The 70,835-nt window shown below is 43.6% G+C and overlaps 3 protein-coding genes across 11 annotated transcripts; 1 reads left to right on the forward strand and 2 right to left on the reverse strand.

The window, feature by feature from the left end:
* Positions 1 to 6,703: 6,703 nt before the first annotated feature.
* On the forward strand, positions 6,704 to 32,566 carry rgs19 (regulator of G protein signaling 19). Of its 5 annotated transcripts, none has more exons than XM_035915143.2 (6): positions 6,924 to 6,948; positions 15,145 to 15,252; positions 27,675 to 27,847; positions 27,986 to 28,081; positions 28,497 to 28,731; positions 30,390 to 32,566. In XM_035915143.2, exons 2-6 carry the CDS (start codon positions 15,238 to 15,240, stop codon positions 30,582 to 30,584), a joined length of 714 nt encoding a protein of 237 aa, XP_035771036.1. In that variant the 5' UTR covers positions 6,924 to 6,948; positions 15,145 to 15,237; the 3' UTR covers positions 30,585 to 32,566. The 5 variants fall into 5 exon arrangements, with proteins under 5 accessions (XP_087690015.1, XP_035771035.1, XP_035771036.1 ...); XM_035915144.2 differs by having other exon boundaries at positions 6,929 to 6,948; positions 15,142 to 15,252; XM_087833889.1 differs by lacking the exon at positions 15,145 to 15,252 and having other exon boundaries at positions 6,704 to 6,948.
* On the reverse strand, positions 29,157 to 46,524 carry tcea2 (transcription elongation factor A (SII), 2). Of its 3 annotated transcripts, none has more exons than XM_087833888.1 (10): positions 46,361 to 46,524; positions 43,928 to 43,990; positions 43,564 to 43,669; positions 43,324 to 43,405; positions 43,013 to 43,164; positions 42,793 to 42,850; positions 42,425 to 42,578; positions 37,346 to 37,492; positions 37,203 to 37,274; positions 29,157 to 29,297 (listed from the first exon to the last, which is right to left on the reverse strand). In XM_087833888.1, exons 1-10 carry the CDS (start codon positions 46,427 to 46,429, stop codon positions 29,157 to 29,159), a joined length of 1,044 nt encoding a protein of 347 aa, XP_087690014.1. In that variant the 5' UTR covers positions 46,430 to 46,524. The 3 variants fall into 3 exon arrangements, with proteins under 3 accessions (XP_087690014.1, XP_087690013.1, XP_087690012.1); XM_087833887.1 differs by lacking the exon at positions 29,157 to 29,297 and adding an exon at positions 36,135 to 36,411 and having other exon boundaries at positions 43,013 to 43,161; XM_087833886.1 differs by lacking the exon at positions 29,157 to 29,297 and adding an exon at positions 36,135 to 36,411.
* A 7,957-nt stretch (positions 46,525 to 54,481) lies between these two features.
* LOC148097083 (uncharacterized) lies at positions 54,482 to 59,625 on the reverse strand. Of its 3 annotated transcripts, none has more exons than XM_087834081.1 (6): positions 59,559 to 59,625; positions 59,019 to 59,081; positions 58,699 to 58,735; positions 56,163 to 56,330; positions 55,749 to 55,844; positions 54,482 to 55,270 (listed from the first exon to the last, which is right to left on the reverse strand). In XM_087834081.1, exons 4-6 carry the CDS (start codon positions 56,244 to 56,246, stop codon positions 54,938 to 54,940), a joined length of 513 nt encoding a protein of 170 aa, XP_087690207.1. In that variant the 5' UTR covers positions 56,247 to 56,330; positions 58,699 to 58,735; positions 59,019 to 59,081; positions 59,559 to 59,625; the 3' UTR covers positions 54,482 to 54,937. The 3 variants fall into 3 exon arrangements, with proteins under 3 accessions (XP_087690207.1, XP_087690206.1, XP_087690204.1); XM_087834080.1 differs by lacking the exon at positions 59,559 to 59,625 and adding an exon at positions 56,645 to 57,168; XM_087834078.1 differs by lacking the exons at positions 58,699 to 58,735; positions 59,019 to 59,081; positions 59,559 to 59,625 and adding an exon at positions 56,645 to 58,692.
* Between the last annotated feature and the right edge of the window lie 11,210 nt (positions 59,626 to 70,835).

Consider the following 70,835-nt stretch of genomic DNA (forward strand, 5'->3'; position numbering starts at 1 on the left):
ATACCATCCAGTGCGCATCAAAGATGGAGATCACACTGATCTCCATCAGTGGAAGACAGCATTTAATACTAAACTGGGACACTTTGAATACCTGCTTGTGGGCTTTGGACTCACAAACTTCAAAGGCTTGTCTTTGTATATCTAGATGACATTTCACGAGTCCCACATCCATCTGGTCCTGCAGCGCCTCCTGGAGAATACACTTTTTGTAAGCAGAGAAAAGTGTGAGTTACTCTTTATTGGGCAGATCAGGGCGGTAAAGGACTGGCCCACACCAACCAGAAGCAGCGCCGATGCGTCCTCACTCAAGGAACCGTTTGCAGAGGATTCTCTTCATTTCACTTTGAGTCATTACACGTTTTATGCCACGTGTGGCTTCAGGTAACAGCGTTGATCTGTGCTACAGGTTACTTTACACCACATTTACGACTCACAGCTGAGACTTTTCTGATGTGGAAATCTTAGTATTTTATCCCTCATTTAATCAGATTCCTCCTGAATTGGACCTGTGGGAGCTGATCTGACCTCCACACATGTTGCACTGCGACTTTGTCTAGACACCCATTAAGTACTTCGACTGACTGTCAATCCAAGTCAGGTCTGTTTCCGTGACCAACTTTCCTCTCTGTTTCTCTTTTCTATCAAACGTCTTCTCACCCACGCTCTCACCACCTTCTCTCTCTCCGGAGGCAGAAACTGGAGGAGATAATGGAGGATCACAAATTAAAGCTGAGACCTAATGAACACACACACATATTAATTTGGTCCGAGTGAGTCACACTCAAAGCACTTAGCTTAGTTCAATCTAATCTGAGTGTGATGGACAGGAGAAAGTTCTCCTCCATCCTTCCAGGCTACATGTCGGCCGTTTAAATAAATTAGACCTGAATCATTAACATTTGTATCAGACAAGCTCAAAGAAATATAAAAATGTGTGTAGACCAAAGATTTCCTTACTTTCATTAAAGAATGAGCCAATCGAAGTAGAAAAGGCTCCTTTGGTCATATCCACAATGCTGGTTATTTATTTGACATCTTCATGGCAAACAGTAGTTTTATTAGGTATCAGTGGACTAGATTAAAGTATCCATCATATATAAATTATTAATGTGTACTTTATGGATTTTGTCAGCACAGGCTGCCTCACCCAAAAATGACCTTTTCATTTTCTCTGTGCTCTAGTTTCATAAAGCTCTGCATTGTCAGAATGAGATGAACTTAACACCTGTCAATGAAAATAGTCTCATACCTGCTGACTCTGTGCTTTCCTGAGGATTTCTGGATACATCGGCTCCTCACTGATAAATGGTCAGTCTGTGGTCATCTCGAAGACATCAGTGATCCAGTGTGTCACTCTGTGCTGCGCTGTGAGCTGCATTCAGACAGGATTAGTGTGGAGGGCAGTGAAGATGATGTCCACATCAGCCCTGGCTGTGTTTTATATCTATAACCCTCAAGATGTTTCCCACACCTGTGCAGACAGGTGGATGTGTGTGTTAATGCATTACTTTAAAATATGTGGAGACTGCTTCAGTCATATCGGACATTGCTGGATGGGGGAAGGCAGAAGAAGACACTAAAGTATTTGGGATGACTTGTCTTAGGAAAAGGCACTAAAACACAACATCAAACATCCTTCCACACAAAGGTACGTGCTGTGCCCGTAAAGACTTGTTATAAATATAATGAAATACAGGAATTAGTTGCTGAGCACAACATTTGAGCAAACAACGACAAATATTACCAGGTCCATGAGACAATACAGCGCCAAATGACAACAACAGTCGCCTCAGGGCTCTTTATGTTGTAAGGTCGACCCTACAATAATACATACAGAGAAAAACCCAACAATCATATGACCCCCTATGAGCAGCACTTTGGTGACAGTGGGAAGGAAAAACTCCCTTTTAACAGGAAGAAACCTCCAACAGAACCAGGCTCAGGGAGGGGCGGGGCCATCTGCTGTGATTGGTTGGGAGAGAGAAGAAAGACAGGATAAAAGACATGCTGTGGAAGAGAGACAGAGGTTAATAACAGATATGATTCAATGCAGAGAGGTCTGTTAATACATAGTGAGTGAAGAAGAAACACCCAGTGCATCATGGGAATCCCCGGCAGCCTACATCTATTGCAGCATAACTAAGGGAGGATTCAGGGTCACCTGGTCCAGCCCTAACTATATGCTTTAGCAAAAAGGAAAGTTTTAAGCCTAATCTTAAAAGTAGAGATAGTGTCTGTCTCCTGAATCCAAACTGGAAGCTGGTTCCACAGAAGAGGGGCCTGAAAACTGAAGGCTCTGCCTCCCATTCTACTTTTAAATACTCTAGGAACAACAAGTAGGCCTGCAGAGCGGGAGCGAAGTGCTCTGATAGGGTGATATGGTACTACAAGGTCATTAAGATAAGATGGGGCCTGATTATTTAAGACCTTGTATGTGAGGAGCAGGATTTTGAATTCTGGATTTAACAGGAAGCCAAAACAGGAGAAATCTGCTCTCTCTTTCTAGTCCCTGTCAGTGGGGACAAAGAATAACATCCCCGAACCCCCACCCAGAATCATTGATGGGGATCCTGCCATCACTGGTCAGTGGATTCTGGAGTCACGCTGTCAGGGCTGGGGGTTTCAGTATTTGGTGGAGTGGGCTAGTTCTGACCCTGAGGAACATTTCTGTGTGCCATCCCATTTCATCTTGGACCACTTACCATTTAGGAGTCAGTAGAGGAGACTGTCTTGAGACTTCCATCACTGTTGTCCCATACCATTAGTCATGCAGAGTGGGGTCAGGTCAGGTAGTGGCCAGGACACAACACCGGCATATCAATTTAGTAATCCAGGCGTTTTGCTTCATTACTGACATAGGGCTGGATCAGGTGGACCCTGGGTCCTCCTTTAGTTATGCTGCAATTGGTCTAGGCTGCTGGGAGGATTCTCATGATGTTTGTGCGTTTGTTTTTCAGTTGGTGTTTATACACCACTCTGCATTTAATCATTAGTTATTATTCATCCCTGGCTCTCTTCTATAGTCTTTGTCCTGTCTTCCTCCCCTCACCCCAGCTGGACCCTTGGGGTGAGGGGAGGAGCCTGAATCTGCTGGAGCCACATGCTCATAGGGGTTGTATGAGCGTTCTTTGTTTTGTCCTGTTCTCTTTCTATTATTATAGGGCCTTTACCTTCCAATATAAGGCACACTAACTTAAAAAGTAGAATGGGAGGCAGAGCCTTCAGTTTTCAGGCCCCTCTTCTGTGGAACCAGCTTCCAGTTTGGATTCAGGAGACAGACACAACTGTTGTTGTTGTTTGGTACTACACATATAAAATTGAATTGAGTAGAATTGAAGATTATATGACATTTGAAAGACTCCTTTGAACTGTCTTGAACATATTACAGGCTAGATTATTAAAATCTTTATCCAATTAAACAAAACTGAGGTCATCATCTTTGGGTCTTCTACATCGAGGTCAGTTCGCCCCATATTTACAAACTAAGACCTAGTTTTGTTTTGCTTTGACAAACAAATTAGTTTTGTTGTCACAAATAGTTGATCTTTTTATGTCATTCATGATCTTGAGAAAGTCACCCATGCCTTTATTACTTCACATCTGGATGACTGTAACTCCATCTACCTCCGTCTCCTTGCAGGTGGTGCAGATTCAGCCGACTGCTGTCTGCTGCACATCACTCCAGTGCTGTGCTCTCTGCACTGTCTTCTTGTCCATTTTAGAATTCATTTTAAAATTTTACTGATTGTTTTTCGAGGCTGGTCATAGGCCTGCCTGTAGATTGTGTTACAAATCTTATTCATTTACATTCGCGTCTCTCACATCCACTGGCAAATATCTCTTACATCTTTCAAGTCACGCCTCAAATAAAAAACTGCTGAATCAGTTACCACTTGATGGAAAAAGAGTGCCCTCCTTACATGTGGGATCAAACCCACCTTTACTCTTTGGGCTTTCAGCCCACCAACCTCTCATGTGTTGTTATAGCTATAACTCTGTTTGTCTCCTGATGTGTTTTTGTGTTTATGTATCTGCTTATTGTTGAAGGCCTCTTAATTCTGTGTTGTGTGTCCCCTTCTGACTTTTTTAATGTAATTACATTTTTGTGTATAGATACACTGTAGGTATAGCTACTTTGTACAGTGAAAGCTGGGTTTTAAATCTGCTTTAGAATTGCAAGCCCACCAGCGCTCTGTAGTGGCCGTGGCTGCTGGCGATAAGGAAAGGCTGCATAGAGGACTCGCACTCGAGGAGCTCTTAAGCTAAAAATAAGCTTCCTAAAATAAGCTTTAAATTATTTTAGGAAGAAAATCTGTCTGAACCTTTGGAGGAAATATGAAACATTAAGTCCAGTTTCCACCAGGATCACCTACAGTAACAGGATGATCACAGCAAATTGGTCATCAGCTGGCAAAGCTAACAGTGCAGCCTGCAGTTCACATGAAAGAGGCCGGGCTGGCAGCATCTGACCAATCATTATTGAGGAGTGGCATAGCTTTAATAACAGAAAGAAGATGTTACACAGACTACAGACTGAAAGCAGGACAGCAGTGTCTGGTTCAGAGGGATTAAAACTGAGCTCTTTATAGCCCTCAGTCGTTCAGACTGTAAAAGAGCTGGTTTATGAAGAAGTTTAGCATATTTGTAAGAAACCTGGTAAAAATGAGGACTGTGATGAACGGGCTGGTCAGTGTCACAGCTCGATCAAATGGATTTTTAGTTTTTATTCTCTCAGCTGGAGTTTAACACTCTGAAACAATAAAAACTGTAATCAAACTCAGACTAAATCTGATCTGAGGCCAGCAGGTGCAACCAGCTGATGTTCTCAGATCAGATATTAATGTTTATAGTTCAATAAAACTAAAGCAAGTGTAACAGTGTATATTAAACCCTGATGTCCATCATCAAACACAAAGACTATTTTCCAGAGATCTGATTGGTCAGCAGACTGTGATTGCTTACCTTCTATCTCTAATGTGGAGCCACATCTCAGAGCTTTGATAGAAAATACAGATTATTGAGCAAAGGAGGCTCTGCCCAGACACAGGAGCTGCAGGAGACAATGTTAGCTCACTGAGACTTCTCCCACTGGGATGTCTGACAGTTTACCGCTGCAGAGTCACAATCAACACAACAGAGTAGTGCTGTGTGTGTGTGTGTTTGTGTGTGTTTCACTTCCACCTTGGCCTGTGCAGCTTTGTGGATAAAAAAATAGAAGAGTTGAGTCAATCTGACCCAAACAGGATGTTCATGCAGAGACTTAATTTTTCTGCTTTTCCAAACCTTTAATTTGTCCCCATAATTTCCACAAACAGATATTTGCATATGAATAAACATGTGTCTGGCTGTGCAGGAAACTCTGGTTTATGGTAAAACAAACCATGCAAACAATGCGTGACTCGTGCTCTGAAAACCACACACACTGGAAGCAAAACGGAGCTGAAACATGGACATGCCTTCACTTAGTGCAAAGTCAGGGGAGAACCAGTGTAGGCGGAGCTAACATGTTTAGTTTTTATTGGCTGTCAGATATGTCAAGTTCTGTGACGATGACAGGAGACATTTGCACCTGAGCAATAAGCAGCCCTGTTCTGAGCTGATGCTCTCAGGTGAGTTACATGCATACACTGACCCAGGATCAGCTGTTTGAGCTGATGTTTGCTGCAGAAACAAACCTGCATTAAACACTGCGAGCGTGTCAGAAACTCAGTGTGCAGTGTCAGTGCCCTCATGTGGTGACAGGGTAAACTGCACAGTGTGCTGGTGGCAGCTCACCTGTGAGTCGGTGTGTGTCAAAACAGGCTGAGAACACCTGAGAAAGACCGCCTGCTGAGTCAGAGTGAGCAGCAGATCAGCTGCAGGTGGTGGGTTCAAAGGTCACCCTAATATCAGTCAGTGAAGGCTGCTGCCTAAACACAGCCAGAGGCAGGAAAGGGTTTCCTGTTTCCTCCAGCTGTGGTTTACAAATGTGTGGTGTGTGCACTCGTTCAGTGTTACACAGGTGAGTCAGTGACTCCACCTCATCTGTGCACCAGTTAGAGACAATGATCAGTGAATGGAAACCAGGAAGGAAATCAATTCATAAAAACTTCCCATCGTCCAGCTCGCTCTTTGCCCTCTCCTTGGTGGATGGCGCCCCCTGCCGTTCACCGTGTGTGTCTGTTTGCAGAAGCCACAGGAAGCTGTCCAGCTGGTTCTTTGACTGAAAAGTTATTCAAGCCCGCAGCATCTCCATTGAAACAGAAAACTCAGGACTAAACATGACTTTCTGACCCCCTCCCACTTTAAGCTGCAGGGACATTTGTAACAATATCAGCATCGAAACTGAACAATGATTTAAAGACAAGGTAAAACAACAACAACAGGTGTGTAGGCAGTGACATCACCGAGGCTATTAGTTATCTCTGTTATCTGATTGAAACAAACTGCTCTCTGATATTAATGCCAAGGATCCCCGCTGGGCAGAGTTTAAACAAATGTTTCCTGTTTTACTCCAACGTCGTGCTGTATAGAAATCATGACACCGCTGCAGGAGTGTGTGTGTGTTACTGGACAGGCAGGTGTGGTTTGCTGTCTGGTGTGTAATAACGAACCGCGTGCTTCAATAACGTGAGTAAACAGTTGATAAAGTTTTTTTTCAACTCCAGCTCTCCTGCCTGCATGGACGTTATGTATATGCGCATGCGCCTTGGCGCCCGTGTCCGTCAGGGCGGTGATCTCTCTCCTGTTCTGCGTGTCTCTCTCTCTCTCTGGGAAAAACCCGAGTAGGAGGAGGAGGAGGACTCCTTCCTCTTCTCCGTCTTGTTCTGCTCCGGCGGCTGTGAGCGCTGATTGGAGCAAATGATAAAAAGCTCCCGGTGCGCGGCGGTGAAGGCAGACAGACGCACGCGGATGTGTCTCCGGAAGCGCAGCGGAAGCCGCCCCGCGGACCTCCTTCAAGCCCAGATTGTGAGTATGAGCTGCAGAGGAGGGGGGCGGGGGGCGCGCTTTTACTTCAAGCCCCCGTGCGGGCTCCCGTCCGCGGCCACGCTGCTCCGCCGGAAGGTCGGTGATTCCTCCCTCCCCCCCTGCCAACGAGCGGCCAGTGTGCGGGGGTGGGGGGAGAGGAGGACCCGTGTCTCCTTTCCTGCTTCCTCTCTGAGTGACATTGGACCGACAGCTCTGGGGGAGGAGTGAGGAGAGGAAGGCAGCTCTTTAGTCCTCTTTCCTTCACTCCTTGCTTGTTTCCTTCAGCTCTCATGTGTGCCAAAGACCTGCGGAGGCTCAGTGAGGAAGGCCCGGTCCAGACCAGCAGGGACAAACTTTAATGGGTTAGACTTCTGTTCTCCTGCTGTGACAGATGTTCTGGCGTTGTTAGCCAAGTTTTGGCGTTCTGACAGGGGTTCTGTTTTCATGAAAAGACGTTCTGGTGTTCTAGCGGAGGCTACGATGTTCTGACAGATGTCCAGGCAGATGTTCTGACAGACATTCTGGTTTTCTAGCAAAGGCTACGATGTTCTGACAGATGTCCGAACAGATGTTCTGACAGGTGTTCTGGTGTTCTAGCAAAGGCTACGATGTTCTGACAGAGGTTCTGTTTTCATGAAAAGACGTTCTGGTGTTCTAGCTGAGGCTATGATGTTCTGACAGATGTCCGGACAGATGTTCTGACAGGGGTTCTGTTTTCATGAAAAGACGTTCTGGTGTTCTAGCGGAGGCTACGATGTTCTGACAGATGTCCAGGCAGATGTTCTGACAGACGTTCTGGTGTTCTAGCAAAGGCTACGATGTTCTGACAGATGTCCGAACAGATGTTCTGACAGGTGTTCTGGTGTTCTAGCAAAGGCTACGATGTTCTGACAGATGTTCTGACAGACGTTCTCACAGACGTTCTGGTGTTATAGCAAAGGCTACGATGTTCTGACAGATGTTCTGACAGATGTTCTCACAGACGTTCTGGTGTTCTAGCAAAGGCTAAGATGTTCTGACAGATGTCCGGACAAATGTTCTGACAGATGTTCTGACAGATGTTCTGACAGATGTTCTGACAGATGTTCTGACAGATGTTCTGGTGCATTAACAAGAGTTCTGTTGTCATGAAAGACATTCTCGTGTTCTGAAAGATTTTGACCTTGTAAGAGAGGCTCTGAAGATCTGACGTAGGTTCTGGTGTTCTGACAGACGTTCTCGTTCTCTGACAGAGGTGTTGATGCCACTGATGTTTTAGTGTTCTGACACAGGTTCTGTTATCAGGAAATATGTTCTGGTATTCTGACAGAGGCTCTCATGGATAGATACTTTATTGATCCCACAAGGGAAATGTTCGTGTTACAGGAGCCGGATTAAGAGTCCAGTCTACAATACACAACAAGACACAACACACTTAAAGGTGCCATCTTATACTATAAGATTTAATATATTACAACAGTGTTAAAAAAGTCCAAATAAAGTTAGTTAAACATGGTAAAAGTAAAACTGACATTTTATAACAGAAGTGCAAACTGCATTCAAAAACTTTTTGTGCACTACCAGTCGAACGTTTGGACACACCTTCTCATTGAATGGTTCTTCTTTATACAAAAAACCGTGTTTTAGATTCTTGGTAACATCCAGCCTTTGCTCACTCTTCTCATTCTCTCCATGAGCTTCATGAGGTCATCTCCTGAAATGGCTTTCCAACAGTCCTGAAGAAGTTCCCAGAGATGCTGAGCACTTGTTGGCCTTTTGCCTTTACTCTGCGCTCCATCTCATCCCAATCCATCTCCACTGGGTTTAGGTCAGGTGACTGTGGACATCACTCTCCTTCTTGGTCAAACAGCCCTCACACAGCCTGGAGGTGTGTTTGGGCTCATTGTGCTGTCCTGGCATGTGTCTGCAGGATGCTGTGGTAGCCATGCTGGTTCAGTTATTATGGTTCTTGCCATAATATGAATTCTAACAGTTGTCAAATAGGGCTGTGTTTGACAACTGTGAACCCTGACAGGCACACCTGTGAGGTGAAACCATGTCAGGTGACGACATCATGAAGCTCACTGAGAGAAGGCCGAGGGTTTGCAGTCAACAAAGCAAAGGACGGCTACTTTCAGAATCTAAAATATAAAACATATTTAGTGTTTTATCAATCTTTCTTTGCTACATAATTCTATAAATCTCGATGCATATATTTGATGTTTGTATCTACGATGTGTAAAGTAATAAAAATACAGAAAAACCATTCAATGAGAAGCTGTGTCCAAACGTTCGACTGGTGGTGTAAATGTAAGAAAAACAGCTGTATGACGCTGTAATACAGTGACAGGTATGTTCACGTAGAAGGAAGATTCATTATCTGTGAGGTCAAATCAAGGTCAAGTTTATTTATGTAGCACATTACCAACAGTCCATGCTGCACAAAGTGCAAGTGTAAAATACCACTAAAATAAGAAGCACAACAGTGATGCATAAAACATGGAAGAGAGGAAAAATAAATAAAACAAGTAAATAAAAACAACAACTAAGGCTGTTAAAACCAAAATGTTCAACGTGTGTTAAAAGCCAGACCATAAAAATGTCTTTAGTGATGATTTGAAACGTTAGTGTTTGTGCAGGTCACACATTAAGAGGAAGACTATTGCAGAGTCTGGGTCCTGCCACAGAGACGCCTCTGTCACCACCACACTTTAGTCCAGGAGTAGTTACGGTTAGTTCTGACCTGGACCTCACGTTCTTCCTGGAGCATAAACCAACAGGAGCTCGGACAGGTGAGAAGGGGCTCGTCCGGTTTGTGATTTAAAAACAAAAAGTCAGATTTGGCTCCTGTGAGGAACAGGGAGCCAGTGAGAGGCCAACACTGGGTTACTGGCTCCTTCAGGTTAGTGCCAGTCAGCAGACGAGCAGCTGCATGTTGGACCAACTGGAGACGATGAAGAGAGGCCTGGTCCAGTTACCAAAGTACAGAAAACTGCAGTAGTTCAGTCTGCAGCTAATGAACACATGAATAACATGTTCAAAGACATCAGCTGGAAGGTGTGGCTTTGCCTTGCACTGGACTACTGCGCTCACCTGCCTACACCCAAAGGCTGCTGTCAGGTCCAACAACAAGAATCCAGAGTTGAGGGAATATCATTAACAACCCTTCAAAGTCTCAGTGTTGTGTACTGATTTAAAACAAGATTGAAACTTTTCATCGATCTCAGTAAGATCGAGGTGAGCCTGCAACTGTAAACTGTAAATAGACCAGTTTCTCCAGAACTTTTGAAAGAGAGGGAAGCTTTGAGATTGGCCTGTAATTGGACAGAACAGTTGGGTCCAGATTGTGATTTTTAAGACGAGGCTGAACTATAGCTTGTTTAAAACATGATGGGACGCAGCCTGTAGCAAGTGTTGATTGTGGATAAAAGCCCAACAGTATTAAAAGTATTTTTAAGCAGACTTGGAGGAAGCCGATCTGATGTGCAGTGTGATGATCTTCGGTGATGAACTACCACAGACAGTTCACTCAAACTGAGACAGCTGAGCACACAGGAGGAACACTGAGGTCTGAGGCAGTGGGCGACCAGACATAAGAAACTTTATCAGTAAAAATGCAGAAAAGTCATCAACTACACATCTGACATCACCACATGGACTACAAATAGGAGTAAAACATTATAAAGTACCTGAGGCTGTTTGTGGACACCAGGTTTGAGACAAGCTGAGTGTTTGCAGTCTGTGCAGCCTCTTGGTGAGCAGAGACACAAACATGAAGCCTATCGTTTTTCCATCTCCTCTCAGCGTGTCTGCAGTCACGCCTAAGGCTGTGGTATGTTCATTCAGCCATGGCTCTGATAATGGCTTAGCACGCACAGTCCTGAGTGGAGCGATTCAGTCCGAGATATCAGTGCAGGTTGAATTAAAGATGTCAGAACGTCCTCAGCGCTTTCACAGCTGGAGTTCATTTTTCCACAAACCATAAATGCAACAGAAAATTTAGGTGCTATCAAAGTATTAATGGCTCGTCCTTTGTGGGCTGCAGTGCACGGCTTATCCACAAACAGCCCAAAGTTAAAGTGAACAACTCAGGAAAATGATCAGAGACGCATAGAGCAGGGCGATATGACCAAAAATATTTATCACGATATACATTTGAAAATTTATTTATGTATATGTATATATTTGAAAATGTGTGATAACAATATAACTGATGCAAGACAAAATACTTTACAACTCCACAACTTTATTAGTGCAAAAACCCCATTAATGTATTTTCACTTAAACAAGCACCTGTTTTTTATGTGAATTAAAGCTGTGTAACAATGTAACAGTGCAAATGCAAATTCCTCGCAGACGGTTTAACCAAAAGGCATTTCCAGTGGACATGGGCTGACATGTGCTGAGCATAACCATGTATAATATCCACACAAGTTAAAAACTGGCGCTTTGCAACATGAAACTGCAGTGTGCCAAATAAACAAGTCAAATAGGTATTTTTCAGACCATGAGGTGCTCGGGATTATAAGAACACCAAACAGTCAAACTTTACTCCTTCTTCTTGCTTCCTCCACTTCTGTACCATTGATTCATGAATGTTGAATTCTGTCACAGCTGCTCTATTCCCATGTTCTACTGCATGACTGATAAAGAAATCCACTTCATAAGCATGTCTCTTAACAGGAGCCATTTGTGGTCCTTATACACACAATACGGTAATATTATGTTGAAGCACAGTACGTATCACTCCGCGAGGCTCCGCCTACGATAGCCGTAATGCTCCGACATCAAGCGGTGCGGCTTCGTAGCTTAGGAAAGTCGTACTGAAACATCTGACAGATTTTCGAGCGCCGTGCACATAAAATCGTCTCGAGGTCAGTAAACACAACCAGAGTTCATACATAAGGCACACGGGATTATAAGGGGCTCTGTCGACTTTCAGAAAAATCAAAGGATTGATTTTAAGTGTGCCGTATTTTCCAAACAACACGGTAATAACGACGGCCCGCTAGCATGCGCTACCAAAAATAGTGCTTTGTTGTGTATCTGACGGTCGAAAGCTAAACCAGTTCCACACCAGTGAAGCTGCATTTTTACAAACCAGTTCTGGTTCATCTTTTTATTCAACGATCCACTTTCGCTCTTCTCGTTCTGCGTCGCCGCCATGTGCGTATGTAAACAAAGGCACTGTGCATGTACGTTTTACCCATATTCTATCGCAATGTTTCATTTTCTTATCGTTGCCCAACATTATACTGGTGTTACCGTGAACGGTATGATATGGCCCAGCGCTAGCATTTACCATTTACTCTCATAATGACTCTGAGGTTTGTTGAATTTCTCAGGTTAACCCTGATCATGTGTTGCTAACCTGGAATTCAAACGTGAGGCCAAGCAGTGTTGCTGCCTTGCTCGTGTGAGAGAATTGAACCTGTTCCTTAAATTTAGAGCTGCATGTGGAACAGACACAAAGTGTTCCTTCGTGCTTCCTTCCTTTCTTGGTGTGTTGATGACTCGTATAGCTTACGTCAGGATAAACTGCAGTATGGGGATTTATGGGAATGTTGTCATTATGACCATATAGGGCGCTGGCTCTGGTTTCAGGAGGAAGAGACACTGAAAAGCAGAAATAACGTTTCTGCATTTAAGGAATCGTATTTCGAGCAGCAGTTTTTACATCCGAGTCCCTCAGAGTGGAACAAGCACCTGTCTGTAATCATCACTGATCACCTGCTTCGCCTCGACTCCCTTCTGTCTGAACACCCAGCCCTCCCTTCATGTCACTCTTGGTTTTACATATTAGGCTTAAAAGCATGTTGGAGGTGAGGGTCATTGCAGTAATGTGTCTTAATGTGAAAGTCTTTGGAAGCCTCTGGAAAGAAAGCTGTGCTGGTTTGTTTGAAGTCTCTTGTGAACTTTAAATAACGCCACCTCTCAGATAGCCGCCGGAGGAGCAGGACGGCCTTTTCTGTCTTCCTGTTGCCAGTTGGTACACACTTCCTCTTCCTGTGTCTTTCTTCATTATGTCTGTTGCTTACTTCCTCTTTTTCAGACTGCTCATCTTCTTCCCTTCTGTCTGTTTCTCCTTTTGTCTTGTGTTTCTAGCACTCCGGCCATCTTTGCCTCGCCGATGCGTACGTGTGCGGGCTTTTATCAGACGATGCTGCTTCATCAGCCTGTTAAAGTAAAGGTCATATTCACTCAGAGAACCGCAGCAGTGATTCAAGATACAAGAACTTTGTTGTCAGTACAACAGTATACACAGTACGCAGCGTACCGAAATGCCCTTTCACCCCCCCATGGTGCATTTATAAGAATATAAAAGATAAATCTCCAAGAGATATAAATCTAGGAATTACAAAAAAATAGTAACTTATAAAAGGTACTATTACTAACTATACAACACTAACTGTACAATAAACAAAGGACAGAGGCAATACGAGTTGTGCAGCAGGTATTGAACACAATAACTGGAAGATGATGATGGAGACAGATTGGACAGTACGTGACGCAGATGTGGGACTGACGGAGAAACTTGTGATAACCCGACATTACCTGAGAGGACGATCACTGTGACTCTGTGTTACCCAACATGTAAGCGAGGAAACTGCTAAAGAAAAGTTCCACCTCCTCTCCGTTCACAAATAGACACACAAACATCGTGTAGTTCTTCACAAATACACATGGAGTCAGCCCGTGACTCATCCCGGTGCTTCCTTAACGTGAGGTCAATGGTTTGATCCCTGTTCCTTCGTCCTGGATGTTGTCCTTGTCCCCTGAACACAGAGGTTTCCTGTGCGCTGGTGTGTCAGGGTGTGAATATAGAAAAGCTAACAGCAGTGAGGGTCCGTTTACAGCCTTAACCCTAACCCCCCCCATTCTCAGCTTTTCCTATTGAAAGTGATGAAGAGCGGTGGCATGATGGCTGACCACTGATTCTAACCTTCAACAGAACTTCTTCCTTCCAGAGTTGGAGAAAAAGTATTTTCAGAACCAGAAAGTTACTCGTTTCTTTCTGTCCATGTGTTACAGTGGAAACATCCTCAGCTCCACCTCTGATGGTGGGTGAAGTTCTCGTCTTCACGGAGACTTTGCATGAAATCACGGTGCACAAAAACTTGACTGTGTTTGCCTGAATGGTTCGTTAACTGGAATCTGATGAACTGGATTAAAATCTGACTGTTTAGTACAGGTGTCATTGCTCCCTCTGCTGCTTTCTTGGTCATGTGGTTTTACACTCGCCACACTCACGTCCTCCAAATGTTTGCAACTAATTTAATGCATCAGGAGCTCGTTCATCTCTGCTGTGCGATGTGTGAGGTTTAACCCTTTATCGACGATGGGCCCGCTGACAGGCCCATTTTACAAGCGCTCTTTAAACGACGGTAACTCAGTCATCGTTTATGCTAGAGAGAAAGTGTGGACGCTTACTAAAAGACGAGAAGATGAGCTTTATGGTGCATCTTTAGAAAGCACGAGCAACCGACGGTCCAATCACATGTAAGAATGGATGATGCATGGGTGTGAAGAAGTGGCAACGCCCCAAAAAAGGCCTGCAGATTTAAAAAAACTGAGTGGCTCAGGCTCAAAAACTTCAGTGTACATATTTAGTATGGTTCATTTTCAGAGTTGATGTGTTACATTTTGTTTCTGTGGACTTAATTATAAATCTGAAAACACAGAGTCTGTTTTTTATTTCCGTCCTGTAAACTGTTGTTGCGTCGTCACAACAACAGTGATGCAAAATGACTGACAGATATTTGAAGCTGGGTTATTCTGAAAAAAGGGGCAAAAGCACTTATAGTGTGATTTCTGCCCCTATTACAGCCAAAATGACCAAATAAGTCCAGGCGGCCTAATGATGCTCGTTCAGTAAGAGCAGCTCAGATTAGAGGTGATGATGTCATCTCGTCCTCACAGCGCCCAGAAAACACGCCAACGTGTCAGAATCGTTTAAAGTTCATTAAGAATCTTTCAGTGTCACACTTTCACACACACTCTCTTTTCTCTCCTTCGTGTGTGTGTGTGTGTGTGTGTGTGTGTGTGTGTGCGTGGACACCTTGTGAATAAATCTGCCTGTTGGTGGATTTGTTGGTGCTGTTTGCTGTTGTGTTTGTGAACATCTCCATGTGTTTTGACTGTATGTGCGTTTGTGCATTTCGCTGTGTGTGTGTGTGTGTGTGTGTGTGTGTGTGTGTGTGTGTGTGTGTAAAGCAGAGGTCCGAGGCTGAACAGTGGATGACATGCGTGTGCCCGGCCTGCTAACACCGCTGACGACGCGCGCTCTAACCGACCGGCCGCTCTCTCGACATGGCGGATGTTCTGGTAAAGCCCTCTGACTGTTTGTCCTCTGTGTGTCCGTCTGTCCGTGTGCCACACAAACACGTCCTCTTCAGCAGTAATGAGGTCACATCACCATCAGTGAGAGTTGTCCTCGCACCACACAATCGTTTCTTTATGGACTTTGCAGCAGCAGACCAGGGAAGCTGCTGTCATGCTGTAACATGCACGAGAGCTGAAACTGGAGGTTTACGCTCCTCTCGGACCAGAAGCACGTAAAGGGTTTTGTCCGTGTTGAGAAGAACAAGGGCACAGGCCGAGCGAGCAGCTGGGCCGTGACAGCTGGGCTGATGTTGTGATGAGCTGTGGGGATTTAGCCTCAGGGATGCGGTCAGGTTGGTTTTCCCGTGAAAGAGAGAAACTTTGACAAGTCGAGACTGGACTGATTCCAGAGATGAACAAGTTCAAGAATGTAAACACTGCTTTTAGCAGCTTTTTCCTCCTTTTCCTGCCTCGGTGGTGTGAAGAGGTGCGTGCAGTCCTCGTGGCAGGGTTAGCTGTGTGTGTGGACGCCAGGTCTGATTCATCAAGTTTCAGAGAGAAACCAAGAACCCCTGTGTGTCACAATACCTCTGATTCTGCTTCCTGCCCCCCACCCTTCACCGCTTCCTCCTTTACGGGAGTGAAGCGTGCTGATTGATGGAGGCGTCGTGGCTGTTAGCAAGCGGCTGAAAGGAAGGAGAAAGAAGGACTGGTTTGTCGATCGTTCGCCGCTGAATCGTCCCGTCTCTGGTGAGCTGCTGAATGCTTTCTGTGTGCTGGAGCTTTAGCGTGCTGCCGTGGGCACTCCTGTCACCTTAAAGACGATGGATGCAGGTACGGCGTGAGTCACGCCATGCTGTCCATACTGTTGATTATCGACCGAACTGAAGGTTCATAACTAAGATTTGGAAAATGATTTCTGATCTGTGGGTGTTCGAGGAAAGGCAAAGGTCTTTAGTGGAAAATGCGTCAACTGTATTTCTCAGTTCCTGAAAAGCTGAACAGTCTGGGAAATGCTGATTTTCGTGTGTTGGCTTATAAACAACAATGAAAGGGCGCAGCAGATTTTCAAGTTGAATATTTGCACGCTGCAGAGGCGGCAGACATTCTGTATTTAAAGAAGAAGTACAGAGAGTAGTTTTAAAATACTCCAGTAAATGTCGAAGTACTAAATAAACTCGGCTCTGAGACAGAGTAAGAAATGAAAGCTCCCCGGAGGACGTCTGACAGCTGCGCACACATAACTCAACCTTGTGGTATAAAATGAGGATATAAACCGACTTGAGATGAGTTTTTGTAATAAAGTCAGTCAGCCTGAATCGCTGAAGCAGAACATGAGCAGCTGCCTACATGTTGGCGCCGGGAGCGGGCCAACAATGACCTGAACTATGCTCAGTCTGCCCAACTGTAAAGAGCAGTAAATGATATCATTTTGATTATAAAGCATGTTCTGTTAGAATAAAGATGTAAAGTTGTGGAGTCACAAATAGGGAAATGTTTAACACATAACTAAGAAATGCTTGTTTTTCACATGTAAGCACAGGCAGTAAGTGTGCGAACACGGCAGCCTCGGTTTGATTTAACGTGTAAAACGTTGTCCTGTTGCTGCGCTTACAGAAACGCTGTCTTTGACTTGAAAAACGTTACTTTATGCTCCTCCCACTCCCTGTTTCTCAGCGTGATGCTGACATCCTCGGTGAGGGGTCAGGTCCAAAACAAACCACATTAAGCGCTGACTTCAGTTGTGCCTCTTTCATCATTTGTGCGACGTACCCCGGTGATTCACACACGAGTAGGATTGCCTCATGTGTTACAGTTCACGCTCATATCGGTTAAAAAAATAACTACTCGATTAAAGTACAGCTCCTAAAAGTTCTACAGAAGTATAGTGATAAGGTATTTATACTTTATTTTTCCCACCTGTGCCGGGCTGTGGAGATGTTTCCCATCAGGTTGATTTTATATTCTGAGTGGGGGTAATACAGGCAGGTCTTCCCTCAGAGTGTGTTTGCTCCTGATGTGGTCTTTGGACCCTTAATACCACCTTAACACCATTAGTGGTGCCCGTCTGAGGAGGAGGAGCACTGAAGCCGCTGCTCCCATTTAGTCCTGTATATGATTTTTTAAATCTCTAATATATATGTGAGTAATAATCCATGTTAAAATCAGTCACTACGATAGAATTGAATGGCCCTTTATTGTACATATACAACAGTATGGTGGCTGCGCTGACTGAGCAGCAGTAAAAATCATAGAAATAGTAAAAACATCAGGAGTAAACAGGAAAGTAGTGTTAACAGTCCGAATGGCCCGGGGAAGAAGCTGTTAGTGAGTCTGGAGGTTTTAGTGACCCTGTGTGCAGCCTGTCAGCCCCCCTGAGTGCCAAACACGAGGCAGGAGGAGGCCAGCAGCAGCTCCTGCTCCAGGTCATCCTTATTCTAAGTGCAGCCGCTGCTGGGCCTTCTTTGGTGGTGTTGTGGGTCCGGGTGAGAGCGGGGTGGCCTCAAGCAGAAAGACGTTGAGCTCCTCTGCGAGTTTGAGGCTGCTGTCAGGGGTTGGGGGACTCTGGCCTTTGTAGTTGATGAGGGCTTGCACACCTCTCCGCACCTGATGGGGGTTGCTGTCGGTGAGCAAGCCCTCTGTCTTCCTCCTGTACCTCCTCCCCAGGTTGGCTCTGGCAGTCGTGTATAAAGAACTGTTACGAGTTCGATCAGAGCCTGGACTTCGTCATGGGTGAGGAAAAACCTGGATGGTTGGGTCACTGTCACATTCTCTACACTTAATGTAGAAAAGGACAGACTGAGTGAAGGTTTCCAGGTCCTGCGGTTCGAAGTCTGTCTGTCAGATCAAGAGAACAACATCTGGCCTTGTTTCAATGACCCCGGTGCTTAGAGGAGTTTGTTTCCTGAGAGGAAATGCAGAGATAAGGAGCAGAGAGAGGGGGTCAGATTGTCCCATGTGGGGGGGAGTGTGGCTCTATCCTGTACACATGGTCCAGTGTCCTGTCCCCTCTGCTAGGACAGTTAACATGCTGGAGGAATTTGCAGCATTTCAAAAATGCCGTATTAAAGTCCCAGCAACAACACGGATGTGCTCTGGGGTCTCTGCTTTCTGCTGATGGAAGTTGGAGGTGGATGAGACTTGAGCTAGCGTTGTAAACAATGGTAACTGTGGCTACCGTTAGCCCGTGAGGTAGATCAAAGCACCTGCACTGAATGGACTGTCTGTGATTGTACTGTTGTCCTGAAGCACATGAGCACAGAGCCCACCACCCCTTCCCTTACCAGAGTCTTTGTTGTGGTCCTGGGGGTGTAACGTCTGAAACTCCTCGGAGGAATCAGGGATGTTTGCATCCAGCATGCAGCTACAGTGAGTAGACAGCACTCAGGACAAAGCAGTAAATCTCTGATTGTAGCTCCTTTGTTTTGTTTGTGAGGGATCTGGCGTTGCTGAGGAAGATTGCGTTAATGTTTTCACAGCTGGACGCAAGAGCCGCATCTCCACTTCAAACTCTACCTCTCCCTGCACTGTCTTGCTTGCTGTTCCCAACAATAACCTACAGGGGGCCCGGTGATCCCACAATCTCAGGGATACTGGCGTACCAATCCGAAGAAGAGTCCGAGTTCAGGCTGAGGCCGATGCCTGTCAGTTCGTGACACCCGAAAAACATCAGTGCATTTTAGGAAGAAGTGGTGAAAAACACAAAAAGGTCCACAGTATGTGTTTGGTGGTGGAGATAGTTCCACAGGGTTGTGGGCAACACTCGTTCTGTCTACCACCTGAGCTACAGCCACCCCACCCATGGAGCCAGATAACACACACCAATGAGTTAAACTGCAGGAATGTCTTAAAGACATAAAGACCTGGATGGCCGCTAACTTTCTGCTTCTTAATTCAGATCAAACTGAGGTCATTGTACTCGGCCCTGAAAAGCTTAGAAATATGGTATCTAAGCAGATTCTTACTCTGGATGGCATTACCTTGGCCTCCAGTAACACTGTGAGGAACCTTGGAGTCATTTTTGACCAGGACATGTCCTTCAACGCACATATTAAACAAATATGTAAGACTGCGTTCTTCCATTTGTGCATTTGTGTATTTATTACTTGTAAACTTGACTACTGTCATTCATTATTATGGGATGTCCTAAATATTGGCTTTTCTTCATTGGCTCTATAAAGCACCTTGAGGTGACTATTGTTGTGATTTGCTGCTAAAAAACTAAAACTGAATTGAAAAGATTAGAGCTGCTGCTACTAAGAGAGTGTGCCGAAGTCTCCTGTGTGTTTCAAGTCCAGCTGGGAGGAGGTCCCAGGGTGTCCAGGTAAAAACGTGCATACAGACTGTCTTTACTTCTTCCTGTAGCTGCTGCAGAAAGTGTTTGTTTCTTAAACTCTGTTTTATAGGATTCTGTCTGTTTGCTTCTTGGCCTGAAGCCCTTTCAATGCTAACATCCTTGTAGTCTTAAAATGGGCGTGTGGCAGCCTGTTACGCTGTGTGTGTGCGCGCTCTGAGTGCACGTGCACGAGCATAAACATGTGTATATTTCGAAAGGCTTCTCCTAATAAGGAGAGGGGCTGAATCTTGAGTCTGATGCAGTTTGTTGAAGCTGAAAAACCTCAAATGTGTCACCTCAGAACGGTTCGGCTGAGTTAGACACTGCTGACTGTGTTCGAGTGTGAGCGCTCGAAAAGGAAACTAAGCCTGTGTGTCCAACATGTCGGTACAGCTCCTTTCCTTCCTGCCCCAGGCTCAAGTCCACCGGTGCTGTCAGCCTGGTGTCCTGATGAAACATAGAACTGTTCACATTTTTCTCTACAGTCACCATGACTCAAACATTTATTTCTGCATTGATGTCTTTCATTGTTCCATTATCACACTCCATGTCTTCATGTCCTTATAGCTCCAAGTCTGTGTGTCCACACGTCTGCTGTTTAGAAAACACAGTTTGTAAACAGAACAACACTAATCTGTTTTGTCATTAGGAGCTCTCTGACACACACATGCAGAGAGCTGCTGCTGATCAGACGGTGAAAGTATGAAGCGCTAATCTCTCAGATTAATATTTGAAATGAGCACTTAATCACGTAAACACAGCTCTGTGTGTGTGCGTGTGTGTATGTGTGTGCGCGTGTGTGTGTGTGTGTGTGCGTCTGTGTGCGTGTATGTGTGTGCGTCTGTGTGCGTGTGTGTGCATGTGTGCGTGCGTGTGTGTGCATGTGTGCGTGTGTGTGTGTGTGTGTGTGTGTTTGGAGCTGTCAGTGCTGTCAGAGTCTCCTGCATGGTGGGAGATGTTGTCCAACAGGGATGACAGCTTAGCCACCGTTCTCCTGTCACTCACCACCTCACTGGGTCCAGACTAGAGCAGGGCGATATGGCCAAAAATATTTATCACGATATATATTTGAAAATTTGCAATAACGATATAACCGACGATATAATTGATGCGAGACAAAATACAACTCCACAACTTTACTAGCGCAAAAAACCATCCATTTTTTTCACTTAAACAAGCAGCTGTTTTTTATGTGCATTAAAGCTATATAAAAATTTAACAGTGCAAATGCAGATTCCTTGCTGAAAGTTTAACCAAAAGGCATTTCCAGTAGAAATGGGCTGACATATCCTGAGCATAACCATGTATGATATCCACCGAAGTGGATATGGCAGCCTCGCTTCTGTCAGTCTGCCCCAGGGCAGCTGTGGCTACGACTGCAGCTGCCTCCACCAGTGTGTGGATGTGAGAGTGGATTAATAGTGGAATTGTAAAGCGCTTTGGGTGCCTAGAAAAGCGCTGTATAAATCCAATCCATTATTATTATTATTATTAAACTGCAGTGTGCAAGAAGAAGAGCTGTACGTTTGAATTTGTTCAGAAATCTCTCAGTCAGAACATGCTATATCATGTTTAGGTAACTAGCAAAACTAGCGAGCTAACTGCTAACTTCCTGCTAACTTCTAACTCCGTTAAATGTAATAAATTCTGTTTTCATGGATGCCTGGATGTTAAACTTAATTGTTACACCTGGTAAAGCAGCAACGCTGATCATTTTATTAAAGATGAAAGAATTTAGACAGTTTTTTAACTCTTAGTGATGCAGCAGTGTTGCTTTGACTTTAGGACCTGAAGCAGACGGAGTTTAGGACCCAGATTACTCCCAGATTTACGAGCACCTTAGTCTGACAAATACGGCAATAACGACGGCCGCTTGCATGTTCTACAAAAAAATGTGCTTTGTTGTGTATCTGACGGACAAACACCAAACATGTTCCACATCACTGAAGTTGCAGCATTTTTACAAACTAATTCTGGTTCATCCGTTTCACTCAACGATCCGCTTTCTCCCTTCTCATTCTCTGTCCATGCTTTTTCGGCCATGTGCGTATGAAAACAAAGGCCCTGCGCATGCGCGTTTTACCCATATTCTATCGCGATGTTTTATTTTCTTATCGTTGCCCAACATTATACCGGTATTACCGTGAACGGTATGATATGGCCCAGCCCTAGTCCAGAGGGCATCCTAGAACAGAGCTGGACCTCCGGATCAGCCTGTTCAGTTCTCTTCCCCAGCACAGATGCTGCTGCCCCAGCAGACCACACCTTAAAAGATGGCTGAGGCCACCACAGAGTCATAGAAGGTCTTCAGGAGTGGGCCCTCCACTCCAAACGACCTGAGTCTCTGCAGCAGGTACAGCCTGCTCTGCCCCTTCCTGTAGAGGGCGTCTGAGTTATGAGTCCAGTCCAGTTTGTTGTTCAGATGAACACCAAGCTACCTGTAGCTGTCCACAGCCTCGATGTCCATACCTTGGATGTTCAGTGGTTGCAGTGGAGGATGTTTGTGCCTGTGGAAGTCTACCACCAGCTCCTTGGTTTTACTAGTGTTGATCTGGAGGTAGTTCAGCTGGCACCAGTCCACAAAGTCTTGGGTCAGTCCTTTGTACTCCCTGTCGTCCCCATCAGTGATGAGGCCGACTATTGCAGAGTCGTCAGAGAACTTCTGCAGGAAACACTGGGTGGAGTTGTGGGAGAAGTCTGCAGTGTAGATGGTGAAGAGGAACGGAGCCAGAACCGTTCCGTGAGGGGCCCCCGTACTGCAGACGACCCTCTCCGACACACAGCCCTGAGTCCTCACATACTGTGGTCGGTCAGTGAGGTAGTCCAAAATCCAGGTAGTGAGGTGATGGTCCACTCCTGAGTTCTCCAGCTTATCCTTCAGGACCGAGGGAAGAATGGTGTTAAAGGCACTGGAGAAATCAAAGAACATGATTCTCACAGTGCTCTCAGCGGTCTCCAGGTGAGAGAGGGAAGGATGCACGAGGTGAATGATGGCATCGTCCGCTCCAATGCCTGGTAGGCAAACTGAAGTGGGTCCAGTATTGGAGAAATCCGATCGTTCAGACCCACAGAAATGATTGAAATCATCATGTCAGCAAACTGTCATGAATGTTACTGCGGCTGTCATAATATCCTATTAGAGCAATTAGAACATGCTGTAGGTATTACAGGTACTGCACTGCAGTGGTTTGTATCATATCTATCTAATAGACTCCAGTTTGTGCATGTAAATGGAGAGTCTTCTTCACACACTGAGGTTAATTATGGAGTTCCACAGGGTTCAGTGCTAGGACCAATTCTGTTTACATTATACATGCTTCCCCTAGGCAGCATCATTAGAAGACATAGCATACATTTTCACTGCTATGCAGATGACACCCAGCTCTATCTGTCCATGAAGCCAGATAACACACACCAATTAGTTAAACTGCAGGAATGTCTTAAAGACATAAAGACCTGGATGGCCACTAACTTTCTGCTTCTTAATTCAGATCAAACTGAGGTCATTGTACTCGGCGCTGAAAAGCTTAGAAATATGGTATCTAACCAGATTCTTACTCTGGATGGCATTACCTTGGCCTCCAGTAACACTGTGAGGAACCTTGGAGTCATTTTTGACCAGGACATGTCCTTCAACGCACATATTAAACAAATATGTAAGACTGCGTTCTTCCATTTGCGCAACATCTCTAAAATTAGAAATATCCTGTCTCAGAGTGACGCTGAAAAACTAGTTCATGCATTTATTACCTCTAGGCTGGACTACTGCAATTCATTATTATCAGGATGTCCAAAAAACTCACTGAAAAGCCTTCAGCTAATCCAAAATGCTGCAGCAAGAGTCCTGACAGGGACTAGAAAGAGAGAGCATATTTCTCCTGTTTTGGCTTCCCTTCATTGGCTTCCTGTTAAATCCAGAATTGAATTCAAAATCCTGCTCCTCACATACAAGGTCTTAAATAATCAGGCCCCATCTTATCTTAATGACCTTGTAGTACCATATCACCCTATTAGAGCACTTCGCTCCCACTCTGCAGGCCTACTTGTTGTTCCTAGAGTATTTAAAAGTAGAATGGGAGGGAGAGCCTTCAGTTTTCAGGCCCCTCTTCTGTGGAATCAGCTTCCAGTTTGGATTCGGGAGACAGACACTATCTCTACTTTTAAGATTAGGCTTAAAACTTTCCTTTTTGCTAAAGCATATAGTTAGGGCTGGACCAGGTGACCCTGAATCCTCCCTTAGTTATGCTGCAATAGATGTAGGCTGCCGGGGGATTCCCATGATGCATTGAGTTTTTCCTTTCCAGTCACCTTTCTCACTCACTATGTGTTAATAGACCTCTCTGTATTGAATCATATCTGTTATTAATCTCTGTCTCTCTTCCACAGCATGTCTTTTATCCTGTCTTCCTTCTCTCACCCCAACCGGTCGCAGCAGATGGCCGCCCCTCCCTGAGCCTGGTTCTGCCGGAGGTTTCTTCCTGTTAAAAGGGAGTTTTTCCTTCCCACTGTCGCCAAAGTGCTTGCTCATAGGGGGTCATATGATTGTTGGGCTTTTCTCTGTATCTATGAAGCGCCTTGAGGCGACATTTGTTGTGATTTGGCGCTATATAAATAAAATTGAATTGAATTGAATTGAATTGAAAAAAAGAAGGTATCTAAGTTTTTAATTAAATTGCTAAGCAGATAAGCTACTCAGAAACATCACTGTGTTTGAGCAGTAACAGGAAGTGATACTCTACCGCAGAGAGAGCGAACACCAATTGTTAATATCCGCGCAATATGGTGCAAATGGAAAAGAATGTGTCACTGTTTGTTTACAGGTGCGTATTACTTGTGCAAGCTCGCTGGCATTACTGTAAACAAAGGTTATTGGGAAGGGAGATTTTACGCTCAAGTTTCATCTTGTGACCTAAGCAGGAAGCAGCGTCTTTTCTCTGAGTCGTCACATCTTGACTGAGCCCAAGATCATCAGCTGAAGCAGCTTTAAACTCAAACTGTTAACTGTCTCCTCCCAGCTTTTTCAAGTGGTCTCAGTCACTATAGTACCTGTGCAGGTAGGCCAAACAGAGTGCATTCCAATAGACCAGACATGTGACAGGAAGTATCTGTGGTGTTCCAGTTATCCAAACACTAAGGAAAGGAGCTTCAGTACTTCCTTTAGCATAGGGTACATGCTAACATTACTGTGTTATTGTGCCACATGCGTTTATGCATTCATGGCTTCTATGGGTGGGGCTAACTTGTACTGACTGAGTGTGAGATCTGAGTGTCAGGACAAGGCCAAAGACTCCAAGTGCAGATCATGCCTTCCTTCTGATAACAAACAGTCCGAGCAGCAGCTATCACAAACACAACAGCCATGACTTTTTTCTCTTAGATTTTGTTCAATTTTCAGTAAATTGTGTGTCACAGACTTTTTAATTCACAGTTGGGCGACTGAGTGAAATATTCTCCTCCTGAAAGTGAAACTCTTGGAAATACGTTTGTGAGTGTTTACGAGTGTCTTAATGCGGCTGCAGACGTTGAATGTTCCTTCTTCTTTAAAACTCCAGCCTTTGTAATGAAGGATAGTTTTGTTGTGAAGCACAAATTAATGTAATAATATCCAATAATAATAATGGATTGCATTTATACAGCGCTTTTCGAGACCCTCAAAACGCTTTACAATTCCACTATTCATTCACTCTCACATTCACACACTGGTGGAGGCAGCTACAGTTGTAGCCACAGCTGCCTTGGGGCAGACTGACAGAAGCGAGGCTGCCATATCGCACCATCGGCCCCTCTGGCCACCACCAGTAGGCGGTAGGTGAAGTGTGTTGCCCAAGGACACAACGACCGAGACTGTCCGAGCCGGGGCTCAAACTAGCAACCTTCCAAGATGAACTGCCAACTAGTGATGGGATTTCTGGCTCTTTTTAGAGATCCGGCTCTTTCGGCTCGGCTCACTAAAAAGAGCCGGCTCTAAGAGCCATTTCGTTCGCGAACGACCCATCACTACTGCCAACTCTTGAGCCACAATCGCCCTTGTGACACATGATTTATGCTTCTTACTTGATTATAATAATATTATAAAATGAATAAAAATGTTTTTTCGCTAGAAAGATCAAAAATCGCCTCCACATTAACTGTAACGTCTTTTCTGGTATCACCCCAGTGTTGGGGAGTAACATAATACATGTACCGCCTATACGTATTTAAAATACAAAATATGAGTAACTGTATTCCGTTACAGTTACTAGGGCTGTTCGATATAACGATATATATCGGATGACGATATAAAAACGTCTATCGTTTCATTTTACGCTATCGTTTGTTTTGTGGTGTCGCAAAATAAACTGTTTACAGCAATATTTTTTCATCGTTTTGATGGTCGCTGTAGTGGCTATATTAATTTCTTAAAGTTCTCTCTTTCTCTTATATTTAATATAACCACACTACGGACGGACAAGCGCCTGTTTTTATGCGTTGTGGTTAGCAACAACGACCGTGACACCATCGCGTGTCCGCTTGTTTATGTACCACATAAACCTTTCACAATAAAGCTCAAGATCTGTTGAGACTTTTCAAAATAAACTGAATCACGTAAAAGAGCAGATTATTTACGGATGAAAAAAGAGCCATCAGGTGCTAAAAAATAAACCTTAGACTCAAACGTTAGAACAGGCTTTTCCCCGCAGCACGCCATTTAATAAATACTCACAAAGAAAACGGCGGCTGTTACAACTTATGTCTAAAAATGTATCGTTTCATGCATCGGTTAAAACACTCGACTCCAGCTACGTGACGCCCAGCTGGAAACACTTCCCGCAAGTCGAGCTGCCTGAGATTCACAGAATTTACAGAAAATGTTACATTTATGTGATTTATATCGTTACGATAGAATTCTTATATCGGGATATGAGATTTTGGTCATATCGCACAGTCCTAACAGTTACTGTTTAAAAAGGTGGTATTCAAATGACAGTTACTTTGTTTAAATAAAGGGATTACACAGCGGTTTCATATGTTAGGCTGTCCCCTCTCTATTTTAGGTAATTACACGCCGGTGGAAACCCAAGAAAAACATGCATTAAGAAGCTCAAATGTCTGTGTCTCAATCTCGCGTCTCATAATGACGTGAAGAAATATTTTTAAAAATGTTTTAATATGAAGGCAATAGGCAGAGTGTTACAGGTAGGGCTGCCACGATTAGTCGACTAGTCACGACTACGTCGACTACCAAAATCATCGATGACTAATTTAATAGTCGACGCGTCGTTTGAAGCTTTGTAAGATCACAAAAGACGCAGGAATAAGTAGTAGGATTTAAGAGTGTAATAACGGACGGAAACAGAAGATGGCAGCACTGCATGTACAAGGATGCCAGCTGCCGTTAAACCCCAAAGAAGAAGAAAATTCATAGCACGGCCCAGCTCAGTTTACAACAATGGCAGCAATGGCAACAGCTAGCAGCTAGTTAGTTTTAATGTTACTCTTATTATTCTTTCTGGAGAGAGAAGAGAGCCTGACGAGCCCAGTTGTAAGTAAGCTATTAAGACTCGACTGTACACCGTGTTCGTGTTTTCCTCTGAAACAATAAGTTCTGTTGGAGCAGCCTTTCAACGCCTCTCTCTGTCTCTCGCTAGCAAAGTTGACCCAGACAACAAAGTAAAGCTAGTTTTCAGCTAGGAACCCGACACAAACCCACCGTATTAGCCAGAGGTCCCTTTACTACGGTTCGGAGCCGCGGAGCTGTTTTATATACGCGAGGAATAGTTTTCTACACGAGATCGCTGCAGAAAGTGCAGCCTTACCTAATGTGCACCTACTGTTACTCATTTATATTAAGATTTAAACATCTAGTTGGTGTTGGTGTGGAGAGTAACCTTCAGTAATAAATCACAGCAATAGTACATTCATGTAGTTGTAAACAGCATGATAATATATTAAGTAATCCAAAGTATTCAGAATACGTTACTCTCATTGAGTAAAGTAATGGAATACGTTACAAAATACATTTTGGGGCATGTAATCTGTAATCTGTAGTGGAATACATTTTAAAAGTAACCTTCCTAACACTGATCACCCTGAGTATGTATCTGTACAGTACACAGGTCCGATTCCGGCCGAGCGAGGGGCGGAGCTTACCATGGGCGGAGGTCGCAGCGAGACCTCTGCACTGACCGGGACGGGAGGGGGGCGGGGCACGGCCACTACCCAAAATTCCCAGCGGCCCAACGCCTGCTGCTTCTGCTGGTGCTGCTGCTGCAGCTGTTCATGGTGAGACACACCTGCCTTACCTGGTGCCAACATACCTGTGGTCAGTGCTGCCCTTAACCTCATTGTGTGTGGCTGTGCTGTTTGTGCGAGTTTGTGTGTGTGCGTGTTTCCTGTCTGAAGGCTGCTTTATCATGTCAGTCTCACTGTCAGGAATGAAGAGGAGAGGCAGAGGCAGAGGAGGAGGAAGAAGATACCGGACACAAAGATGGAAACCATACCAAACTGTGAAGCTTGGTGAGTCACTGCGGTCGAGCGTTCTCTGCTCGACCTCACATGAAAAACACAACTTTTTCCGCATTGCAGAAAAATGCCACCAGGGGGCAGTATGAGCTCAGCTGAGCTCAGCGAGCTGTGAAACATGTTGATGGGAGTAGTACGCAGTTTGGGAATAAGCTGAGCCTGAGTGTGAGTTTTATTTACCTGCAAAGGAAACGTGTTCAAACACAGATGTGGTCTGACCAGGCCTACATCAGTTCATCCTGCATTAACGGCTCTAGGATCTTCACAGACTCTCAGTGTTTAGCCTAACAACTGCAATTAAGTCAGAAATATCCAAATATTCATACGTTCAGTTTGATATCAGCTAACTGCAGACCAGGAACATACACAAATGAACAGATGAACAAAGCTTTCCCCGCTTCTTCCTCAGCACCAAACCATCGTTAGAAGAGATCCGGCTGTGGTCTCAGTCCTTCGACAAGCTGATGAGGAATCCGGCAGGTCGAAATGTTTTCCGGGAGTTCCTGCGGACAGAGTACAGCGAGGAGAACATGTTGTTTTGGCTCGCCTGCGAGGACCTCAAACAGGAGATGAACAAGAGCGCCATTGAGGAGAAAGCTCGTTCCATCTATGAAGACTACATTTCTATTCTGTCACCAAAAGAGGTATGACTGTTTTTCAGCTGGGTCACACCAGTGCTCAGTGTTTGGAGGACCAGTGTGTGAACTATACAACAGGTGCACCGAGCTGTAAGATGCAAGGTCTAAGTCAGAGCTGTGATTGCTCTGTTACAAAAACACTGGATACAGGTTCTGACACCAGGATTCACTTCCTGTTTACGCATTCTCGTTGCTATCATCGAAGAAACCAACTCCAGACTTTTTTGGAAAAAAATTTTTCATTTAATCCCAAACACTACAGAAAGAGTGCGTATTTCTCCCACGTTAGCTTCTAAAATCCAGGTGTTTACAGGTGCACCTTACAGCCGTACGTCTTGGATTGTCAGCACTGGCACTCACAGTGTTCGGGTTTTCTTTCTTCAAGGAGGTGAAGAAAAGATTTAATTAATTTCAGCAGTTGAAATTAAAAGTTACAGCAGGCTGGACAGCACCACCAAGGCTGAGGCCATGCTTCTGGAGACTTCTCTCCAACCTCTGGCTGTGGAGGAGCGTCTGCTCCGTGGGTTCTGAGTCAGCTGATCTGTCGGTCGAGCCACACCCGTGGATGTAAGCTGTGGGGAGCAGAAATGTGTCTTCAGTTATCATTTTTGCTTCTGACGGTTCAAAATGAGTCAAACTGTATTTCCATAGAATCTTTCCAGATAGCATCAGAGAGAAAAACAGAAAAGTTCCCAAAAGCAGGTTTAAAAGGTTTTTAGCTGCTTTGAGAAAGAACCCAATGAGATGTCAGACTCAGGGGGAGACAGCGCCACAGTTTGGCCACTGATGGAAAAGCTCCGCCTCCTTTAGATCTTGTTTGCTGCACAGCCAGCAGACGGCCTCGGGGACCTGCTGGGGCTGCATGGATGTACCCTGGTGCTCATCCATCCAGAATCGTACCGTGGTCTATGAAGGGGATGAGGAGTGTCTTAATGCTCCTGCGTTGGTCCCAACATAGCCCGTTAGTCTTTAATGCAACGAGCAGACGATTGTGTTAAAGCTGCAAACGACACAAATCTAAATAGCCAGTCCTCTTCACCAGCCTCAAACATCACTCAGCCAGGTGAAGCTGGTTATACTAGACACCTGGTCAGCCAGGTAAAGGCCCGTGATTGGCCCAAAACACAGATCCCAGAAGATCCCGGGCCCAGAGCGAGACCCGTGTAAAGTTAGCCAACAACAAAGTTAGCCGTTTTACCGACGGGTTCGGGGAACTTTTCCGTGTGCTCATCAAGATCGTCCTGAATCCGGATACCTGACCACTTACCTGGGAATTCTCCAGATGTTAAGATTTCCTCATTGTGAAAGTGGAGACTAGCGTAACCCACGGCAACACTCAGTCACCTGTGCGTTATTGTGGAGTCACACCGTGTGTGACTTTGGGAGATAAGATTCACGCCTGGCTGTCTGCAGTTCTCACCTTGACCTCATTTATCACTGAAGCTCGTTAAAAAAGACCTGCTCTTACTTTTAAGACGTGGAGACGACACAGTAGCCTGAGTTAGCAGCAGCTGTTCAAAGCAGTGTGCCTGGTTAAGAGTCTCCCGTGAGCTCCTGTCAGTCACGTCTCCAGCTCCAGGTTGGCTGGCTCATTAGTCACACTGTTTCTTTGTGCAGCAAAACCTGAACTGCTTTGTTGCATCGAAGTGTGTTTTTCCCTCCAGGTGAGTCTGGATGCTCGGGTTCGAGAGGTGATCAACAAGAAGATGCAGGATCCGACGCCACACACCTTTGAAGACGCCCAGCTGCAGATCTACATGCTGATGCACAGGGACTCCTACCCACGATTCCTCGCCTCCAACATCTACAAGGCGCTGGTTCATGGCGGCTCCCGTACGCCCTCCGAGTCCTACTCCTAAACATCTTCATCCAACCTGCGCTCCACCTCCATCCAAGTCTTTCAAGCAGTCATCACTCCATCCTCAGCTCTTCCCACGTACTCATCTTCATCGTCTCTCATGTTTTCTTCCTTTTAGTCACACTCCTGCTCACTTCTTTCTTCTTTTGTAGTCACCTTCTCTCAATGTGGAGATAATCATTTTGAAAACAAGAAGAAAAACCCTGGAAACAGATTTACAATGTTTATAAAAATATATATATTTTTCTCGAATTTGAAATCTTAATCAGGCCTTTGACGTCAGTTAGACCTTGTTATGTGCAGGGTTAGTGCAGTGCAGTGATTAAAAACTAGCAGTTAAATGTTAAGACAAACTCCTGGCCAACAGTTTCAGCTCAGCGAGGCTTTGAGCTCAAACAGATGAATTTTAATAGCAGTGAACTTATTGATTTTAGGTGATTTATGAGTTTTACGTCACTGAAATCAGACTAAGCTGATCCCTGATCCATCCCTGCCTTCCTCCTCCTCACGGTTCACCTTTGGTTCATGTTTCCCTCCTGAGGGCACCAGCGAGTGACACTGAAGTTTTACTGGAGTGATTGTTTTTTCAGTGGGAGAAATATTCACATGTGCCATCAGCTCTTTGTGGATTTTACCAGCCTTGCTCCTTAGCGTCTCCTTTCACAGAGCCAGCTGACTCCACCTCGCACTTCAGGAATGATGCGGTTCAAAGAAAAAGATGAATGCTGCGTCGTTCCCTTTCGCTGTTTTTGAACTGGAAACACGACGCTTCCTCAGACGCTTCATCTTTGGTAGTTCGCTGGATCGACGACTTTACTCCTGACCACAGGGGGGCGCCGCTTCCTCCAACTACTGACTAACAAACGACTACATGAATATTTTATATCACAGAACTGAACGTGGAACATTTCACCTACTTTTGTTTGTCTCCTCGTCCTGGTTTTTCCAGAAGAGGATGACCCAACGAGACTGATTACACCCGACACACACACACACACACACACACACACACACACAGAGCAATAAAAACACTGGAGTTTAGAAAACAGAATCAGTGCTACTTTACTTACACGGACCGTTCAATAATCAATACTTTCCTTCCATTAATGGTCAGAAAGACACAGATTTGAGTTTCGGAGTAAACGAAGCTGCTGTGTCTTTAAAATGATGGATAATCAGTAATAATGATTATTGTTCATAATTAGTCTGCAACCAAAAACTACTGAGAGATGAAATGCAAAGCTGCAGGCGGACGTTTGTGTTGTAATTAATGAACATTGTGTCGCAGAGACCACAAAAGAAGGACCTGTTAAAGATGACACAGAGGAGGTTTTGCTTGTGCGGGTGGAGAACGTTTCACTGTTTACCACCAAGAATAACGCGCAGGTGAAGTCAGACGTACGCCGCCATCACGTGAATGTTTATGGTCGCCACATCTGTTTTCTTACAAATTTATAACAGGCCCTGTAAGTATAGTATCACACACACACAGACACACACCGGGGCTGCCTACCTGGGCGCTGCTGCTGCTGCTGACCTCTGCGACCTCTCACTTTTGACCTCATCACTGTCTGTGGCTCCTGATTAGCTGCAGGAGGCCACCGGGCTCATCTGTGGTTGGTCCATTCAGGGAGGGGGGCGGGAGGAAATCCCAGGTGCAAAAAAGCAGCCCATGTTGTGAGTCGGACGCTTCCTGCACTGCTTCATGGGAACGCTGGTAGATGGAGGCGGAGGCCACAGGTTCAAACAGGAGATGCCTCCCTCTTCAGCAGACCAGTCACACGATGCATTTCTCTTCGTATTGTTGATGTTATTTATTTTCTATTTTGTTAAAACTGTGATTTTAATTGTACAAATATAAAGAGAAAACTGAAGATCCAACGAGAGGCTGCTTGTTTTGTGACAGAAATGACCTGAGAGGTCACAGTGTTCACACCTGTGTTAACACCAAGGACTGAACCAATAAAATCTCCCAGGCTGAAACGCTGTTATTATGATAACTGACCGACACACACACACACACATTAACCATGTCAGGGTGCCAGCTCGCTGGTTTCCCGTGGTCTGATGGTTTCTTTCTAACCTTCGGCCTCGATGAAGAGGAGAACCTAACGGTGTTTGCAGGGTTGGTGAAGTCGGTCCAGCTGATGTGATGATGAACCTGAGGGCTCTACGCTCGCCACAGATCACCAACACGTTTATCTGACTTTGTGGTAAAGTCACAGACTTCGCTTTGATCTGTGACAAATCGTCATCAGGCTGTGTGACAGGAAGCTTTGATGTTTCCATGGATACAGTCTAAAGTCTCACAGCTTAAAAACAAACAGCACTGAGCGCGTTCAGACACAAAATAATTCAAATCTTCAGGTGAACCAGTTTCTGCTGCTGTCAGATTAATTTATTTATCTAAAAAGGGACAGCGCAGTTTAACATAGTCCAAGTACAAAACATGAAACTGATGTAACGCACATAAGTTTATTGCTAATTTTCAACAAGTGTCCATTGTTGGGCTTACAATCAAAATAGATACATTTTACAACAGAACATACGATTACACCATAAATACAACTACAATTAATAGACAATAAATTAAAAAATAAAAATTTTACTGTTAGATTTTGTCTTTTCCAGAGGTGTTTATTTTTATTTATCCTTATCTGATAAAGCATCTGAGCAGGGGGTGCTCACAGGGATCATTTGATAAGGAACAAGACTGACGTGTCAAATACCTTTTTTATGTGAGCCTGACGCAAAGAGCCCGGCTTAACAGAGAACGCTGGTAATCACGATACCTGTTATCTCTGACTGGAGTTTCAGATTTTAGTCCAGGAAGTCAGGATATATAGAACTTTAGTTCACGGTTAGCTACAGAGCTAATATAAAATCATCAGCACAGGAAGCAGGAGGGTAAGGGTTAAACTGTTCCCAGTAAAGATCACGCTGGGTGAAGGATGGAGACAAACACCATTGTATGACAGGAAGAAGCTTAAAATGACGCAAACGTGTCCGTCCACAGCTCGAGGTCAGTCACTAATCTGCTGCTGCCTGGTTTGAACGACTGTGACAAAATCCTGATCCTCAGTGTCGCGTCCAGAACGAGGGGAATTCTTTGGAGTCCAGGACACAACTTCTCTGCTGCTGGGTTAAGGTCAGACACTTTCTAATAAACAGTTCTGAGAGGACGACAGGAGCCGAGAGTACAACTCAAAGTTTCCATGAACACAGAAAATAATGAACCAGCTCCCTGAAATCTATCATTTCAGACGGTTTCCACTGAGCACCAATTATGTTCTCTTGACAAAAATAGACTTGTGAAAAGATTCATTTGTACATATTTTTCCTGTATAATTTGCAAGTTTTTAAAATGTTAGTTTTTTAACACATGGAACATTCTGTTTTCTCTGTCTCTCTTCATGCTCATGTATGGGAAGAGCTCAGCGGTGTTGCCACAACAAACACAACAGGATCCTTCTCAGCTCTGCTTCCCCACCACTCTTCATCCTACCCGTCAACACACTTCCAAACACCAGCAGCATTTAGAAAAACAGCACGAGGCCTCTGCTCTTTGTTTAAGTAGTCTGTCTTTTGCTGGAAGCTTCGTGGAACAGTGTTAACGTCCACATTTATTCAGACGAATACTGTTTAACTTCTCGAAAGCTAGAGCGTGTTGGTCTGTCCAGGCCAGGTTAGATATGCACCCGACTGCCACCATCACAGATCTGTTTAATCTGCCTATCAGCCAACCAGCCTCGTCCGTTTAGACTTGTCCTTGACATTTTGGGGCATAAAGCTCCTTTCGGTTATAGCCTGAAAAATATTTGTCGAGTCTTGGTGGAAAAACCTTTCCCGAGTCTGTGTGAACATTTGTGTTGAATTTGAGACGTTGAACACCTTCAGGAGTGATATAACCAGGATTAGCAATCATCAGGGTTCACTGGTACTGTGACCAGTCAAGTAGAGGAAGGTTTGTTGTCACTCGTTGGCTGTTTTGCACAAACTAACAATGGGAATTATAATCCATTAAATAGAGGATTAGAGTAACTCTGCAAATAGTCTGAGGGTAAATTAATCTCATCTTCACTGACCGACAGTGAGAGACAATGCTGGTACCTCAACGCTGCACGAGGTCATCGTTCGTTTGTCTCGATGAGCTAAAAGTCACATTCAGCTAAACAACCATCAAGATTTAGTGGGGCGACCGTGGCTCAGGGGGTTGGGAAGCGTATCTGTAACTGGAAGGTCGCCAGTTCGATCCCCGGGCTCTCTGTCCCTGGTCATTGTGTCCTTGGGCAAGACACTTTACCCTACCACCTACTGGTGTTGGCCAGAGGGGCCGATGGCGCGATATGGCAGCCTCGCTTCTGTCAGTCTGCCCCAGGGCAGCTGTGGCTACAACTGTAGCTGCCTCCACCAGTGTGTGAATGCAAGAGTGAATGAATTGTAAAGCGCTTTGGGTGCCTTGAAAAGCGCTGTATAAATCCAATCCATTATTATTTTTATTTTTTTTCTACAGATGGCATGTAAACCAGCCGAATTCTTCTCAGTTCGTATTAATCAACATTTTTCAGATTGGAAGCCAGTCCACCCTACATGATGACTGAAAACACAACACATCATTTATTAGAATCAAACCCAAGTGCCGATGACATCGGACCACCACTGACTCAGTCTGACAAGTCTTTGGGGAAATTACAGTGAGAGAAATCATTATGTGGTGAAAGTTTTCCCACAAAGAAAGAAATGGTTTCTGGTTCATTTTAAAGGAGACAAAATATTCTGCATTAACTCGAAGCTTCAACTCTCACCACAGACTTTTCATCGACCTGAGGACAGGAGACTGGTGATACCTCATTCTGGATCTTCGTCTTTAGCCGGTCCTTTGTTCTCTTAGTGCTATGTTTAAGGTCTTCCTGGAAAACCCACCCACAACCAATCTTCAGTGTTCAGGCTGAGGGGAGGAGGTTCTGGTCCAAGATTTTAATGGTACATGGCCCTGTGCTCTGAAGACACAGGGCCTGTACACTCAGAAAAACGACTTCAAGCAAGTTTCCACTTCCATGCCCGAACGGTGGGGATGCTGTTCTTTGGGTCATACGGCGGGTAGAGCTCAGTTCCATTTTGGTTTCATCTGACCACAGCACTTGCTCACCCGGCTTTCCTGAATCATTTAGATGTTCAACGTCAGATGGGCCTGCTTGAACATTTCAGTCCAATTTCTGAATAATCAAACTCAGTGCCTCACCAAGTTCATGGTGGTCGTCTTTTACTTCATTCCAGCCTTGGGCAGGTCTACGGTGGGAACCGGAATTCTAGCTGGGTTGTAAACGCTCAACTTATTTCACCCAATAACATGACATCAGTTTTGTCTAATCTCTAGATTTTTGGTTGATATTCTGCGTCTCTCTGTTCAAATGAAATTCTAAAAGAAAGACTGCTGATTTCTATGTGAGTAAACTTCAAGGTTCACCAGGGATGGTTTCCCTTTTTATTGATGATGGTGATTTCTGAAGCCAAAACAATAAAAACAGCGATTCGATGGTCTTCATCCAGGAGCAGCTTTAATATGTTCAGCACATCATGGCAAAGAAAGACACACTATGAGCTGTGATTTGAATCTGGCTCAAGCGTCTTCAGAAAGGAAGTCTCAGTCATCAATACAAAACCAATTCAACCAATGGACAACATCAGCTGGCTTTTATCTCTCCAAATACATCGCAGCATTTAGTTTGATATATAAAAAGAAATTACACCAAAAAAATAAATCAACTTCAATAACTTCAATTTGCTTCTTGACAGAAGAATAAACGGCCGTGTTTTCTTCAACAGAACTGAAAGACAAATACAAAGAGACACCCCAATCAGACCCAATGCAGAGAAACCTGAAACAGTCAGAAACAGATCGGACTGTCACCGGGCCCTAAACAGACACGATGAATCTCAGTACCTCAGAAATCAGAGGCAGAAGCTCAGTGGAAAAAGATCAAAGTGCACACCTGCAGTGGAAAAACACACCACAGAGCTAACAAACAACTGGCAACTCAAATCTTTTCGCTTTGAGCGGCTTGAGGCAGCTGTTGTTGTGATTTGGCATTTTATAAATGAATTGAACTGAAGCTTTGTTCTTCTCATAAATCACCTGCTTCTCCATTTAGTTGCTTCACTTTGACCTGAGTCAGCAGCTAAATCAGCTAAGTCGGGGGTGAGAGGGTATGGTAAGATCAGAAGGTCAGATAAAGAAGGTTAGCATGCAGAGAGAGCTGAGAGGAAGAGGGGGAAGCTGTAATTCAGCCTCTGCTGCCACCATCTGGAGGCAGAAGCTGCAAACCTGAGCTCAAACACTCAGAGCAACAGACAGTGCACAAGACAAGTGAACAAAAGCTCCACAAAAGAGGACGACCTCAGAGAGGATTCATGGATGTACTGAAGGAAGGAGGGTTGGTGTGACTGCTGTGGAGAGCTCGGGTGATGAGAAAGAGGGTAGGTCGATTATTTATCAAATATTTGCAGAAGAGAAACTTTTATACGGCCCTAAATATTTCCAAGACAGCGCCGTCTGTAACACTGATCAGTGTCAACGCCAGTCCACGTGTCCTGTGTATTTCAGAGTCAGGGGCCTTACCTTCCATCGGTTGCCGCAGTCGTTACACAAAACAAAAGTGGTCATGGGCTCATCAGCGCTGCGGGTCTGCACCTGAACACGAGAACGAGGTGGTGAAAACTGGTCAGAGAACAGCGACCATCAGCCTGAAGATGTGCTCATACCTGTGTGTACGTGCAGCTCTTTCCATGACACTTGCTGCAGATGAACATGTCCGTCTCAGTTCCTCCGACCTTGGAAAGCTGATGCTCTCTGATCGACTCTTTTGTCAGAGCCTCTCTCATCTGCTTCAGCTCTGCACTCGCCATTTCCTGCGTGCGTGCACACACACACACACACACACACACACACACTTGAACTGCTTCCTTCGGCCCACTGACTCCTTTTTGTAGTTATCCAGTTTACATTCGTACAAACCACCGCTGCACAAAGGGGGATTCTTACCGTTTCACTCTATAAGCTCAGTGGGCTCTTGACCTCATCTCACTAACGTGAAACTAAAACAAATTACTTCCCATTTAGACTTTCAGAATAAAACAATATTCGGCCTATAAATATTTTGCCAGAGACAACGTTTTTCTAATTTAGGCTCTGTAAATCACCACAATCAATTTAAAATGAAACAACTGAGATGCAGGTGAAGGGCAGACTTTCAGTTTAATTCAATGGTTTGAACAAAACGACTGCATAAATGTGAGGAACTAAAGCATTTTAATGCAATCAAACACAAAACAGAAAAGTAATCGGACAAATTACATATAATAAAATGTTCATTTCTTATACTTGGTTGAAGACCCTCTGCTGGCACTGCCTGAAGTCTTGGACATCACCAGATGCTGCTTTTTAACGCTCTGCAGGCCTTTACTGCAGCAACTTTCACTTCCTGTTTGTGGCCTTTCTGTCTGACGTTTAGTCTCCAACCAGTGAAACACTCAGTTGGGCTAAGATCAGCTGACTGACTCGGCCCTTGAAGAATCTCCTTTGCTTGAATAAACTCCTGGCTGTGTGTTTTATCTGTGTTATGAAACACGCTGACTCTGACTGCATGTAGACAGTCTGTCTCTGAACACCTCAGGAGTTCGTTCTGCTGCTTCGGTCACATCATCATAAACTCACGTCTAAGGATGGGTACTGATAAGATTTTCACGATTCCGATTCCATTTTTGATTCTGTTTAACGATTCGATTCTTTATCGATTCTTTTTAAAAAAGGAGAACACTAAGGTCGATTAGCTCAGAACTTTGTTTTATATCTTCTCTTTGAACAAGATAGAAATGTAGGAGTAACGTGGCCTTACAAACCCAACAGTGAGATCTTAAGAGATCCACAGCCTACGGGGGTGTCACAGGGTCCCCAGAAAGAAAATTGTAAATGTAAAATAATAAAATAAATATTCTTCTGTAGCAATAACAAAGTATAACATAAATTATTCTGTAGCAATTACACAAGAATATCCAGTAATGTCCCTGCCTACAATTAAACACATTCACTTACTGAAAATCATCTGCTGTGGCAAACGGCTGCAAGCCTTTGACCACAAACTGAGTCACTGCTCGGTGACATTCGTCTATCCTGCCTGAAAGGAGACGCTACGGTAGACTGCAGCGAGAACTGCCAGCATCTGAGCCAGACTCTGTCTCATCATGGTCACCTAAACGCACAGTAATGGCAGGTTTGTAATAAGGCAGATCGCGCTAACATAATCTGCACTGTTAGTTGATTATTTACCTGCCGCATTAACGGGAGAGGACGTGCAAACGTTACCGCTGCTGCTGGGTTGAGATTCACGAGTCCGGAGCGGAATTAAAAACACGACATTCATTTAAGGTCATCGTGTGTTTTGTGAGCAAATGCTTTTGCATATTTGTAGTGTTTCCTCCCTTAAATGAAATATCTACTTTGCAAGTATTGAAAGTTGTCCTGTTGTCATCCGTTCTCGTAAAGTGTAACCAAACTTTTGAGCCTTTGAGCCTCCATGTTTCCTGCCAGGTAAATGACGCTCCGCAACGCGGTGACGTCATGCGACTGGAATTGATAAGGGAATCGTTTGCAAAAATGGCAAACAATTCCAAGGAACTGAAACAGTGGGTTCTCAACAAGAACCGGGTTTCGATACCCATCCCTACTCGTGTCCCAGTGCCACTGGCAGCATGCACGTCCAAATCATCACACTGCCTCTGCAGTGTGTTACAGATGATGCTGTATGCTTTGGATCACGAGCTGTTCCACGCCACGAGCTGTTCCACGCCTTCTCCATACTTTTCTCTTGATCTTGGCCTCATCTGTCCAAAGAATGTTTTTCCCAGAGCTGTGCCGCCGTTTTTAGATGTTTGTAGCCGATCGAGCCTTTCTATTCTCGGGGCTTATGAATGGTTGCACCCTACAGCGAACCCTCTGTGCTTTGTGTCATACAGTCTGCTCTTTATGCTGCACTTGGGTGTCGCCTTCCTCCTGGAGAGTGTTGTTCCCTTGACGTTGTGAAGAGGTTTCTCTGCACCGGGATTCTGCGAGCATCCACCACCGTTGTCTTCCATGGACGTCCAGGTCTTGTTGCCTTGCTGCGTTCACCAGTGCTTTCTTTCTCAGGATGATTTTGTCTCTCCTAATATTGCAGCAATTTCTCAGATGGGTTTTTTCTGTTTTTGCGGCTTGTTTCAGAGCTGACTGCATGATGTCTGTTCACAGCAAAATCTTCCAAATGCAAGAACCAAACATCAAATCAAATCTTTAATCTTCTTCACTGATGATGACATAATGAAGGAATTTCCCACACCAGGGGTCAGTAACCTTTAACACCCAAAGAGCCATTTGGACCCGGTTTCCACGCAAAAGAAAACTCTGGGAGCCGCAAACACTTTTTGACACCCAAAATGAAGATAACACTGCATATATTGGGTTTTTTTATGCTTCAGCTAAGGTGTGTTGCTTATGAACTCCATGAAGTGCTGCAGAGAAAATTACATTTATTTATGTAATTAACACATTTTGAACTCTTAAAGAAATATAACAAAAGGAAAGACGCTGAACTAAAATGATCTAGCAAACACAAACTGCTGCGAGCCGCCTCCCTCATATCGCCTTTGGGCTTTTGGAGCCTTGACCTGACTTTGAAAAAGTAATTGAAAAAAAAAAGCTCTGTGCTGCTAAAAAAATGAAAAATAGATATTTGCAAAATTCTTCCTACATATGTATTTTACCAGGTTAATGTGTGTGGCGGGGCGTGGTCTGCAGCGCCGCTGCAGGGGAGGCGACGCACCTGAGCGGCACCCGCAATCACGCCTCGCCACCTTAACGTCTGTGCTGTTGTGTTGGTGTGTGTCGGGCTGTGAGCTGCAAAGCTACAGCCGGCTGTGTGCGTACAGCAACCGTGTGTGAAAAGTGTCAATAAAGAGAAGCTGAAAAGCGTGTTCATGCAAACATCGTCGGGTCTGCTGTGATATGTTTACAAGAAGACTTCTGCTCCTGAACCTCTGCGCAGCGTCTGCAGATCAGGCTGTACGAAGTCACTTTCATCTTTACGCAGGACTGTAAGCTGTCGTCTGTGAGGCGTGAGCGTGTTTGTTTTCACATAGTTCACGGTGGAGCTGCTGACATCATGTGGATCCGAAGATCCATAATCGGCCTACCTGGGGTTCTCGATAAATGCACGGCGTTTAGGCGGGTACACCGGCTTCTGCGAGTGTGACGCTTATTTTGAGCGATGAAAAAATAATAAAATATAATTTTATTTCACAATAATCTTCCAATTTAGAACTACAAGTTAAAAAAAGAACTAACACAAATAAAACACATCCATCCATCTTCATCCGCTTTATCCGGGGCCGGGTCGCGGGGGCAGCAGCCTAAGCAAAGAGGCCCAGACCTCCCTCTCCCCAGCCACCTCCTCCAGCTCATCCGGGGGAACACCAAGGCGTTCCCAGGCCAGCCGAGAGATATAATCTCTCCAGCGTGTCCTGGGTCTGCCCCGGGGCCTCCTCCCAGTGGGACATGCCTGGAACACCTCACCCAGGAGGCGCCCAGGGGGCATCCTTATCAGATGCCCAAACCACCTCAGCTGGCTCCTTTCGATGTGAAGCAGCAGCGGCTCTACTCTGAGCCCCTCCCAGATGGCTGAACTTCTCACCCTATCTCTAAGGGAGAGGCCAGCCACCCTTCGGAGGAAGCTCATTTCCGCCGCTTGTATCCGCGATCTCGTCCTTTCGGTCACTACCCACAGCTCGTGGCCATAGGTGAGGGTAGGGACGTAGATCGACCGGTAAATTGAGAGCTTCGCTTTTACACTCAGCTCCCTCTTCACCACGACGGACCGGTGCAGCGTCTGCATTACTGCAGCCGCAGCCCCAATCCGTCTGTCGATCTCCGGCTCCCTTCTCCCATCACTCGCGAACAAGACCCCGAGATACTTGAACTCCTCCACTTGGGGCAGGACCTCATCCCCGACCCGGAGTGGGCACTCCACCCTTTTCCGGCTGAGAACCATGGCCTCAGATTTGGAGGTGCTGATCCTCATTCCTGCTGCTTCACACTCGGCTGCGAACCGCTCCAGTGCGAGCTGGAGGCCCTCACCCGATGAAGCCAACAGAACCACATCATCCGCAAAGATTAGAGATGAGATCCTGAGGCCACCAAAGCGAAAGCCCTCCGCCACTTGGCTGCGCCTAGAAATTCTGTCCATAAAAATTATGAACAGAACCGGTGACAAAGGGCAGCCCTGGCGGAGCCCATCACCCACCGGGAACGAGTCCGACTTATTGCCGGCAATGCGAACCAAGCTCTTGCAACGGTTATATAGGGATCGAATGGCCCATAGCAATGGGCCAGACACCCCATACTCCCGCAACACCTCCCCCAAATAAAACACACTTCAGCTAAATACTAATTTATTTTCCCAAACCACCCGGAGCCGCAGTATAAGGACTAAAGAGCCGCGGGTTGCCGACCCCTGGCCCACACCATCACACGGCCTTTCAGACGATTGTCCGATTACTTTTGGTTCCTTTAAATAGAGGGTGGCACATGTTAAAGAGCTGAAACTCTTAAATCCTTCATCCAGTTTCAATGTGGATACCCTCGAAGCTGAGAGTCGGCACATTATGTCCATTATACAACTAAAAAACAGGTTGTGTCAGTGTCCAAATATATATGGATGTAACTGTATAAGTAATAAAGGATTATACATTTACACTGCACTGTATCGTGAAACTCCGCCCCTGACCCCTATTTAAAGAGGAAGACGCACTGACCTCAGCAGTCATACAGGCGATGCGATGTGGCGAGATGTTTCCACACAGTACGTTGCGGCGCAGTTCTGGGTTCTTCTGGTCTTTCAGGTTGGAGATTCGACTTCGTAGACGGGTTTTATATTTCATGTCTGTCGACTTAAACTCCTGGAAGATCTGTGCACACGGCGAGCCGTCAAGGACCAAGAGTGTGGGCGAAACGTGAACTGGAAAAACGTGCCGAACATTTACTGTAGTGCTGCTGGTGTTCATTAATACTGAAGCTTTCATGTAATCATGAATGAAGTCTGCTCTAGTAAAGCGAGATCCTTCCTGTGAGGATGCTCCTCTGTTCAGTCGTCAGGTTTCAGCAATCGCAACACGAAAGGATATGTTCTTCGATTTGAGCCGCCAGGTGCTCGCAGTCCACTCTGATGGCCTTATGGTCATCTAAAACACAAACACTGGTTATGCTCGTAACCACAAACACCTGACATCAACTCTGACAGATTCCAGGTGTAAACAGGAGATTACTGAAACACAGATTTAGTGATACAATCAGATTAATCTGATGGTTCAGAGTCTGAAAACATCCAGACTTCATCTTCTCACCGTCCGTCTGCAGCGCCACTACCAGCAGCTCTCGACACTTGCTTCTCACGCAGTCCATGGTTACGGGGGCAGGGGGGAAGGAAGTGACCTGAGAGAGGGTGGTGGTAGTTGGGGAAGTGGGGGTGGACGGGGGCCCCTCAGAAGATTTACTGCTGAGGAGGAGGAGGAGAGAGGAAGAGAGTTCTTATTTGACTGAAACTTTCTCCTGATCGCAAACATGTAACCAAGCTGACGAGCGGTGACGCCGCCGCCGGTGACGCCGCTGCCAGTGACGCCGCCGCCGGTGACGCCGCCGCCAGTGTGCAACAGACCCTTTTTCACTGCTGCCATAATCCTTGGAGGTGGATGAAGACCTGACCGGAGAGCTGTCCTTTTTCTTCTCCTCTGAACCATCTGTCAGATAAAAACCAACAAATGACTGCAGCCATAATTCTACTTCCTGTTTGTACACTCGGGATTACGGTTTCTAACACTTGATGATGCAACTTAAATCATTCTGTCAACAGTCACCTGGAGGCACATATGTCACGTTTCGGTCTTTCTTTACCCACCCAGCAGTTTCTTCCAGGACTTGATGAGAGTTTTGGCCAAAGTCTGAACTTCTTCATCTGAACTTTGTTTCCTCACAGCGTTCACCGACATGCCCACTCTGGTAGACTACACACACACACACACACACACACACACACACACACACACACACAGACACACACACAAGTTTCTGCAGCGATGTAAATGAAAACAATCACAGCAATGATAAATGGATTTGGTCTAATGTATTCATAAACCTCGTGGACTTTAATCTGCACACTGAAAGTCATGAACACTGAGTCCTGTGTTACCTTCAGTTAAATCAGACACGCAGGTGAATTTCAGGCTTTTTCGTAACGCCATATTGTTTGTGGAGTTGCTCACCTGCAGCGTCTCCAGAGACATCTTGATGTTCTTCAGTTCCCTCAGCAGGTCCAGAGCACTGTCCTGTAAACAGGACCACCATTTTATTGTACCGATCGTTTACTTGATCTAAATAAACGTGTTGTGATAAACTGTAAGAAGGTTTCTGTCTGAATGTTAAAAAACTATTAAAGTTTTTCAGTAAAGCTTCACATTTGAATCTTTGTGCAATACTATTTTTCTTTGGTCAGCACACCTTCACATTCAGGTGGAATAAAAACACAGCTAATATTTCTTTTATCTTTGATAACAAAGTTTCACCAAGAACTCGAGGAGCTGCATGACAAGACGACAAGCAGAAGAAAGTTCAGTACAGTCAAAGAGCGCGAGTAAAGCAAAAGAGAGTAACAGCAAAAAGCAGGACAAGACTGCTCAAAGAAGTCCTGCCATTAATTAATTCTTCGATCTTAAATATGATCAACTATCTCTAATAATCAGCTATGTACCACAGGCCTTCAAGCTGGCTGCAGTTAAACCAACCTTCCTTTATATCAAACATCCTTGAAAGAGTAGTTGTCAAACAGCTAACAGATCATCTGCAGAGGAATGGTTTATTTGAAGAGTTTCAGTCAGGTTTCAGAGTTCATCACAGCACAGAAACAGCTTTAGTGAAGGTTACAAATGATCTTCTTATGGCCTCTGACAGTGGACTCATCTCTGTGCCTGCTAGACCTCAGTGCAGGGTTCGATACTGTCGACCATAATATTGGTGGTTCACCAGCGATTAACCTGAAGCCAAATTGAGTTTACTCAAAGCAACCAACAGAAACGGTGCAATAACTCTTTAAAACTCAGAAACTAAAGTAGGAACAAGCTGGTTCACTCTGAGCAGAGCACCGAGGCTCGCCACCCTCCACTAAACATCAGCCGTTTGGATTAACAGGGTGGGGCTGTGGTCCTGGACTGGAACTGGCTCTGAAACCTGAAGAATGACAGAACTATGCAGATCTTTAAACCACCTGATGGACTGATGCTGACGTTACAGTCTATTTGTTTCACCTCACAGATATTATCTGTGCAGATCACTCACTCCAGGATTACATCTGAAGGTTCAAAGGGCTTCACAGGCAGAAAAACATTGGAACAAAGTCAGTGACAAACCATCAGAAATACATCTGCTATCATATAACCCTATCCAGCAAGTCCCGCCCCTCCCTAACATGTCTCCCAATCAGCTGGCTCACTGTTGTGGCGGTCCTCAATATCAGTAAATAACTGCTTGATATGATCAGATTCCTCTCCTTCATGACCCAGTCCTGCACCTACGGCAGGTTTTGGTTGAGTGATCCTGCACAGGACCAGGACCACCATCACAGCCTCACCAATCCTCATCCAACATGACGGTGCCACCTTCAGTCAGACAACTCACGCTGCAGCAGGGGCAGCAGTCCTCACTCAGTCTGACAACCTTTCCAACGCCAAAACACAACAAGGGTTAAAAAATAGTCAAAATTCTCCCAGCTCAAAAAATGAACAGCGATGCCAACAGGGGGGCTCATCAAGTCAGGTCAGCTGACAAACATGTGCTTCCTGGTGCCTGGTTGCAGAGTCAGGCTAATTTAAACTTATCAGCACAGGACAACTTAGGACGGGGGTGAAACTGTTCTCTCATGGGGGGGAGACAAACACCATCATGACAGGAAGAAGGTACTGAAAACAAAGGTCTGAGATGATCCATCAAGGTCAGTCATTAGTTTGCTGCAGCCTGGTTTTACTCTATAAAATAAATTCCTGATTCCACTCTGAAGCATTCAGATATTTTAGAGCCGAGCTGTAATTACTCCATGAGGTTTAAACCCTCAGTTTAAAGATGCTGCACATGAACAGAGATGATATAAAACTGAAGAAGTGCTACAAACCACCACTGAAGAGCTTCGGGGTGTCCGGGTCTCGACCAATATCTCAGCAGGAGGACAGAGGAAGGCTTCAGAGCTGCTCCTCACTGACGTTCAAGCTTCAAACTGAAACGTCTAAAGGATTTTATCCAGCCCGACTGACATCAGTCTGTCAGCGAATAATAATACTACAGTTTCTCATAACGGTTCATTGAGTGATGATGGAAATGTAGAGAAGATGTAAAACAGGAAGTGGTTGTGGGGCACGTTGCTGATGAGTAAACCTCCTCACAAACACAGAGCATGTGCTGACAGCTTCAAGCCTACAGCCTCAGAGGTCTGTCTGCATCATGCTGACCTGCACACGTTGGTCACATTTGGACTTCAGGAAACTACAGTTTGAATGTTTTGCGCCATGTAATGACATCACTAATCACCTGACTGCAGGTGATTAGCTCTGAGCTGATCCCAGGTGTGTCAGTTTGAAATCTGAACTGTGTCATGATTTCAAAGTGTTACCTTCCTCGCTCATCGTCACCTGTCGGCTGCTTTCACTCACCGTGCTCTTCTTCTGCACCATTTTATCCAACTTTCTGGCGATGCGCTCCACTTCCTGATCCTTCACCATGTCTGCGGCTGCCTCTGCGTCACTGCGCTGCGGAGGAAAGCTCCATGGATGGAGCGCAATCTCTTCTCCGTTCTCTTCTCTCCTCTCAAGGCCGGTCGTTGTGTGCGAGGCATTGTGGGAGATGGAGTCTTCTTGTCTCTCCAAGTTAAAGTTCTTCTTCTTTTTCTTACTTTTATTGGCGGTTGGCAAAAAACAAAACGGCGCATTACCGCCTCCAACTGGTGTGGAGTGTGAACTGGACCGTCGCTCAAAAAAAACCCAAACAAACAAATCCTCCCAAACAATTTACCCTCCTTTACAAACTGGAATAAGGCCTGATAGCTTTCACTTCATGGGTCCTTTTGCAGTAAATCAATAAGATCCAGTTTCATTTACATATCACTGAGGTTTCCTTCATTTCTTGCCTTACCACACTCGTTATCTCTGTCTGACAGAGGCTAATAAGGTCCACTACCCCATGCTCTGTGGCTTCCTTTGCAGCTCTGTCTGCCATTTCACTTGCTCTGACTCCACAGTGAGCGGGAATCCATAAAAACACACCTGTAAGTCCCGTCATGTGTATTCTGTGAAGTGTTGCTGAACCTCTGTTAGGACATCTGCTTTCTGAGCGGCTACTCTGTAAACTGACCAATGACGAGCCAGAGTCTGAACAAATGACTGCTTTAAACGCCTCATGTCTTCTACCCAGTGAACAGCTAACAGTATTGCAAGCACTTCTGTATACTGACAGTCCGTCACTGATCCTTTCCCTATTTTGACTTTAAACTCCGGAACAACCAACGCTGCACCGGTTTGACCGGCTGTGTTCTTTGATGCATTTGTATATATTTGTACATAATACTGGTCGATATAAGCCTGTCCTGTATGTGCGTTTAAATTAACTACCCTGTCCCTGTTCTTCTTTTCCAATAATGGATACTTCCTGTGGCATCAGGTAGTATCCATGGAGGCATTGCTGATAACGGCACTCTTTGACTGATGTTGAACTGATGCTCTCCTAGTCACAGTCCATCCGAAGCTCTTTCCTGCAAGGTTTTAGTACCTCTTCTGTTGGGTGATCCTGTCCATGGCTGTCCAGAAGTGTTAACTGCTCTCCTCTCATTCCTAGTGGCATCTCACCCATCTCCATCTGTAAAGCTGCTGTTGGGCTTGTTTTAAACGCACCTGTGCAGCATCTCAGTGCCTGATACTAAATATGGTCTAACTTTGGTTTGTGTCTGCCACTGAATTATATGCTACACATAATCTAACACTGATTTGACTAACCCAGTGTATGTGGCCCTCAAAGATTTCCTATCTGCTCCCCAGCCCACCCCAAGTAAACAGCTCATTATATTTATTATCCATTATTCCCTGAATGTGTACAGCCCATGTTACCCTTTCATCCAACCACAATCCAAGAAACTCTTTCTAACTCCTGACCGTATAACTTAAGCTTGACTTCCTCTCCAACTCCTTTCCTCGTAAAATCATTGCCTTGGTCTTATAAACCGAAAATTTAAAACCCTGTTTATACGACCACTCTTCAACTTTTCCAGTTGCCCCCTGTAGTTTCTTTACAATAAACATTTTTATTGTAAAGAATAAAAATGTTTTCCCTCTCTTCCCCATCGCTCCATCAAAGTGAAACCCCCATCCCACCTGCATGTCATTAAACACATGATTTATCATTAAAGGAAATAACAAAGGCCTCACTCTGCTCCCTTGATGTGTACTGTTCTCTACAGGAAACGTCTCCGAGTGAATCTTCCCAATTCTCACTTGTATTTGTCTTCCCCTTAATAAATCCTTTATCATCTGAACATCCACCCACTGATACCCGGTTTCGTGACTTTGAGGCCTTTGAGGCCTTCTCTCCATGTTGAAGGCTTTTTCCATGTCAGCAAACACCTCAACTATGCTCTCTTTGTTTATTTGTGCTTTCCTGACTTCATGTCAAACACAATATGGATCCTCTTCTGAAACCACTTTGATGTTTAGATATGTATCCCTTATTTTCTATATGGTACATGAATCTGTCAAGTATCATTCGCTGCATTATTTTACAGGTATTAGATGGTAAGGCTCTTTGTATCATCCTTTCCTGGTTTACATATGGGCACAACCCCTAACTAAATCTTTCACAGACGGCGTTGATGAACGTGCAGACTTGATGACGTCATTGAAACGCTTTCTACGCTTATTTGTTTCTGCAGGTTCTGTTTTTTCTCCAGAGCTCACACGTGACCTGAAACTCTCGCTGAGCACATTATTAGGAAAGCCTGTAGAAACCCACACTCTAAGAAATGAAGTACTGCTGTTGTTTACAGGATACATGTTTTTTACGGTGACTTTACGCCACATAATTCGTTTTTTACTCTCAAAATAAGATAAGCAGGCTTCTTAGTAATAAAGTAATACTGTGAGATGTTAAGGCTACAAAATCTTTGCTGTTCAAATTACCGTCTCAGTTCAGAAGGACTGGCCCTTGAACTGCATGGTCTCGCACATGCGCAGTACTATACAACTGGCGGGGTCTTTCTATCTCTTGAATTCGGGCAAAAGCAATAACTAGCTGATGTTAACAGGGGGCTTCTTTGATTTGGTTTGCTTGCCTGCGCGTCCCTTGATACACTGCTTTAGCTTAAGATCTGCCAACAATCATAATGTCAACACATGTTAGATGCTTCAGCTTTGTCTCACCCGATAGATGCAAAGGGTCAAGAAGGTCAAGAAGGGTGAAGAGAAGACTTCTTGACTTCTTAGATGTTACAGTATTTGCTCCACATCTATTGCTCTCTTGCTTGAATGCTGTCTGTCTCTTTCAGTTAAAAGGGAAGATAAATATGGGCCATGCAGTGTTGAAAAACTGTCTCCCACAGAGTCCATGTGTTGGTTTAGCCTCAATACAGCATTTAAGCTGACTGTAATGACTGTAATGAATAATTGATTGCCTACAATGCAGGTGGGTCTGAGGGTCACATTTCTTTCCAAATACTTGTGTAAAATATATCCTGTAACAAAGGAGAGTGGACCGGTGATGCTTACCCGGCAGAGTAAACTGAGCATTTCCAGGGAAAAACCCCAAATCTAATCTAAAGACAAATATTTGGTTGATCTATAATGAGCATGTGCTGTCCATCTCACCTGTGAGCAGAAAAAAAAGTTTAAAATAGGATGGGAAACAATGTGTTTAACATTTACTTTTTCTAATCAAATATTTTGTTTAACTTCTGTAACCAGGCGTCAGAGATGTTCCCTTGTTAATGCCAACTGTCCTCATGCTAGACTCTTTTCACATTACTGTAAATCAGCACAGACTCACGTCAGTTGGCTCTACTTTGCATTTTCGGTAAGTTGTCGTGAAATATAAATATTTAAGTGTATTTTATAGGAAGGATGTTTGTTACAGTGTTACAGAAGACTATAGCTGTGTTTAAAGTGTCAGAATGAGTCTAAGTGTAAACAACTTAAACCTTCGGAGTTAGCTATAGTTAAGAGAGCAGGGGGCTAGTTTGAACTGATTCAGGTGTAAAACCTTTAAAAATAATAAAACTTGATTATCAGATCATCATGTGAGACATTCACTGATAAGGAACTTTCATTTTTATGCATCTTTATTTTCTTCACATGGGGTATACTTAGGTACATATGCAGTTTTTGTAACTGTGTACTTTTTTTCTCAGTACACAGCATGCATTAACTACCGATACATGTTGTGTGCATGTTTTCTTTTCTGTTAGATGCCTTGTTGGACAATGTTCTAAATCAGAGTTTAATAAAGTCAGGTTTAGACAGAGCTTTATTAATCCCTCGGGGAGGTTCCTCCGGGAAATTCAGTTTGCAGTAGCAGAGCACCGACAGAAATTTGCATAGTAGTAAAAAATTAGAATGAAAATTAAAGGGGGAAAACGGGAATATAAGCTTGAATACAGCAGATATAAATAAGCTACGTAGCAGCCAGAATGTGTATTGCACAGTGATTGGTTCTTATTTAGTTTTGTTTTTTCAGTTGTCCCCGCCCTCCTTTGCCCTCCTTTGCCCTCCCCTGTCCTCCTGTTCCCCCTCCCCTCCAGCGAGGAGTTAAACAGTGCGACGGCGTGCGGGACAAAGGAGTTTAGGTCTGTTGGCCCAACAGACCTAAACTTGTCTGTTGACTTGTCGCTTTACTAAAGCAACTTGACTTTATTTGACCTGAAAACTTAAACGGCGCAGCTACGCTGTACAATGAACATAAGCTTCTAATATTAATACTCATCATTTGTATTTAGTGAGCTAAACTTAATCATTAATCAAGTTAATTGAACCTGTTGTCAGTAGATCCAAGAAGATGATTTTAGCTAATGTAATTTAACTATATTCTCTTTAGTATTTACTAACACAGCTTAGTTACATTTACTTAAAATATATGATTACAATTAAATGTAATTACTGTTCCCATGTAAACAGCGAGTTTTGTATATAGTTTTGTAATAGTAAACAAAGCTGGGGCATAGAAGCAGAACCGAGTCGTATGTGTGGAGGGACAGTAACTGTGTGTGTATATGTAAGCATTTACACACTACAGAGAGAACAATTAACAGTAACAGTATTGTAGAAATTCATTTCACTGAAACAATAACATGGCGCACAGTGTGACGTCAAAAAAGGCGCACACCTTTGACGCTGTGTTTTCTCCGTTTTCTCCATTTTTCTCGTCCACACGTAAATGCAAAAACGGAGTTTTCACAAATATCCACCCTGGCCGGAGTTTTTAAAAATCTCCGTTTTCAGTGACCAGAAACGCCGTTTACATGTGGACGAAAGGTGCAAACGCATAGAAAAATCTGCATTTTCAAAAATACCCGGGTACCTGTGGACGTAGCCTCAAACAAAACTACACACAATATTCGAAGCACATAGTGCACACTGTGGGAATTAACGACTGTGCGTAAATCCCCCCTAATATTGGTATGATCCGAGCTTAGACACTAATCAACTGAGTGAGGGGGCGGGGCAGCTGCTGCCTGCGGGTGCGCTGTTGGAGAAACGCAGCCAGGCTGACAGTGAACTGAAGTTTGAGCAGGTACCAAAGCAAATCATTCGTACTGTACAAATAATGTAAATATGACGGTGAATCACAAAAGATGTCAAACTGATCACTTGACCCATATTACGTTACTCGCTCTTCAAGTGAATCAACAAACGGCGAAATGAAAAGCCGAACAACAACAACAACTGTTTCTTTAGAGAGTCTCAGCTTACATGTGTGTTTATTTCATATTTTCAGTTGTTTCCCTCCACGGCTAAATAAATCAGTAATGCACTGATATACAAGAATGGACATGAGGAGCTTCTTTCAAAGAAAAAACTCAGGTAGATGTTATTTTATTTATTATGCTTTGTATGTTGTTCAGTATATTTCTATGCAAAACGAGGAACTTCAATACACAGCAGTATATTCACAGTTTAAACCAGATATTTACACTTTAGGGAGAAAACATAAAAACATTATTTTACTGTTAAACATCAATTTAGAGTAAACTTGTTTTGTTCTGGATAAATAAATATTGAAATATCTTTTGAATTAGTTAAATGTCAGAATAAAGAGAGACAGAGCTTCTATTTTTATCACTTTCATCAAATTTAGGAGCACATGTACACTAAGTTTATTGTTCATTAATAAGAAAACTGCAGACGATTCTGAGCTGAAGAAGCTTCTGATTGGTTAGTAGAGTCCATGTGAGTAAACTGGTGGCACAGCTGTGGATGCATATAAGGCAAAACACAGAGGCTGTTTCTGTGACATGGGAACATCAAGAGATGTCAACAAAACACCAGGAACAGAACTGTGGAGCTCCATCAGTGTGGCTCAGTTTGAATACAGTTTGGTGCCATTTACAATTAAGAAATACAGACAGTTTCTCTCTTTACTCTTAAAGTTAACAAATATGTTTTTATATTTATCTAAAAAATAAACATTTAGTCTGATTTGATGTTACAATTAAAAAAGTGTTTTTATCTGAAGAGTTTGTAAATATCTGGTTTCAACTGTATATTTGATGATGTTCGTGTTTGGCTTGACTGTCAGCACAAAGAGCCTATTAATCTTTCAGCCACAATCACACATGCATACTATCCTTTAGGGCCAAGCCCCAGGTGTATCAAATGTCTGCCTCCGCCTCTGCTGCATCAGTTTACAGATGCAGGTATATTTAAAGGTGTTCACATTATTTTGGCCACTCATTAATATACACCAGGACATAAAGTTTATTTTTATATACCTGCCGAGCACAGCGGTCCCTAATAAACTAACTAAACTGACAGTTTAACTGAAGTGTTTTCAGGTTTTTTATTTAATGTTCATTTTTATAGTAATGATGTGTTCTGCACTTCTACAGGTGACCTCACCTTCAGCTTTGACCAGCTCAAAGACAAACAAAGAGGACTGACTGACTGTTTTTTGTTTTGTTTCGATTGTGGGTGTGAAGAGGTTTCTCCAGGGGGCGCTGTCTTCCTAAACATAAAGCCTGTGTGCAGACGCTCCATCCCCTTCAGATGTGCAGCGCTATGTTAGCTGAAACAACATGTTGTGACTCTTTCAGTCTCAGCTGACTGCAGGTTCCAACCTTATAAACAGCACATTTGCACGATGACTGACACCAGTGCACTGAAGGAACAGGGAGCTGTGAGCTCACTTTATGATCATTAATATGCAAATTGTCTTGGCTATTGATCAGCAACCACTGATCATTGATTGATGGTCATGAGTACCATTCACAGAGAGTTGGGGAATGGCTGCAATCACAGCATTGTAAGATGGTGACAGATGTACCCTTAGACCCCCTCCTCGAATCAGAGATGGTCTTTCCCTTTTCACGACTCCGCGCTTAAACCAGCGTTCCTCCCTGTCCAAGATGTGTACATCCTCATGAGAATAATAAGTGTGTGTGTGTACAGGAAAAGCTGAAGAAGAGAATCTTGTCTTGATTCTTCATCACTCCTCCCTGTTGTCTCCAGAGTTTCTCTCTTGGATGCTTCTTTCTTTAATCGCTCTTCTTCTTTATTTTTTCTCTTGACTTTTCTTTTTTCTTTTCTTTCTTCGCTGGTTTTTCTGCCTTTGCTCTTGTCTTCTTCTTCTTCACTGATGTCTCTGAGGTTTTTCTCCAGTGAGTCGTATTCATCTGTTTGGTATTTACCTAGAGAGAGATCAAATGTCAGGCATACACATATTTTACGTATGTAAATATTTCGTTTTGTAGGGTTAGTTCTTAGTTGCACTGCAGTATGTCCTCAGGGCTTGTCACTACTTGTCGTTGGTGCACTGTTGGTGCAGCAGCAGCACCAACAGCCAACATGTTGTTAATTTGACACATTTCCTGTTTTGCTTTTAGTTTCTTTTTTCTTTTGGTGTCTCAGCTTTTCAGCTGCACCGTTTTGCCACTTCTTCCACTCCAAACTCTGTTCTGCACAGTGAAGGTCGGAGAGGGCCCAGTTACATTAGGAAATTTAATTTGGCAATCAACACGTTCTCATCCCAACACGTCACGTACTGACGCCATGTGACAAATCATCGGTATGTTATGCGTTCGGAGGAACGAGAGCCGTTTGGAATGAATCTATACATGTAGATGTGTTTTAGGTTCTGATCGTGAATCACTTTGGAAAACACTCTCTGACATGTTAGGGCTGGAGCGTGTTCTGTTGGATTCAATTGACAATCTGGAGCGTCTCATAAGGACGGGTACACTGTAAACCCGAATCAGTTCACTGAACTTAAAACATTTGTGGAAACTGATTACCTCAAAAGTTTTAAGTACACAAACTCATCTCTTCTAAGTATGGGGGTACTCAAAATTTGTATTTATTGTTAACTTAAATTTTTTTAATTATATTTTTATTTTATTAATTGAGCTTTACTTAAAAACTATATACTTTAATTTTAATATTTTTGTGTTTTTTGTAGTTTACTATTTTGATCCAACACAATGCAATTATATTACAACCTAAACGCAAATTATATGATTATTAATTAAAAGATATTTATTTTTAAATGTTTGAGTTTAGACTAGTAAAAAAAATTTGAGAAATTCATTTACTTTACATTTTGTTTATTTAACATTTTTTTATGGAAATGTAAAAACATCACAAATGTTTTTATAAAACCATTAACATGGACATGGGCACCATAAAGTGAGCATTATAAATTCGGTGTAGAACATCTTTTTGTAAAATCACAAAGGACAACATCAGTCCTAATAGCATCTTTCTCAAAATACACAAAAATTCAAAATAAAAATTCAAATACTAATCACTTTTGTTTGAAAAAGAAATAAAAAACAATTTTTAAAAATGGATACAAATAAAGATGATCATCTTACAAATAACAAGAACAGGCAGGCAAGTATAGGAAAATTAGGTAAACTGATGGAGTTAAATCCACCCAAAGCCTGTAGTAAACTTAAAGTGCTTTAAATAAAGTGCTTCAAACAAAGTGCTCAGTAACAGAGTGCATGTCCTAACAAACATTGCCTTATATTCCTTCCAAAACTACTCTTTCAGCAACAAATCATTTTTAAGAGCATGTAGGCAGGGTTTCAGGGGTTTGCCGTCATCAAGCCCCATGAAGATTTTTTGGACAAAGGTAAATGTGTGAACCAGCTTCCTGGGGTAGTCTAAATGCAGAGCATAGCTCAAGCCAAACAATAAGGCAAATGCATCTGCAAATCTGGGAATATCACGCATCACCAAGTCGCCTTCCACCACAACGGCCATGCTTGAGGAAGTAAAATGGACAGAACTGGTCTGGGAAGTGCCGTCGGTAACCACTGTGAGAAGGGCAACTGGAGTGTCAATGAGGGTCGACTCATCCAATGTGTCCGCCTGGAATAGACACAGTATCAATAAGTAAGGTTGGTTTGAGAGAATGTGACAAGCAAGACCTGTAATCTAGCAAAAAATTCAGCAGTGTAGTGGGTTACTTTGTAACGGGTTAGGGTACTCTACTTTTTTGAAAAATGTACATTAACGCGTTAGCTTCTGTCATTACATAATTAGTATGTTTGTTATTTTTCTAAAAAAAAAAAAAAAAGAAGTAATTTTTATTTTATGACTTTATCTCAAAAAGAAACTAAATCTTGACTTCAGCCTTGTTTTTGGGGCCACCTGCAGCGTAGCCGAAGTGCTGTGATACGCCTGTGCCCTGCTCCTGACTCTGTGTGTGTGTGTGTGAGGGTTTTCTAAAGAGAGGGTATTTTGCTTGTACAATTTGGTAGCTGCTAGGGTATTAAATTGTATTTTTAAAAAAAACATGGTGTTTTATCTCACTGGCAGAATTTAAGTGATGCAAAAATACACTTACATTACATGTCTTAAAGAATTCTGGGTCCTCCTCCCGCAGGTATACAGGAAGGGCACGAAGCACTGCAGTGCGTTTCACGTTGACATCAGGCGCCTCCTAAAAAGGGAAAAGAAAAGTTCATTGAACACAAAGTTTTCAGGTGTCATTCTTTGGGGAGAATACATGTTTATGAAACTGCATGGCATGTGACTCTACATAATTTTGGAGACATTTCTTTTAAGACAACCTTTCTGTCTCTTATGACAAAGAGTCTGTATCTTACTCATTTGACAAAAATCCTACACAGTATTTTAAAATAATAACAGATCAGAGCTGTAATCTGTATAGAACACAGATGTTCAAAGCAAGGAAAAAATTGAGTTTTTATCAGTGAAACGTTTAATTTGTGTTAATTTTATCATTATCAATATTCACCTGAAGATCATAATGATTCAGGATGGTTCGCAGAGCCTCCGATATCTTGCCAGTCCGTGCAGCCTTCTGTCTGTATAGAGCCATGAGTCGTGGTGTGTGTCTGTCAAGTTCAGCGTAGAACTGGTTCCGCAGGTTGATGTTTGTGACTCGGTGGAACTCCGCACAAATCTAAAATAAAACAGGAACAAAAACATCAACATGAAGCCAAATTACTGACCAAATTTACATCTTATCATTAAAGAGGAATTGCCCAAATTCTGTCTAACCTTGTTTTATAGATGTCCTATTAAGTTTTTTGTTTTTTTTAAAAATTGGACCCGAACCACAAGCACAAGTGTATCACAAAGCTGAAATATATTTTTGTTTGTTATCTATTATTTATTTATTTGTTATTTATTTATTATCTGAATCTGAAGAGATCTGCTGAACTTGCATTGTTTCATGTTAAACTGAAGAAGAAAAAAAAATCAAAGCACAGATACCTGAGAGTCAAATAGCAGAGCAGGCCATTTCTCTAAGAAGTTCTTTACCATTGGGTTGTCTTGAACAATTTCATGGCGACGAAGTGGAAAGGTAGTCTGCATCAGTTTTTCAATCATTATTTTGTTGGGCTCAGTCTTCTCAACCTCATTTTTTATCTGGACTCTCATATCCTCCAAACTGACCTGATCTTCTCCTCTTGGAAAGTTTGGGAGGTAGTTCACCTCAGCTCTACTGGCTCTTTTTATGTTTGAGTGGGGGTGCTCTCCTTCAGGGTTGTTAACACTCCTCCTGCCAGCGTTGACAGACACCTCCACACATCCAGATCTGGCTAGCTTGGTGCGATACTTTCCCATCTTGAATTTTAAACTGGTCTTCCAACCATAACTTCCATTCCTACTTCCAGGCTCTTTAAGACATGGATGAGTGGTAACAAGAGCTTCTGCTGCCAAACCGACATCTCCATCACTCGGATAGGCTTTGAAGGTGTGCATCGCTGAAGCCATGGTCAACAACCACCAAACAGCTAAGACAGTAAATGAGAGCAGGAACACCAATTCTGCACAAAGACTTAAACACACAGCGCAACCCGCGGATCAGAATCAGTTAGATGTCGCCTTTCTCACAGTCGGGGCTGAAAGCCGACAGCTCACTGATTCTGATCTGTCGGCGGGTCCGCGCTTTGTGTTCACGCCCTTTATGAGCTGATTCTAAAGCTGTTAGTTTGATGTCTCTCCAAACAATATTGACCGAACCAGCAGCAAAAGAAGATCCAAACTATGCTTCACATTAACGCCGTCATGTATTCACTCTTACTTTTACTGTTTTGCTTCGACCACGATGCACAGCTCTCTCTCTCTCCCTGTACTTCAAGAACAGTTTCCCGTCTAAAAATCTGTTTTCTGCATTATTCGCTTGCTGGTTACGCACAAGTCTACCGTTGTTTACAGCGCTGTCGGCCAACGTTTTTTTTCTTTGTTTTATATACTTCCGAAAAGAAAACCTAATTTCTGCCGTTCAATACTGAACAAATTTAAACTTTTTAAAATTATGCAAAACGCTTAGCCGTGTCTCTAATAAAACCGCTTTAACATCAGAGGTAATGTTCATATGTTGATTAATGGTTTTCTTTCGTTTTTGATGTACTGCAGAATATTTTTATAAAATCCCAGGCCAGGAAAATCGCCTTCATGTTTTTCTGTGTTTTATCCTCAGCTACTTTAACACAAAAGCATCTGCTGTGATGCTCACACCTTTGCTAAAGTCTTGCGTATGTCAGCTTCCTTTTTATAGATACAAAAATATGTAAATATACTGTTCTGAATTATAATATTTCTGACTGTCAAAATTTCCCAGATTCAAATCGAATTGAATCGAATCGAATTAAATCGAATCGATTCGGGACCTTGTGAATCGGAATTGAATCGATTCACGAAATCAGTGACGATACCCAGCCCTAGTCCTGACACACAGGCTGGTGTTTGTACAGCTTCCACAAACACAATAATTTTGTATTTTTAAGAAAAATAAATGCAATATAATCATAGTAAACACACTAACGCTCACGAACACCACCTACTGCCAACAGCGCATAACATACAACTCCCTTCAGTTACATCACACGTCCAGATTATGAAACTTTCAGTCAAAATTTGGGTTTCTAAACATTTTTAATTTTGAAATACCCCAATCAACGTATGAAGACGGTTTTTGGGGGACATTTTATATGCATTTCAGCAACTACTGAAATCTGCACTTTAAGGGACTTAATGAATGGTTTCTTTTAAAAATTAAAAATGATTGAGTATTTTCACATCACATGAAAATATAAATTTTTAATACAAATTTGGCCCTACAAAAAAATGGAAACTCAGTAACCAATATAATGGAGATTCTCTAAACATGAGCAAATATCACAGTAAAATTGTTGATTGGGATTTACACATTGGATGTATCCTCAGTAATTTTGTACAATTATACAAAATTATTTTATAAGAACGCAACAACTGATGAAACAACTTACTTATGTGACTAAATATGAAGTGTTATAACTTACCACAAAGGTTGAACTGTGCCACCGACCCTTGGTAGATCTGCACATGATAAAAAGATGCATTATAAATAATAACACAGCTATTAATAATTATACTGGCGGGGTACATTTAAGATGTTAATGTCACAAAATAAAATAGACCGGTTGAAAGAAGTACAAGGTAATGGTAATGGGGGGAGCCATGAAAATATATCTTTTCAACATGATTCAGTGTGACAAAGCAGGGGCATGATTAAAAAGAAGAAAAAAAAAACAGGTATTTTAACCTACAAATGTTTTAATGGCCATGAAGAAAGGACTCTTCAATAGATCTTTCAACTCACCTGTGTTTACTGTCTCCACCTGAAATTACTTGCAGTCTTAAGTTTTTTTCTTCGGTCTTCAGCCTTGGAATAAAAAATAAAAATACTGAAAACCTTATCAGCACACTAAATATACAACACCTTGCTATATTTCAATCTGGGTATTACTTTTAATTGTTTAAGATAGAAGTTGCCACTGCTAGCTAAGTCACTTTTGAATGATGCTAATGAGAAGAAAAAAAAAAACCTGCCGAACAATGAGGCTGCTGTTGTAAAAACGCCAACTTTCTTGCGTTGGCAATGGGTCGTTAAAATATCACTAAGACACTTTCTTTATGTGCAATTCTTATTAAAACTGTGTTTTAATCGGTTAAAAATGTAAAAATGACGACATCATCGGTTTGAAAAAGAGCGCGAACAACCGCGAACAACTATTCACTACCTGGGTCTGTGCTGTTTAACACAAAAGTGCATTCGAAAACAAGTTATTGGCTTCAACATATTAATATACTTGCTTTTTTACAGAAAAAATAAACATAACGAAGGTTCCGTTTTACTTACAAGTTTCTCCAAATGTGCTCTCCAGTCGCTCGAGAAGGGCAGCCATATTGAACAGAATTTTCTGTCAACGTCGTTCAGGTTAGAGAGAAAACGTCATGACGTCATGACGTACACACGCGGAGCTCGAAAAAAAACCAATTTACTCAAAAATCATAATTAAAAAAGCAGTATTTACTCTTAACTTCTAAGCCATGTACAATTATAACTGTTTGAATCGTTAACAGAACAGAAAAGTTTTAAGTTGTTTCAACTTTGTGACGAATTTCAATTGTTGTATCCACAAACTTTATAAGTCAGGTATACTGTTGGGGTTTACAGTGTACCTTTCACATTACTATGAGACGCCTCGGGACGTGACAAATCGTCGCTATGTTACGCGTTGGGAATGAGAATGCTCTGTTGCCAATACGCTGTCATGAAAATGAACCAACTGGCTGTTCTCGGTGTGTGTGGTGCACAGCGGCCCTTTAATTGACCCATCAGCCCAAAAGTATGTCAGTCCGTTGGTCAAAATGACTGGTGTTACCAGCCCAGCCCTGTGTTACTCACATGTGATATCCTGAAAAAATCTCTTCTCTTTACTGATGCAGACCCGTTTCCCACCAGCAAGGATGAAGGAGCCAGCTCCACACAATACTTGGCAAGCTTTCTGAAGGAAATGAGAATGGCTCCATCCATCCAGCTGAGAGGACACTTCCTGTCTCAGGTCATTACCAGCAGTGACTCCATAGATTGATTTTAAGTAGAAATGTTACTTCCTGGTGCCGAAGGTCAAATGAAGGAAAGTGTTCACTTCCTGTTTCAGATGACACTTCATAGATCAGGTTGGAGCAGAGAAACACTTCCTGGCGTCAGAGGTCATTTCGTATACGTCCATACATCAGGAGAAGAGGACACTTTCTGAATTCAGGTTTTCACTTAGACTGGCTCGTCTACCCATAGCTAACACTACAAGTCACACTTCATTCCATCTTTCCAGATTTTGAACATGAGAATGTGGACTAACGGAGGTGAGGATTGGACCACCAACTTTCTGATCAGCAGATAATCTGTCTGCCTCCCGAGTCCTGGCTGTGGAGGGTTAATAGGAAGAACCAACAAGTCCTGACATGTCTTCCTTTTGAGGGATGATCAGATTTTGAAAAACTGATCCTCAAATATGAAACGAGCTCACGTGTGTGAGCGCATTATTTTACTTTGCAGAGGTCAAATATGAAGTAAAGTCTCAGGAGTGTCATTTCATCTGCTGATCATGTGGAAGAAAAGCTGCTGCAGACATCAGATGGTCATCCAGTGGAAACCTGTCATTCCCAGGCAGGTTTGGCTTCACATAAATCTAATCTATGCTTTAATCCCTGTCTGCACTGAAGACGGTGGGCTGTCGTTAATGACGGTGAGAGCTTTCTTTTCCTAAATGCTGAATTCATAATAACACGAAGTCAAGTTTTAATGTGATTACTCTCAACCTAAAAACCCCAAGTTAAATCCAAAGAAAATTTGTGCTTAGTGACACAGAGAGAGGCAAAAGGATGTCCATGTGTTCTGAAAATTCTCTTCATGCTCTCCCACAAACTGTAGAGCTGAAACTGAAGCAACACTTTGCTAATTTCTGCCAAACAATAAAACCAAAAAAACACATTCAGATTCATCTTCAGTAAGAGGCTGCATTTACTCACAAGAACCATAACAAAAGTGCTTCAAGATCAGAGAGGCTAAGGACAATTACAGGAGGAAGCTGGAAGCTCCAGCAGAACAGCATGAGAGAGGTGTGGAGGGGCATGAAGACCATCACTGGATTCAGGCCAACCAACAGCAGGGGAGCTGAGGGAGGTGAGAACAGAGCTAACAAATCTGTTTTTCAACAGATTCGACACCACAGTGTCTGCTCCCACCCCCACAACCTCACCTGTAGTCAGCCTGGAGCCCAGAGCCACACCACTGTGCCAGCCTCTCTCTTCACATGGCGCTGTTGCCTCCTGCGAGAGTCCTGACACCCCCACCCATCACCTTCACTCAATACCTGGTTGAGATGCAAATAAGGAGACTTCACTCAGGCAAGTCTGCTGGACCAGACGGAGTGAGTCCCCCCGTCCTCAAGACCTGTGCCCCCCAGCTGTGTGGAGTCTTTCATAAACTGTCCATGCTGAGTCTGAGTCTGCAGAGGGTCCCAGTGATGTGGAAGACATCATGCCTCGTCCCTGTACCAAAGACGCCACGTCCCAGTGGCCCCCAGGATTACAGGCCCGTGGCACTGACCTCCCACATCATGAAGACCCTGGAAAGGCTCATCCTGGACCAGCTGCGACCCAGAGTAAGACCACATCTGGATCCCCTTCAGTTCGCTTATCAGCCTCGTCTCAGAACAGAGGACGCCATCATCTACCTGCTCAATCGTGTCTACACCCATCTGGACCAGCCGGCGAGCACTGTGAGGGTCATGTTTTTTGACTTTTCCAGTGCTTTCAACACCATCAGGCCGACCCTCCTGGGTGATAAGTTAGCAGCGATGCAGGTGGATGCTTCTCTGGTGTCCTGGATTGTTGATTACCTAACAGGAAGACCACAATATGTACGTCTCCCACAGTGTGTGTCTGACAAGGTACTCAGCAACACAGGGGCACCACAGGGACCGTCCTCTCCCCTTCCTCTTTACCCTCTACACCACAGACTTCAGCCACTGCACAGAGACCTCCATCTTCAGAAGTTTCCTGATGACTCTGCGGTGGTTGGATGCATCAGCAGGGATGATGAGACAGAGCACCGGGCTGTGGTCGACTCCTTTGTCACGTGGTGTGAGCAGAATCATCTGCAGCTCAACGTGGCAAAGACCAAGGAACTGATCGTGGACTTCAGGAAGACCAGGAAACACTTGAGCCCTGTTTCAATCCAGCGGGTCAGTGTTGACATTGTGGAGGACTATAAATACCTTGGAGTTCACATGGACAATAAACTGGACTGGGCTACAAACACCACAGCACTTTACAGGAAGGGCCAGAGTCGTCTCTATTTTTTGAGGCGACTGAGGTCCTTCAACATCTGCCAGAAAATGCTCAGGAGTCTGTTGTGGCCAGTGCGATCCTCTATGCTGTTGCATGCTGGGGGAGCAGGCTGAGGGTCGCAGACGCCAACAGACTCGATAAACTGATCCGTAAGGCCAGTAATGTTGTGGGGATGGAGCTGGACTCCCTCAACGTGGTGTTGGAGAGGCGGATGTTGTCCAAGATAAAGACAATGTTGGATAACACCTCCCACCCACTCCATGACATGCTGGTCAGTCACAGGAGCTCAGTGAGAGACTGAGATTACCCATAATGCACCACTGAATGACACAGGAAATCATTCCTGCCTGTGGCTCCCTGTACAACTCCTCCACCTAACACACTGTTTACTGCAACATCTACACCCTTCTTGCACATGTTCTTTTTCAGCTATTTATTAATAAGTGACTTTTATGTATATATATGCCTGTATATATGGTGCTATTCTTAGTTGGTGTATTGTCTTTGTTAATGTTTGTTTACAATGGAGCACTGTAACGACAAATAATTTCCCCCAGGGATCAATAAAGTATTCTGATTCTGATCCATTCAGCGTTTGAGCAGCTCTTCTATTGAAATGACTGCAGAAAGACAATGATGTCATTATAGCAGGGAAGTCCAGCTGTGATAGGTTTGAAACATCAAAGAAACAGGAAGCAGAAGCTGACCTGAGGCGTGAAGCCTGGTGCAGTGAAACACTGCAGATAAAGATTATTAATCTGAAGCTTTAATGTGGCTTTGTTTTCAGATTTTTAAGCTTGTTGACTTTAAACTGTGTGTGTGTGTCTGTGTGTGTGTGTCTGTGTGTGTGTCTGTGTGTGTGTCTGTGTGTGTGTGGGTCTGTGTGTGTGTCTGTGTGGGTCTGTGTGTGTGTGGGTCTGTGTGTGTGTGTGTGTCCGTGTGTGTGTACATGTGTGTGTGTCTGTGTGTGTGTGTGTGTGTGCGTGGGTCTGTGTGTGTGTGGGTCTGTGTGTGGGTCTGTGTGTGTGTGGGTCTGTGTGTGTGTGTGTGTGTGTATGTCTGTGTGCCCGTTTGTCTGTGTGTGTGAGTGTGTGTGTGTCCGTGTGTCTGTGTGTGTCTGTGTGTGTCTGTGTGTCCGTGTGTCTGTGAGTGTGTGAGTGTATGTGTGTCTGTGTGTGTCTGTGTGTCCGTGTGTCTGTGAGTGTGTGAGTGTATGTGTGTGTGTGTGTGTGTGTGTGTATGTCTGTGTGTCTGTGTGTGTGAGTGTGTGTGTGTCCGTGTGTCTGTGTGTGTGAGTGTGTGTGTGTGGGTCTGTGTGTGGGTCTGTGTGTGTGTGGGTCTGTGTGTGTGTGTGTGTGTGTATGTCTGTGTGCCCGTTTGTCTGTGTGTGTGAGTGTGTGTGTGTCCGTGTGTCTGTGTGTGTCTGTGTGTGTCTGTGTGTCCGTGTGTCTGTGAGTGTGTGAGTGTATGTGTGTCTGTGTGTGTCTGTGTGTCCGTGTGTCTGTGAGTGTGTGAGTGTGTGAGTGTATGTGTGTGTGTGTGTGTGTGTGTGTATGTCTGTGTGTCTGTGTGTGTGAGTGTGTGTGTGTCCGTGTGTCTGTGTGTGTGAGTGTGTGTGTGTCCGTGTATGTGTGTGTGAGTGTGTGTGTGTGTCTGTGAGTGTATGTGTGTCTGTGTGTGTTTGTGTGTCCGTGTATGTGTGTGTGAGTGTGTGTGTGTGTCTGTGTGTCCGTGTATGTGTGTCTGTGTGTGTGAGTGTCTGTGTGTCCGTGTATGTGTGTCTGTGTGTGTGGGTCCGTGTTTATCCACCAACATTCCAGCCAGGAGACAGGAATATGGTGAGGAGTATGTCATCCTTGCCGGCGATGGCGCCTGTGTTTGGCTTTGCCGCTGCTGCTACAGCACGTTGGAGGCGACAGTGTAGTTTTTCACTGTCGTCACTTGTCATTTGCAATATATTTTTTGCTCTTTTGTATTCTGACTTTGCTTCTGCTGCTTTAAATTATGATCGGGATACACTGTTAAACATCAAAGACTCAATGGAGATCTACTGTGACAGCTGGGACAGCTACAGAAAAACTTTTCCTCCTCCTCTGGTGTGTTCCTCACCTGAGTGCGTGCTACTATGCACAACCCGCGGCATTTCCACCCTCAAGAGACGAAAAAGGGGAACGAGGGCCGGCGTCCAGGTGAAACGGAGAAGGTACCGGAGGCTAGCTGCTTGGCTGTGGGGTGACTCTCGGTGCTTGCGACCAGTTCCTCTCCTGTCGTTTGCTGGGGATGTTACGGCGCCTGGGACCCGAGCCCCATGGCTCGAAAGCAGTTTGCTCACTCTGTGTCCGTCATCCATTTTCCGTTTTGCTGGTGACAGCTACATCTGCTCATCGATCAAGGTTTTTCCCAACTCTGGAGTCGCCGCCCTGCCCGGCAGGTCCACAGGTGTGCACAGGTGTTTAATTCAAGTACCGCTGCAGTCAGCTGTAGATTCCGCAGATAAACCGTCATCAATTCGGTTCGCCCTGCTAAACGTTCGCTCTATAACGAACAAATCATTTATTCTAAATGATCTTTTTATTAAAGAGTCTCTAGATTTTATGTGTCTGACTGAGACATGGCAGCAAAATAAGGATTATGTCCACTTGAATGAAATCTGCCCGTCTGGCTGTTCTGTCATTGGAACTCCGCGTCTTTTAGGACGTGGTGGAGGACTTGCTGCTGTTTACCAGGACAGACTCATATGCAAACTGATGACCTCGGACTTCTTTTCTTCATTTGAGTCACAGATGATGAAGGTCGGTTCTCTGAAAACCTTTTACTGTATTTTAATCTATCGACCTCCTGGACCTGCTGGGGTCTTTCTAACTGAATTTAACGACCTTCTGACATCGATCATTAAACTGGAGAAGGTTGTAATATTGGGAGACTTAAACCTTCATATTGATGACGCTTCCTGTAACACTGCTGCTGAGCTCATCACTATCACTGAGTCTTTTAACTTTAAGCAGCATGTTTCTGGCCCCACACATACAAAGGGCCACACTCTTGATCTTGTTTTCTCCCTGGGTTTAAATATACATGATGTATGTGTGGAAGATATCCATGTGAGTGACCATAGTTGTATATTCTTTAATTTGTCATTTTACGTGGATCCTTCACCTCCTAAATTGATGATCCAAAGGCGGATTATAAACCAGGATGCTGCTAGAAGGTTCTCTGCCATGTTTGTCCCTCGCATGGCTCAAAATGATATGGATTCACTTATTTTGTCTTTTAACAATCAATGTAAATCTATTTTAGATACAGTGGCACCTCTGAAACTAAATGTTGTCCATTCTTCAAATTTCTGTCCTTGGATAAATGAAAATATTCGAAATTTTAGGAGATATTGTCGCAAATTGGAACGTTTATGGAAGGCTTCCAAGCTTGAGGTCCATAGGGTACATCTGAAGGAATCAATTTTCTCACTTAACGACATGATAAAAAAATGCCAGAACTGAATATTTTGCTAATCTAATAGCTTCAAAAAAGAAAAATCCCAGAGTATTGTTTGATACAATTAAAAACATTGTCTCTCCTGATATTCCTCATGTACCAGTCTATACTAAATCTGATTGTAATGACTTTTTAAACTATTTTGTTAATAAGGTCGCTGCTGTCAGGTCTAATATCTCGCCATCATCCTCTCAGTATCACACTGACACGTTGCTTACCTCTGATACCTGGTCCTCTTTTACTCCTGTTACCTTACAGGACATCAGTGCTCTGCTTGGTCGAATGAAACTGACCTCAAGCCACCTTGATGTACTTCCTCCATCATTTTTCATTAGTGTGTTTGACTCTATTGGCCCCTGTATTCTGGAAATAATTAATACTTCTCTTTATACTGGCTCAGTTCCCAGCTATTTTAAACAAGCTATTGTTGAACCAATATTAAAGAAACCAAATTTGGACCCATCTCTTCCAAGCAGTTACAGGCCAATATCAAAATTACCATTGGTGTCAAAGATCTTGGAAAAAACAGTTGCAGAACAACTTAACAACTTTTTGGAAAAGAACAATGTTCTGGACATTTTCCAGTCTGGTTTCCGCAAATTGCACTCTACTGAAACCGCTTTGCTTAAAGTGTCTAGTGACATTCTGATGGCAGCAGACTCTGGAGAGTACACCGTTCTGGTTATGTTGGATCTCAGCTCTGCTTTTGACACTGTTGATCACAACATCATGATAAATAGGCTGAAGGACTTGTTTGGGATTACTGGTGTTGTTTTAAAATGGTTTATGTCGTATCTATCTGAACGATCCTTTACTGTCTGTATAAATCATGTGCTGTCGGAAACATCAGTTCTGCCTTCTGGGGTACCTCAAGGATCTGTTTTAGGTCCTATTCTGTTTTTGCTGTATATACTTCCTCTAGGCCACATTATCAGACGTTACAATAATATTTCTTATCATCTCTATGCTGATGACATTCAGTTGTACTGTTCTTTCAAAGCTTCTGAGTTGTATAAATTGTCTTGTTTAAATAATTGTCTGTCAGAAATCAAACAATGGTTAAATGACAATTTCCTTCAGTTAAATGCAGATAAAACAGAAACTTTGATTATTGCACCTGATCACATGCTCTCAGAAATTAGGCAGCATATCAGTTTTTTAGACCCTTCATTTCAGTCGAGTCTCAGAAACTTAGGTGTTATATTTGACAGTTCAATGTCTCTTGAGAAACATTCTAAACAACTTGTCCGGAACTGTTTTTATCATCTAAGAAACATTTCTAAACTCAGACTACTGGTGTCAAAGGCAGAACTTGAGATGATTATTCATGCTTTTATTTCTTCTCGTTTGGATTATTGTAACGGTCTTTTTACGTGTCTTAACAAATCAGCTCTGGATCGCCTTCAGTCTGTACAGAATGCAGCGGCAAGACTTTTAACTGGTACAAATAAGAGGTCACACATTACTCCAGTTTTGGCTTCTCTTCATTGGTTGCCTGTAAATTTTAGGGTTCATTTTAAAATTTTAGTTGTAACTTTTAGAGCTCTACATGGTGAAGCTCCCCAGTATATCTCTGACCTGTTGAAACCTCATGCTTCATCCCGAGCACTTAGGTCTTCAGGTCAGAGGCTACTGGTGGTCCCACGTACTAGGTTTAAAACACGTGGGGATCGGGCTTTTCAGGCACTGGCACCTAGGCTGTGGAACTCTCTGCCGTTGTCTTTACGCTGTCTAGACTCTACTGACTCCTTTAAAAAGCAGCTGAAGACATTTTTATACAAACGGGCTTTTAATTAATTTTAACTGGTATGTCTGATCTTATTGTAAAGCACTTTGTGATTTTTATCTGTGAAATGTGCTATATAAATAAATTTTACTTACTTACTTACTATCATCCAGGGGCTGGCACAGCTTTGGCTCAAGCCTGGAGACGAGTGTGAGGAGCTGAAAGAATCAGCGGGAAAGCACTGTCAGAATTTTTCAAATGGACTTTATTTAATTTTCTAAAGCAATTTTCCGAGCAATTTCAGAGCAATTTTCCTCTGTGAAACTTTGTTACTCAGAAGGTGCTTTTCCTTGCAATTGTTGCAAGGTGCAATTTTTACACCATGAAAGAATTTAGACAGTTTGTAACTCTAAGTGATGCCGCAGTGTTCGTTTGACTTTGGGACCTGAAGCAGAGTTTGGGGGGCACCAGGACATGCCGGGAGCTAAGGAGGAGTAGAATTTGGCTGGAGGCGCTGCAGCAAAGCAGGGACCTCCACAGCGAAGGAACACCAAGAACTTATAAGTAAGGTAGCAAACAGCTGAACCCAATGGAAACTGAAGTGCACAGTGAAAATCAGAGACTGGATGTTCATTACCGTAGTTTCTTCAAAGTCATAATGGATTGGAAAGTATATGGCCGGGTGACCGGATCTCACCCCTCGCCCCTATTTGGAAAGGGTCATGCCTCTCAAACCACAGGGACACTGTAGGTCACAAATATATATTTTCAGTTTCTTGTCCTCTTCTTCCAAGTTCTTAGAGTTATTGTGGATTGCTATGATTGTGATAAGCCAAAAACAGAACAAAACCTTTTCCTTCACACTGTCGCCAAAGTGCTTGCTCATAGGGGGTCATATGATTGTTGGGTTTTTCTCTGTATGTATTATATTATATAATATAAAGTGCCTTGAGGCGACTGTTGTTGTGATTTGGCGCTATATGAATAAAGTTTAATTGAATTGAATTGAAAATTGAATAAAAAGGTGAGGAATGTAACTCTGGTGTCAGTGAATGTCAATGGGATGAATAATCAAATAAGAGAAGTAATCTGATACTTAAAGAGAGGAAGTTTAATGCTAATGTAATATACAGGAAACACATCTGTCATGGGAGGAAATCTGGGCTCAGAAACTCATACTATAGTACACTACCAGTTGATGTTTGGACACACTTTGTCTTTTAATGGTTTTCCTTTATTTTCACTACTTTCTACATTATAGATACAAACTGGAGACATCTATGAAACAAGATTTATGGAATTATGTAGCAAAGAAAACATTGATAAATAACTAGCCAAGTCAAGTGGCTTTTATTGTCATTCGAACCATAGAATAGAATAGAATAGAATAGAATAGAATAGAATAATCCTTTAATTGTCCCACAAGGGGAAATTTGGTTGTAACAGCAGCAAGAAAAACACATATACAAACAAACAGCACACAGAACAGAAACATACACAATTTTTTTACATATTTACATCAAGAACAATAGTTACCAAAAACAGAGTACTGTAAAGTTGTACATGTACAGTGGTACAGTACAGAGTGGAGTGAGGCAGCGTTCCTCTGAGACCCTGGTGCTACATCTGACAGACAAACATAAAAATGTGCAAAAAATTGCAAAAATAAACAAGACAGGACAACTGTGATAAGGTCCCAACACACACACAGGATTTCATGTACGTCACTTTTATTTGTTTTAGCAACTGTTTTGACGGTTCTCGGCACCAGTCACTCAGGGACAGCTGCTCCATTCCACACCCACTCCTCCGTCTCCACCATCACTGTATACTCACAGAGACGAAGAAGATCATTACATTGAGCGCTCACACCTGCCCTCTCTGCCACACCTCGGCGCCGCTCTGTGAGCTCACTGTACCGCCTCTCCACTGCAGCAGGCCAGAGACCACACCACCCCTGCCACAACGATACAGACACAAGACAGTGCAATGGAAATGTGCAAAATGCTGAATACTGTGCAAAAGTAACTTGGTGTGTGTGAGCGCGCGAGTGTGAGATACTGCAGACCAGTGGTTGGTAGTGACGTGTATGAAGTTGTGCGTGTGTGTCAGTCCAGTCGCTGAGTGTTCAGGAGTCTGACGGCCTGTTCCTCAGTCTGGCAGTGAGGGCCCAGATGCTCCAGCACCTCTTTCCAGAAGGCAGCAGGGTGAAGAGTGTGTGTGAGGGGTGTGTGGGGTCGTGCACAATGCTGGTGGCTTTGCAGATGGAGCAGGTGCTATAAGTGTCTGTGATGGAGGGAAGAAAGGCTCCAATGATCTTCTCAGCTGCTCTCACTATCCGTTGTAGGATATTGTGATCCGATGCGCTGCATTTTCCATAGCAGGCAGTGATGCAGCTGCTCAGGACGGTCTAGATAGTCCCTCATTTGAAAAGAAATACAAATTTCACTTACATTTTGTGGCTTGCATGCTTAATCTCTTGAGCCCCAGTGCTCCCAGTACCGGGGGTATAGGGGATTACATTTAAGTATATGAGACTACAAGTCAAGGAAATCTCTGTTCTATATAAATCCCTAATAGAAAACACGACAACATAAATATATAAACAAATAAATGGGAGAGGAAGATAAAAAATGACTATTTCAACTGAAGAATGGGCAGCTATGTGTGAAAACCAGAACACAACAACCAACTCAAGATGCTCAGCAGAATTTGGGTGGACACATCTTTTATTACACTAGAAATTACAAATAAGCAGGTTCAAGGTAATCTCCCATGTTGAAGTTGTGGAAATAAGGAAGCACACCGTACACATGTTCACAATGAAAAAGAAGCCAACTGGATCTAATGATAGATTAAATCCAGTGTTGAGGATGTCATTTTTAGTACACGGATGTTAAACTCAACCACAATCATTATTTTATTTGAGCTGAGCACTAAGTCAGATAAAAACTCAGTGAGGCCCAGGTGGATGTTAGATAAGAACAAAACATTTTTTGAGCTTTCCAGTTAGAAGTGGGGTGGACAGGCCTCCGGCATCAGAGGTGGGGTGGATGCCGT

This window comes from Neolamprologus brichardi, chromosome 20 (genome assembly GCF_056152115.1).
Source record: "Neolamprologus brichardi isolate AB-2024 chromosome 20, ASM5615211v1, whole genome shotgun sequence".
Taxonomy (NCBI): Eukaryota; Metazoa; Chordata; class Actinopteri; order Cichliformes; family Cichlidae; genus Neolamprologus; species Neolamprologus brichardi.

Bases quoted from the DNA above. Each gene is read 5' to 3' on its own strand.
- rgs19 (XM_087833889.1), top strand. From the start codon at position 6,841: ATGATAAAAAGCTCCCGGTGCGCGGCGGTGAAGGCAGACAGACGCACG. The intron at 6,949-27,674 runs GTGAGTATGAGC...GTATCTGTACAG, and splicing joins ACCTCCTTCAAGCCCAGATT to TACACAGGTCCGATTCCGGC. The intron at 28,732-30,389 runs GTATGACTGTTT...TTTTCCCTCCAG, and splicing joins CTATTCTGTCACCAAAAGAG to GTGAGTCTGGATGCTCGGGT.
- LOC148097083 (XM_087834080.1), bottom strand. From the start codon at position 57,148: ATGGCTTCAGCGATGCACACCTTCAAAGCCTATCCGAGTGATGGAGAT. The intron at 55,845-56,162 runs GTGAATATTGAT...TTCCCTTTTTAG, and splicing joins TGAATCATTATGATCTTCAG to GAGGCGCCTGATGTCAACGT. The intron at 55,271-55,748 runs GTAAGTGTATTT...TGTCTATTCCAG, and splicing joins AATTCTTTAAGACATGTAAT to GCGGACACATTGGATGAGTC.
- tcea2 (XM_087833888.1), bottom strand. From the start codon at position 46,429: ATGGTGAAGGATCAGGAAGTGGAGCGCATCGCCAGAAAGTTGGATAAA. The intron at 43,406-43,563 runs GTGGGTAAAGAA...TTTATCTGACAG, and splicing joins GTCCTGGAAGAAACTGCTGG to ATGGTTCAGAGGAGAAGAAA. The intron at 37,275-37,345 runs GTATGAGCACAT...TCTCGTGTTCAG, and splicing joins AGAGCTGCACGTACACACAG to GTGCAGACCCGCAGCGCTGA.